Below are 72,089 nucleotides of genomic sequence, written 5' to 3' on the forward strand. Positions count from 1 at the left end.
CTTAAAACATGGTATTATAAAACCATTATTTCATTGTCTTTGTTTCCCACCATACTGTGATTATTTTAGATTAAGAGACAGTTTTATTTCTCTATCTCTAATGTCAGCCCAGAAAAGTTTATATATATATTCCTCATTTTACAAAAGTGGAAAACAGGCTTGGGACATGTAGGCAATTTGCTCAGCTGTCAGCTTAATTAAGGTAGATGACTAGGATTTGAACATAGCTTTAATCTGACCCTGGATTCTGTCCTCCTAACCAGAGGAGGTTAACTGGTTAACTGTGCTCTATTCACAAAGACAAGTGGAACGATCTTAATTTTTGATCTCTAGGTTTTTGACCTCTTAATCTATTCCTGTATGATTTGGTTTTATATATATATAAAACCAAATCAAAACTAGTTAGTAACCAAGTGAGAAATCAAATTCAAGGGGAGAAAGACTGACTAGTCCCATTCTCAAAGCAAGTCTGTAAACCAAGGAGAGGGAAATGATTTAATTTGAACAATATGTTACATTTGTACTTGGACTAACTTGAACTGAACTTTTTTATAACCAAATGTGACCATAGGTTTGCAGAGGAAACCTATGCAACCTGCCCAAAATATTGAAAGAATGATTCTATAGAACATGACTAAGAGATACTATGGGAGTGAAATTGCCTGATATATGTCATTAAACTCATATCTTTCCAAAAACTCACAATATTAAGATACTATTATCAAATATGTTAAAAAAACTTACACATAATTTCTGAGAGCTATTAATCTGCCTATTTATAAATTACACAGGTAAGTCATTCTCAGGACACACTTAAGAGCCACTGTGGGGATCTTTTCCACAGATGCAAACACAGAATACCTTTTTGTCTTTCCTAATTCATAATTTAACTTGTTAAGGAGAACTAAATACATAATTGCTCCTTGAAAGTCTATGCTATGAATAATAATTTATAAAATCACTTGGTGGAAATGATACAGAATAGATTTCATAAAAGGTATTTTTAAACCATAAGTTCTTTTTTTGTGTGCTTTTTCAGCTCTGTGTAAAATGTTTGCAATAGCTCTACAAACCTTTAGATAGTCTTCTGTTTACAATATAAGTGGTTGCTATTCAGAAGGTCAAAAATACAGTGGCATTTGAGACTGCTTTGTACGAAGACCTTTTTGGATTTATGGGAGTGTTTTGCATTTATTTATTTATTGTTATGTTTCTTTCTCATGCCCTTTAAAAATATCTTTAGAATTCGAGCCAAAAGGCTATTGGTAAGTACAGGTCTGAGAGAGACTGGTGACGGCTATAACTTGGCTCTTCAAAAGAGTGAATAACAAACAGCCTTAATACTCTCTTTATCAGGTAATCATCCATCAGAAATAACACACAGAGCTTAGGAATTGGAGACCCAAATTTACAAATTGTGAATATTTTATAATAAATCTCCAGATGTGATTATTATTCTTAAGACCCAAATGCTTAGATGATTAATAAATAAATACAGAATATTTTACTTACTTGAACTTGGCTGTATTTTTTTTGAACTTCATAAATTATACAGGAATAGATTAAGGGGTCAAAAACCTAGAGATCAAAAATCAAGATTGTTCCACTTGTCTTTGTGAATAGAGTACAGTTAACCAGTTAACCTCCTCTGGTTAGGAGGACAGAATCCAGGGTGAGATTAAGGCTATGTTCAAGTCCTAGTCATCACCTTAATTAAGCTGAGAGCTGAGCAAACTGCCTAAATGTCCCAAGCCTGTTTTCCACTTTTGTAAAATGAGGATAATATCAGTATCTGACCCAGGGTGACCATAAAGACTATGATATAACCCATGTAAAGGGTTTAGCATAGTACCCAGAGTAAAATAGATTATCAACAGATGCCAACAACTGTTATCTTTCTGACACTAGGTCAATTTGAAGAAATTAGATGGAGCTGGTCAACTTGCCCAACTCCATCTAATTTCTCCCCAGAGTTGTGCCCCAGTTACATTAACAGCCAATATTGAAAATGAATATTACATGAAATAACGTATATTTTATTGTGGCTGTTTATCAGTTGTGGGTAACTCAGAAGTTGGAGTCCAATACCAGATTGAGAGAATGGTTAAGAAAAGGCAGCTACTTTATGAAGAGATCCTATTGTTTAGTATGCTCCTATGTGATTATTCAGAGAAATATACAAAAACCTAAATTTCTAAACCAGTGTTGCAATACAGTGCTTTCTGTAAGTAGCAAATTAGGAGACTGGCTGTCAGCCCACTTGTAACCTGGAGAAATGTATGAAAAATCTGCCTGTTATTGGGGATGGGTAGTCCTGATTCAGAGCGTGGGGAAATACTAAAAGTAAGTATTACTGGTAAGGGACTGACTCCCTCTGCTGGGTACTACTTGGTTCTTGTTTTATGGCTCTAGTATTTAAATGGTGAAGCTTTCCTTGTGCTATTAGCCTCCCTCTGTGTGGGATTGATATGGTTTGGCTCTGTGTCCCCACCAACTTCATATTGAATTGTAGTTCCTAATGTTGGGGGAGGACCTGGTGGGAGGTGATTGGATCATGGAGGCAAACTTTCCCCTTGCTCTTCTTGTGATATTGAGTGAGTTTTCAGGAGATCTGGTTGTTTAAAAGTGTGTAGCACTTCCCCCTTCACTCTCTCTTCTGCCACCATGTAAGGATGTACCTGCTTCCCCTTCACCCTTCAACCGTGACTGTATGTTTCCTGAGGCCTCTCCAGCCATGCCTAACTGCGAATCAATTAAACCTCTTTTCTTCATAAATTACCGAGTCTCAGGTAGTTCTTTATAGCAATGTGAGAATGGACTAATACAGGGATGTAAAGTAAGTTACATCTGAAGAAAAATATTACTCCTGTGTACACATGTCTCTCCACATGGAAGACAGGAACTTAGAGGTCTGGATGATTTCAGCCTGGTCTCTTTACTACTGGAGAACACTGAATGGGTCCTGACATGGCAAGACCCCATCACTCGGGTGGGAAATAATCTCCCTCATGGAGATCTGACAAGCTGAGAAAGTGGAACCCCGGGGCAATATCGGAGACTTTGGCAAACATTTGGTAGCAGAACTCTAACATGTTCATGGGGTGATGGAGGGCAGGGGGATTTGTGTTAAGCCTTATCACACAGATCCTCCTCAAATTCAGACTTCTGGTCTTAGCTTCACAAGAGATTATAAATACATCCATTAGAAACTTATAAAAAGTACCAATTTCTAATAGAAATGTTAAGTGGAAAATGTAAAGTGTCAATATATGTGAAGTAGATTTTTCACACAATTTCACAATTAGTGCAACCATTTTTTATTTGATAGTGGAATGAGAAAAAGTGAAAGGTGTGTACCATGGTCTCTCTTGACTCTGAGAGACTGTGATTGTAGGATCAGCAGATATTCTTTAGAAACTTGTTTCAGTTCTGTTTGTATTTTCTGTTAGTGTTTTTCTCAGCAGTTAATAAAATTCTTTAGAAGACATTTATGCAGCCAAAAAACACACGAAAAAATGCTCACCATCACTGGCCATCAGAGCAATGCAAATCAAAACCACAATGAGATACCATCTCACACCAGTTAGAATGGCAATCATTAAAAAGTCAGGAAACAACAGCTGCTGGAGAGGATGTGGAGAAATAGGAACACTTTTACACTGTTGGTGGGACAGTAAACTAGCTCAACCATTGTGGAAGTCAGTGTAGTGATTCCTCAGGGATCTAGAACTAGAAATACCATTTGACCCAGCCATCCCATTACTGAGTATATATCCAAAGGACTATAAATCATGCTGCTATAAAGACACAGGCACACGTATGTTTATTGCAGCACTATTCACAATAGCAAAGACTTGGAACCAACCCAAATGTCCAACAATGATAGACTGGATTAAGAAAATGTGGCACACATACACCATGGAATACTATGCAGCCATAAAAAATGATGAGTTCATGTCCTTTGTAGGGACATGGATGAAATTGGAAATCATCATTCTCAGTAAACTATTGCAAAGACAAAAAATCAAACACCGCATGTTCTCACTCATAGGTGGGAACTGAACAATGAGAACATATGGACACAGGAAGGGGAACATCACACTCTGGGGACTGTTGTGGGGTGGGGGGAGGGGGGAGGGATAGCATGAGGAGATATACCTAATGCTAACTGACGAGTTAATGGGTGCAGCACACCAGCATGGCACATGTATACATAGGTAACTAACCTGCACATTGTGCACATGTACCCTAAAACTTAAAGTATAATAATAATAATAAAATAAAATAAAATAAAATAATAAAAGTAAAAAAAAAATGCCAGTGTCTCAGCTTTTCTAAAGAGAACTGGCTAAAAGATTTCCATTCAGACTTAGGCAGGGGAGGCAGGTATGGTGCTGGTGAGAGGGAGAGCTGAAGACCTAAGGCAGGAAAAAGGGTGATAGTGAGTGTCAATCATGGGGACACCCCTAATACTACTTTTGCCTATTCAAATTTAGGCGACTTTGCATTTCAATTTTCAGAAGGAAAGCTGCTATTGTACTGCATCCTTCATCTTCTGAGGGCTCTGCTTGGACAAGTTCAAATCCAGTCATTTCATTTGGCAGAGATGGGACTTCATCTAAGCTGTCTCTGCTTCTGTGTAACCACAGGGAGCTCAAATCTTTATTACTTCCGGCTCCAACTTTCTTTGCCAATCCCCTCTCTCAATTCAAAGGCAATCAGTACAAAAGGCTATTTTCTGTTCCTTCTTTTAGCCTATAACAGAACCATGGTGCTGGAAAAGACCAAATCTGCATAATATTACATATGTGATTTAGTTCTTCCAAAGAAAGTTTGGAGTGAGCAGCTTGGAGTCTATTGCTAGTTGTATTGCAACAAGGGTTTCTTTCAGAGGACTGCTAAAACGTACATGCTAATTGAAATCTGGAGGATGGGGACTGGGCGTCAGTCAACAGATGCAGTCTGGCTTTGGGGAGGCATTTGTCACAAATAACACTGCTGGAAACAAAGCTTACATACTGATCCTAGAACAAGCTGAGCAAGGAGAAGCTCCCTGTCTCCACGGATACACCAAGGGCTGCTTTCCGCCATAAAGCACTTGGGCTCCTGTTGCTGCAGGATAAAGCAGATCAGATGCTAATGCTTCTTGTCTGTGTAGGATGAGTCTGACCCTGTTGCCATGGAAGGAGGACGGCTTTCAGCTCGGAGAAATCCCGCTTTATCTTCTTGGCTACAGAGTGTCATTAAATGAGTGCCCTCGTTGAAGGTACAAAGGAGGAAGAGTGAGAAGAGAGGGTAGAAGGAGAGAAAAACTGATGAATAAAAACTGTGCTTTCAGACTCAGTACATGGCACCTGCATATGGTCAGCTATGGTTTTAAAAGTAGGTAGAAAGGTAGCTGCCCCCGGGATAAGTTCCTCACAAGGGAAAGCGTAAGGTGTCTTACTAAACTTTATATCCCCAGACTATGAGAGTGAGAGTCAAAAGACCCTCAAACATATATTTGAAATGAATTTGAAGTAAACTGTTTAATGTTTGTTGAGGGACTGCGGGGATTACTCAAGTCAGTTACCTTTAAAATCAATGTGCTCAAAATGTGTGCCTTTGACTGAGCATCTCCATCATAATCACCTGGATCCCAACTCAGCTCTACTAATCATAATTTCTGGATAAGCAACCCTCCAACACCCAACCCACCTCAGCCCCACCTAATCCCACAGGCCCAGGTGAATAATAAACATGCTAATATTTGAGAGATGCATTACCTAGAATTTCCAGAATGGATTTATCACAGAAAAATCAATTTGGACTACCTTTCATCTGAAGCTTCCCTGTCATACCGTGCATTTACTCCCAGTTTGTTGTCATCTGGTATTGTTTTCATAATTTCTGTATTTTAAAATTGCTTGTTTGCCAAAAAAAACACCTCAAAATGGACAAAGGACAGCAATAGGCACTTCTCAAAAGAAGACACATATGCATCTAACAAATATATGAAACAATGCCCAACATCACTAATCACTAGAGAAAGGCAAGTCAAAACCACAATGAGATACTATCTCACACTAGTCAGAATGGTTATTACTAAAAAGCTGAAAAACAACAGATGTAGGCGAGGTTGTGGAGAAAAGGAAGGCTTACACACTGTTGGTGTGAATGTAAAGCAGTTCAGTCACTGTGGAAAGCAGTTTGGAGATTTCTCAAAGAATTTAAAACAGAATTGCCATTTGACCCAGCAATACCTTTACTAAGAATATGCTTAAAGGAAAATAAATTGTTCTACCAAAAAGACACAAATAAATTGTTCTACCAAAAGACACTTCTATGTGCATCACAGTACTATTCACAATAGCAAAGACACAGAATCAACCTAGATACCCATTAACATTGGACTGCATAAAGAAAATGTGGTGCATATACATCATGGAATCCTATGTAACCGTACAAAAAGCATGAAATAATGTCTTTTGCAGCAACATGGATGCAGCTGGAAGCCATTATCCTAAACAAATTAAAGCAGGAATAGAAAACCAAATACCACATATTTTCACTTACAAATGGGATCTTAACAGTGAGTACACATGGACATAAAGATGAAAACAACAGACACTGGGGACTAATAGAGGGGTGTATTAGTCCTTTTTCATGTTGCTGATAAAGACATAACCAAGACTGGATAATATACAAAAGAAAGAGTTTTATTTTTCTTACAGTTCCACATGGCTGGGGAAGCCTCCCAATCATGGTGGAAGGCAAGGAAGAGCAAGTCACATCTTACATGGATGGCAGCAGGCAAAAAGAGAGCTTGTACAGAGAAAACCCCATTTTTAAAACCATTAGATCTCGTGAGACCCATTCACTATCATGAGAACAGCAGGGGAAAGAACACCCCCATGATTCAATCATCTCCCACTGGGTCCCTCCCACAACACGTGGGAATTATGGGAGCTACAAGATGAGATTTGGGTAGGGAGACAGAGCCAAACCATCTCAAGGGGGAAGATGGGAGGGAGAGAAGTGTTGGAAAGCTAACTATCTGGTATTATGCCCACTACCTGGTTGACGGCATCATTTGTACAACAATTATAAGCAATCTTATGCAACAATTTGTGTGCAATTTACTCATGTAACAAACCTGCACATGTACCCTCTGAAACTAAAAGTCAAATTTTATATATTATTTGACTTTTAGTATTTTATATCTATATATACACATTTGACTTTTAGTTTCAGAGGGTATAATATTTATAACAATATAAATACTTATAACTATATTGCTTTATATATATAAATAAATAAATAATTTCTTGTTTGGATATGAGTATTCTTTCCTGAACTGCTTTCTACCCTGTTATTACAGTTGTGTTCTCCAGCTCTAAGACTAGTCTGTGAATTTCAGTTGTGTCCTTTTGGTGCCCAAGCCACACTGAGAGCTCTCAATAGGACTCTCTTTACAGCCTGCCCTGACTTATTACTACTATTCCTCTAAGTCTTAAAAGATTTTTTAGTATTAAAGAGTAACTCCACTCTCATTAGAAAGACATCCTCATTACTGATGAGCAGTTTAGCATTATGAATTAAGCAAGATTTGTAACCATACTTACCCAGTGAATAAATAACGATATAGACTAAAAGAGAATGATAAATATTAATCATGGGATTATTCAACATATAATGGTAAAATTTGGAAGCAATGCAAATGTCTGTGAAATAAGCTTTACATGCTACATGAGGAAAGCTATTAATAATATTCAAATGTCCTGGCCATGTAATATGAATAAAATATTTAAAACAGTATTAAATCAGATCATTCAGTTAGATCTCAATGGATTTTGTCCCTAAAGACTACCCATGCCATTCAAAATTTAGAGTAACCAGAAAAAAAAGAAAGAAAAGAAATGGAAGAAAATAAAATTGAGAGTTGAACTGGGGAACAAGAGAGAGAAGGAATAAAGGAAGAAATAAAATTATTAAAAAGATAAAATAGGAAGAACATAATTACAAAGAGTGCACTAAGAGAGCTGAAACCAAGCCTCAGCCAGCTGTCTCCATAGTGTTCTCACCAGGTTTAATTTATCCGGGACTCATTGTAGTCACTGGCACAATTGCTGGCCAAGATAAGGGCTCTAAAATTGTGTGAATGTTGCCAAAGGCAGTGGAGTTTTGGAAAAGGAACCTCCCCAAATAAGGAAGAATGTAAGGAAAAAAAGCACTGTTTTGGTTCTTGCCAGATGAAAGCTACCTTTTCCCTGGCTAGACACCCTAGTATGATCTTACGTATGGGGGAAGCATTAGGTAAATAACAGTAGACAATTCAAGTGTAATGATAATGAATTTTAGGCCACAAACTGAGAGACACAATGAATCAAAATTCTTTAATTTTTTATTTTGCAACTAAATTTCTATTTTAAGCCCCTTCTCTGCAAAGGTATTGGAATATTTGATCTATTTCAGTTTATCTGCACTTCACAGCTTTTTCTCCCTATGCTGACTCTGAGTATCAAGGTATGAGAGCTCATCATGCTGTTAGTTCAGCTTTTCATTGTTCAGTCACTCTTTGTGCCCATCCACAAAGCCCCATTCTATTAACCACATCTTTCTATTAACTTTGTGTCATTTATGGCTACAAAGGTGTCTTCCTGATACTGCTGTGCCTTGCAGAGCCACTGGAAATATCAAATATCTGCAAGACTGCCTAAGGCCTCATTTTTCTAGACACATCACACAGCCACTTCCTCTTTATGGAGACTTACTACCTTTCCACAAATTCTTTTCTTCCCTGTATCCATGCATATGCAATGTGACTGACTTAGCTTTTCAATCCCTTGAATATGGTCTTGTAACTTGTTTTAGCCAATGCACATGTGCCAACCATGGTATAAGCAGAAACTTGAAACGTGCCAGCATACTTTTCCTGTACTGGATTGGAAACTTGAGACCATCCTGGAAAAGTGAATAAGCCTGAGCTAGCCTTTGGTCACCTTAACTCTTTACTCTAAACCAGGGGCTGGTGGGATTCTAGTCCCCTCACTAGACTGCATAAGGTGGACGGGGTTTTTTAGTTTTTACATTGTAAATTGTGCAGCATAGTTGTGTATTGAGTCACAAGGGTGCAGTACACATGGAAAAAGTGATGATGTTAGAGAAACCAAAAGTAATAGTAGGAAGTCCTAGAGAAAACAAGCAGCAATGGGGCTTAGAGCCTGAGTGTAATATCCAGTTAGTAACAGGGACAGGGATGTCACAATAGCAGTGAGAAAGAATGCTGAGAATGTGAGTCCAGTTGCATGCAAGTTGGTAGATTCGATGGTGGAAGAGAATTTTTCTTACTTCCGTGAGTTTTTCACTGAGAGTAAAGGTGGTCTGGAGAGAATGTGGAATTTGAAAGAAGAACTAAAGTGAGTTCACTAGACAAATGTAGAAGGGTGTCTGGGCACTTCTGAGTGGTCCTGGGTACTCATTTAAAATTTGCTGTTACAAATTAAAATGGAGTCCTAGTGGTAAGGCTGTGTGATTCCTCCAGACACTGGGAGCAGAGAGAGACAAGTAGGGAGGAAGTTAGGTTTGGGTAGTGCTGGAGTTTTGTGAGATTGTCAGCGGGTGTCAGGGGAAGGTGGAAAGACTTGAAAGTACATTAAACAACTTACTGCAATGATGGACCATGAACCCTAAGCTGGTTGAGGGAAAATGAGTACATGAGCCAGGAGAAAGTGGAAAACTTGTAGTCTAAGTGGGTTGGAAGTTCAAATGGAGTTAAATTTTTGTCATGGATGGAATGGAGTAAATGAGCATAAAATATAGAAAATGGTGATCACAGAGATTTGAAATTTAGGCTTTGGAAAGATGGTATAAATAGTACTGATAACAATGACTAAGCAATTAAGAGAGAATTGGGTAAAGTGGTAAAAATATGAGAGCCATTTACAACGAATTATCCCCATGACTGTTACTGTCCCCAAGAAAGATTGCAAGTTCAGCATTAAAAAAAAGTGACTACAGTGCTAAAATTGGAAGATTAGTAAACAATAACAATGAGAAGGGTAATATGGTTTGGCTGTGTCCCCACCCAATCTCATCTTGAATTGTAGCTCCCGTAATTCCCACATGTCATGGGAGGGACCTGGTGGGAGGTAATTAAATCACAGGAAGGGGTCTTTCCCATGCTACTCTCATGATAGTGAATAAGTGTCACAAGATCTTCTAAAGGGAGTTCCCCTACACCAGCTCTCTTGCCTGCTGCCATGTAAGACGTAACTTTGCTCATTTGCCTTCAGCCATGATTGTGAGGCCTCCCCAGCCATGTGGAACTGTGAGTTGATTAAACCTCTTTCCTTTATAAATTACCCAGTCTTCGGTATGTTTTTATTAGCAGCATGAGAACAGACTAATACAAAGGGATAGAAAGTGGCCATGTATGACATCAAACAGCAGGGGTTTTTGAGGGAGAAAAGAAACAACAGCCAGAATTACGAAACAGTCTTATTTCTGGGACTTGTGTTGTAAGGATTATGAGGATCAAAAAATACTGATGACTTCACAAAGCCTCAAGGGAAGCAGTGAATTCAGTAGAGATGCAGTGTTCTATTCATGGCAAGGAGAAGAAATAATAACTGAAAAGGTTAAAGAGACAGAATTTTTGTGATGCTAGAAGATTTTGAGGATTTTGAGAGTTTTGGGGGACTAATGAACAGTATAAATCCAATTACAGGATTCACACATTCACATTGGGGTAAAATCCATCTAGGTGTAGAAACAAGGAATTTTAGACTTGCGATGGTGAAGGACATAAGCAAGGACATAGGGAATGATTGGTTCTTTCCAAACTATTTAACACGGAAAGATAAATTATAAAAAATATACTCTTTTTGAGTTTAGTTGAAGTGGTGAATCACAGTCCTTATGATACTGTTCGTTTATCAAGAAGAAGAGCTAGATAAACACATTGTTTCTTACTACATCCTATTTTATAGCCAAGAAGAACTAGAATAAAGTCTAGTTAGTGCTAAAGAAAAGAAAAAACAAAGGGATCATATTCAAAAATGACCTTACAAGAAAACTTACATGAGGGGAAAGGAACTAGACTTTAGAACTAGACTTTAGTTCGAAACGAACTAGACTTTAGACTTTAGTTCTAAAGTCTCCTCAGGTTCTTCTTGGCTATTAAATAGCATGTAGTGTAAATTCAGAATGTATTTATTGTTAATAGAGCTCCAAATGCTAGCCCTTCAGAAATGAGTATGTGGCCATTGTATTTACAAAACTGTCTTAGATTTTGTCAGAGCTCTCGGAGTCTTGATGACTGAGATCAGTGGTTTCTTAATTGGAAATGACTGAGCTTTACTCTTCCCCACTTGGGATGAGTCTAGTTTCTTGCATTAAGGTAATGCAAAAGGAACCAACCTGGCAATAGCAGGGTGTTTCAGCAAAATGCCTCTGATGTACTTAGTGCAGTCTATGAAATTTAAAAAGGACCTTTAGGGATGTAGAGACTTTACATCTCTTTACCCTCCTACTTAGTACATTCATTTTCAAATGCCAATGTTAACACTTTTCCACCTGAACTTGCTAAAATTGTGCAGAATGATTATAACCTTATCAATAAAGTCAGAATTTTAAAAATGGACTGCAAGATTTAATTTTCAGATCCCATGAGTTTCTATTGATTTGGGAGTACACAGCCAGGAGTAGTGAGAAAGTAATCTGCAATTTGTATCAAGGATGCCTATTTCAAATGCCTTTGTGTTCCAAAGTTGTTACACTGCAGAAAAATAGGTAACACTGCTGATGAGAAAAACTCATGAAAATCTTCCTAGATAATATATTTTCCTAAATTCAGTTTTAAATGTGAGAATAAGAGATTCTAAATATGTGAACTTACATACTTTAAAAAAACAAATATAAGTAAAGCTGTAAAAAAAGGATCATATTCAAAATGGCCTTACAAGGAAACTTACACGAGGGGAAAGGTTTTTATTGTAATTTTGTCTTAGAATATGTCTTTTGGACTTTAAAATGCCTAATTATGACAACAAAGTGAGAACTAAAAAAAGGAACTATATGAAAAAAGAAATTTGCCTACAGTTATGTCATTGAACATTTCCACGTGTGCCTAATTTTTCACGTTCAACTAGAATAAAAGTATATGAGTAAACTTAGAGAATTTAAAAAGTATTATACAAATATTTCTTCAAAGATGGCATTTATTTGGTTTCCTCTACAATGTCTAATTTAGGTGTCTTTACTTCTAGATCAAAGGCAAAATGAAATGAGTGGAAGCACCGTGAATAGTGATGCTTTCTTACTCACCAGACTAACACAACTAGAGGAATACATAGGCAGCAAAATTATGGTCTATGCCAATAGAGAACTTATCCTGAACTTGCAGACAGAACATTTATTAAATGGTACATATAGAAATCTAAACGTTCCTCAGAGTTCCTACAGTTCAACATTGGCCAAGGAAAATTGGAGAAGGCCATGGGCTAGAAGGGAGGTTGCCTTAAATGAGTGAAGAGACGTGATCTAGAGAGGAGATGATTTTGAGCTCACAAACATGGACAAAGCAGATTTAGTCAAATACAAACTGCAATACACAAGGATGTATCATTATTTTTGCTCAAAGAAAAAGTTTGCCTCAAATTATACATTGTAATATGCATAGATTTGACAAAATATAAACATTTTCTCATTGATTATGTTATGTAGGAAATGCATTTTATTATTTCAGTTTCCAGATCACATAAGGACAATCAAAATTTCTCTGCAATCTCTTTTTTAAAAAGCAATAATATCTGTGTTTTATTTTATACTCTTGATTTATTGAATCCTTTGATTTCCAGAATGCAAAAACACAAACATCTAATATCAATTTTGTATATAGTTCTGGGTAACTACGGATTTACTAAATCACTCCTGGACTTACATACCAGGTTAAAAATTTCTATATTGCTACTCTGTAATGCATATTTTCTACAAAAAAATAAAATAAAATAATTCACAGTGAAATGGACAGATTCATCTCCCTGGGAATTAACATGTTTGTTTTTGTGAAGAGAGATCTACATTAATTAATATATTGTCTTTCCTTCCAGTAGCTTTCAATTTTTTATGGAGAATATAAGACATAAACTGACAGAATAATATGTATAAACTTGCGTATGTCCATCACCTAGCTTCGACAATGAACTCATGGTGAACCACATTAAATCTATGACCATTCACTGTTTTTCTCTATTATTTCGAAAAAAATTATATACCATGTAATTTTCTTCATAAGTATTTCAGTATGCATCTCTAAAAGACAAGGGCTTTGTTAGACATAAAAACAACACCATTATCACACCAAAAATAATTTAAAAATCATTTTCAATGTAATCAAATTTGCAGCTAGTATTCAAATTTCCATTGTCTTACAGAGTTCTTGCTTATTTTTAACATTTACTTGAATTAGGATTTAAATAATGCCCTGACATTGGGATTGCTCGATATATCTTTTAAGTCTCTTTTAATCTATATAATCTTTCTGTTTTTCGCTCTGTCCCTCTCTTGCAATTTATTAGTCAAATAAGCAGGGTAATTTGGTTTGTGGACTACTACAAAATGAGTATTTTGTTGATTGCATCTCCATAGTAGAATTTAACATGCTCCTCTGTCCTCTGTACTTCCTATAAATTGGAAATTAGATATAGAAGCTTGATCTGATTCAGGTTAGATTTTCTTTTTTCAATACTATTTTATAAATGATGTGTTTTTTTCATTAGGAAGCAAAAAATATCTAGCTATCTCTCTTTTTATGACATAGTCAGTCTTTGTTGCGGAATGTCTACACTCATTTCTTCAGTGGAGATTGAAAATGATTTAACTTAACCCCCCTTCCTCACCAAAGTCCCAGTAAACTTCCCAGGGCAGACAGACAGAAAAAAAAATCTCCTAAAGTGCATAATTCTTTAATACCAGACCTCCCCACCCCACCAAAAAAAAAAAAAAAAAAAAAAAAAACTTCTTGAATTCTACACCTATTGGTCCATTATGGCTCCAGGAATGTAAAAAACCTAATGCCATGAATCACTGTATGGGGAACAGATTAGGGATAATTTCAAGTTCACTGTATTTGAAGTATATGCAGGATAATTAATCAGGTGTTTGTTTCAATAGCTTCTTGATTCTTTAATTTTTGCTAACATTCACTAAAATCCCATCAGTGCTGGAGACTCGTCAGACATTTGCATATCCCAGGCAAGTGCGAATGAATGCTTTTCAGTAGCCAGTTAAGTTGCTGCTTCTACTGTTTTTCCAAGCAAGTTGACTGATCACAGGATCCTCTGGGATCAGAGTCATGCTGGTTCTGCTGCTGATATTCCCTATGACCTTATCTTTGGTTTTTGGTTTTGTGTGGAATGAGAGGTCCCAAAGAGTAGATGCTCATTAAATGTTAATCTCCAAATTAAGACCTTTCTTTTTTTTTGAGACAGAGTCTTACTCTGTCACCCAGGCTGGAGCGCAATGGCGCAATCTCAGCTCACTGCAACCTCTGCATCCCGGATTCAAACGATTCTCCTGCCTCAGCCTCCTGAGTAGCTGGGACTACAGACACGTGCCACCACACCTGGCTAATATTTATTTATTTATTTATTTATTTATTTATTTATTTATTTATTTATTTTTTGAGAGGGAGTCTCGCTCTGTCGCCCAGGCTGGAGAGCAGTGGGGCGATCTCAGCTCACTGCAAGCTCCGCCTCCCGGGTTCACGCCATTCTCTTGCCTCAGCCTCCCGAGTATCTGGGACCACAGGCGCCCGCCACCATGCCCGGCTAATTTTTTGTATTATTAGTAGAGACGAGGTTTCACCACATTAGTCAGGATGGTCTTGATCTCCTGACCCGCCCCCCTCGGCCTCCCAAAGTGCTGAGATTACAGGCGTGAGCCACCGCGCCCGGCCTAATTTTTGTATTTTTAGTAGAGATGGGGTTTCACCGTGTTAGCCAGGATGGTCTGGATCTCCTGACCTCCTGATCCACCTGCCTTGGCCTCCCAAAATGCTGGGATTACAGGCATGAGCCACCGCACCCTGCCTGAGACCTTTCTTAATTCAGACATTTCCACTTCTGAGATTCCCTTAATGGAACACAGAAAAGTACATTAGGGAGGAGCCAATGTTAACGGGCTCGTTTACAACCACAGTACACAATCTGCTTTGCACAATACCTACTACATGGTAGTAAATCATTACTCATTTAGGAAACGAATGAAAATTTTAGCCTGTCTGCCCCTTTTAAAATATACTTTCTAGCAAAATAGATCATCCATGGGATTTTTGTTTCCCAAAACCCATGGGAATTTGTAGTAATTACACACAAAAAAATTCTCCTTCCGTAATCTCTTCTCCCACAGTTACCGAATGACTGGGACACATTAAACAATATGCAGTTCCCAAAGATTATCTGATGTTCTTAAATATCTATACCTTTGCAAATTCTGTCATCCTTCAAAAACTTCTCCTAACCTACCTTTTTTCCTGCTCACCTAATTTTTAAGACATGCAGCTAAACAAGCATTTATTAAATGGGCACAGGCACATTGAGACACAGATGAGAACAGGTTGGACCCCTCAAAAAATCTGCAGCTAAGTCAGGGAAACAGACATGTAGACAAAACATGTAATGTGTTGTGATGCACGCCAATGTAGAGATTGTTCAGTGGTGAAATTAAGGGGGCAAATTTCAGCTTGTGAGGCTCAGGAAAGATGTTTTTGAAAGAAAAGAAAAGAGAAAATAAAAAGAAAAGAAAAAAAGAAAAGAAGGAAAGAAGGAGAAGGAAGGAGAAGAGAGGGAAGGAAGGGAAGGAAGGGAAGGAAGGAGAAAGAGAGAGAAAGGAAAGAAAGAAAGAGAGAAAGAAAGAAAAAGGAAGGAAGGAAGGAAGAAAGACAGACAGGAAGGAAGGAAGGAAGAAAAAGAAAGAAAGAAAAAGAAAGAAAGAAAGAAAGAAAGAAAGAAAGAAAGAAAGAAAGAAAGAAAGAAAGAAAGAAAGAAAGAAAAATGAACTAGGTGTCCACTAGGCAGATCAATGTTGGAGGAAGAGAATTATAGTCACAGGGAACAGCATGTGTCAAGGCACAGAGGCTTGAAACAGCATGGCACAATTGCTATGACTGAAGAACTAAGAGGCATTTTTTTTAATGTATTTTTAATGAATATCCACAGATGGGCAGAGGCAAGGACAGGGGATACCTTACATAATGTACTAAAGAGTTTGGAATTTATCCTACAGATAAGGGACTAATGATATTTTTTTAAATATTAGGTATGACACTGCTAGATTTGGGTTTTAGAATGATCATTTGGTGACAATACAGATAATATACTGGAAGTAAATTAAATAGGAGTTTTTGAAATTAGTTGGAAAACTATATGGGAGTAACTAGTTTAAAGTAACTTCATTTAAAAAGGCTTTTTCTCATCTCCTGGCATAGGTTGAGTAAGGTAGTCATATAATTTATAATTGCAACCAGGATTCTTTCCAGGGTGAAATCGGGTACCAACAATAATTACTCAAGAACATTTGAAGTAAACCAGAATTCTCCCAGGTAAAGTGGGATATACAGTGATCTTAAACTTAGGGTCCCTTGAATGTTCCAATGGCCCATTTGTTGAATGTTCATATTACTATGTTTTGCAGTTGTTGTTTTCTTGCCTATTTCTCCAAATAAACTGTATGATTTCTGAAGACAGAGCTGTCTCTCACTTTATTTCTAGTCCCTAAGGTTGTACCAGCTAATGGGAGGCTCCCAATAAATGTGTCTTAATTGAGTTTGACAGTGAATGAATTGAAATCCGATTCAAATTCAAATCAGGATAGTTGGTATTGGATTGCATCCCACTAAAAGAGAATTTTTAATGTTAGGATATTTGCATTCTTGCCCTTGGTTACAGTATATCTCTTCACTAAATGGCCTCAACTTCTCCAAGACCTCGGTTTCCCATCTTTAAAATGAAAGTAGATATTGCTGACTTTCCATATAATACAGAACATCAGATAGGAAAAGAATGTTGTATAGATAAGAGGGTTAATGAATTTTTTCCATCCACTATGTTCCTACAACTTTGTTTCAGTTTTATTCTCCATAGCCATTTGTACAAACGTAGCGATGCCTTCTGAATATTAAAAATCAAAAAAGCCTTGGGGAAAGTTTTTTTTTCTGAATTTTGTCCTCCAGCTCCCTACCAATTTTTTATTTTGCTAACATGGCCAGAATGCCTTACATTTTCTTACAACTTTGAAAAACATTAATTCTAAAAACTCCAGGAGCTAAGCTTTTTATTTCATTGACACATATTCAACCAAAACTACAAATTAATAGCATCATTACTGCTATGTCTCTGGCAGAACCAGAGTTCCGCATAGTGTTTCGCTTCACAGATAAAGCATTTGACTTGCAAGAAGACTACACATGCTGATCCCTGCCCTGCTGTGTTCTCAGACTTTGAGAAACAAAGGTCCCTTTTCAAGCCCACGAGTTATTTCTGCTTTTGGAGAATGTTTTTGTAATACTATTTTGGTGCTGGGTTTCATAATATCCTAAGGTAGCTTAAATTTGATGGGCCTGATGAGGTTAGTTCTAATGTTAAAGCTATTCCAAATAGACAGGAGGAAAAAAGTGTGTATTCACTTTAAGCACAACATCTATATAGAGAATAGAGGTACCATTTTAAATATCCCTGATATGGTTTGGCTATATGTCCCCACCCAAATCTCATGTCAAATTACAACCCTCAATGATGGAGGAGGGGTCTGGTAGGAGGTGATTGGGTCATGGAGGCGGACTTCCCTTTTGCTCTTCTTGTGATAGCGAGTTCTCATGAAATCTGGTTTAAAAGTGTGTAGCACTTCCCCCTTAATTCTCTTTTTCCTGCTCCCACCATGTAAGATGTGCCTCCTTTCTGTTCATCTTCCACCATGATTGTAAGTTTCCTGAGACCTCCCCAGCCATACTTCCTGCACAGCCTGCAGAACTGTGAGTCAATCAAACCTCTCTTCTTTATAACTTACCCAGTCTCAGGCAGTTCTTTACAGCAATGGGACAACGGACTAATACAATCCCCATTTGATATTTTAGCATGACCTAACATCATATGAGCCAATAGTTTTTCCCACCATACTTTCCAACCTTTGGTTTCGATCTGTTAAAAGATAAACTGTGGCACATGAAAAATTTAAAGAGTTTATTTGGGCATTTGGTGATTCATGAATTGGTTCACACCAATTCAAATGCAAGTGGTTCAGCATTCCTCTGGGAATGAGGGGCAGAGAGGGCAAGAAAGTAAACTTGTATAAAGTGTTTGCAGAAGCAAAACAAAATACTTGATTTGTTAAAGTGGAATATCCTAAGTTAGAGGTTAGTCGAAGTCTCTGATTAGTTAAGCTTAAGTTTCATTTTGTTTTACTGTTTATATTGAGCTTCAGTTTGCTTACGTAGGAACCCAAAATGCCTAATGACCTTCCAATTAAATTTTTTTTTTTTTTTTGAGACTGAGTCTTGCTCAGTCACCTAGACTGGAGTGCAGTGGCACGATCTCGGCTCACTGCAAGCTCTGCCTCCCGGGTTCACACCATTCTCCTGCCTCAGCCTCTGGAGTAGCTGGGACTACAGGTGCCCACCACCACACCCAGCTAATTTTATTTTTTGCATTTTTAGTAGACAGGGTTTCACCGTGTTAGCCAGGATGGTTTTGATCTCCCAACCTCACGATCCACCCGCCTTGGCCTCCCAAAGTACTGGGATTACAGGCGTGAGCCACCATACCCGGCCCCAGTTAAATTTTTTAACAGATCCTTTGCTTATCTTTGGTGATTAAATTTATTTAGATAGCCATAACTTCATGGTATATGAGTCAACAAATATTGATTACACAGAAATCCTGGAAATTAAAGCAATAAAATATATCTTATATGGTGTTGATTTATTTTGGTTTTTTGTTTCCAATAATAGCTTTTCTGTTTTGTTAGATTTTGGCATCTCTTCATACTTACGAACTAACCACTTTTCTTTCTTATTTGGCCAGCTGAAAATGATGCCATAAGAATCTTCTATCTATCTATCTTCCTTACAGTGTTTAATCCTGTGTGGTGATAATAATCATCAAACACTCTTGAAACTGGCAAAGAAAGGACTGGTCAGCAATAGTACAGCAAATTATTATTTACTAAAAAGGAGGTTGGGTTGGAGATCTCATCCAACCTTAAAATACATCAAAATTGTTCTAACGTTATTGCCAACTAGGTAGCCAGTTCTAAGCATCTAAGGACTTTGCTTGCCTGCAGATCTATTACTTATTAAGGACAAAAGGTTTTGGCTCAAAAAATCCTTATAAACTTCAAAGACAAGATTCATCGCTTCCTTATTTTTGTGGCACTTAAAAAGAGGATTAAGTCCTCAAACCTGTCCCCTCTCACAGAACTAAGGATGTGTAAAAGTATAAAAATCCTATCTTACATTTCACAGCAGGAACAGGGACAGGAGAAAAGAAAGGAGGAATTTTAAAGGCATCCTTTTAAAAGTATATTTGTATTCACCTGCTCAGATATTCCCTGCCCAGTGCGGTAATTTTTTCACATTATCTTATAGGCATGGATACAGAGGAGAGTGGTAGATAACAGTCTTCATGACCTTATGCTTTTCCCCACTAACCAGCAATTGCTAAACACTTATACTGAGGAAAGATTTGCACTGCCTAGGAAAAAAATCCCATGAAATTAAATATTCAGTCCCTGACCTCATAAAGCTTATGATCATTTGGGCAATATACATGTACACACTTCAGATGTTTTTTAAAACTTGTGTTAAAGGTCATCATTCTTAATCAGGTTGTCTTCTGTTTAAATTATCTGCATTAAATTGATGTATAAGTGCTGAAAATCAGTACTTTTCAGCCAGTAGAGTCACTAAGACAAAGAAGAATATTGAGATCCATAAAGTCTTGATTCTAGCTTCCTTTGCTCTGTCCCAGAAAAGCTGTGAAACCTCGGGCCAAGTCAATTCTCTTCCACGGCCTCAGACTGTTATCTAGAGGAGCATGGGTTGCATTTTTGCTTTCTTTGAATTCTAAAAGTTTATGGTACTAGAGGAAAGAATTCATGGTATCAGAGAACAATGAGTATTTTCAGTCAATGTCCAGGCTACCACTATGCATTAAGGTCTTTGTAGGCCACTGATGAGCTCCTTCCCCAAAAGTAGGAGTGGTTATGAGAGGTTAACTATTCCTTCACAGTTTGGATGTACATTAGGATTTTCTTGCATTCCACAATATTTCTAGGTGCTTACATTTCAGTTGGTATTAATGAGTACAATTCCTGACCTCAAAATAACTGGACAAATATTTCAGAACTTAGTCCACATTATTTCCTCAGGGGAAGCAAAGACAGGTGTCCCACGGGAGAGCTGACCTTGAAATTCATCTCTGCTTAGACAACATTTCAATATTTTAAATAGATCCAAAATGCAAGCAGAAGGGGTATTTTCATCTTCCTTTACCATGTGTAAAACCACACACCTCTTTAAAAATAAAAACTACTTTGGAATCCTGTTTGATGGCTGTGGATGCTGATTAGCTCTCTGTGGAATAAATTTTGCTTCAAGTATATGAAAAAAGTGCTTATAGTCACTAATGAGAACTCCCATATAAGAATGATAAAGATCCCTGTTACATTCTGTCCAGTGGCTGCCAAAAGCCCAGGCTGTGTCCTCTGAAGTCAGAGTTTGATATTCCAGACTGAAGCCTGTAGTAATTTAGACAAAGTGTTGGAAATGATCTCAGCCATTCTAATACAAATGAGTTTAATTGAAGCATTTGGTTATGGGGTGAACGCAAATCAAATATTGTGAGATGTTTCAATTATAGTTATTGGTTCTCTTGAAAGAAAGGTTTCACATGCAATAATTTCATCCTGTGCTCCATTTGCTTCTCTGCGCTCTTAGGAATGCTGATTCAGTGTCAAGTTTCCTTACTATCACAAGGGCTAATTAAGGCTTACTTAATGGTGGTGCAGACAACATGCACTATTTTAGTGCAGTAAGTGATTAACTGAGTTATACACGGGGTCAAAGGCCTAAGCTTTTATCTCTGGTGGTGGTCCTCAACCTGGGAAGCACAAGCACAAGACAGTTCACTGGCATAAAGGAAGAAAATATTAGAACTAACATATTTGTATTTATGTTTACTTTTTTAAAAATGTAAGCTTTACTCATATATATGTTGCTTCTGTGGTTATTGTTGTGGTTACTGTTGTTTTGGTTATTTATCATAGTCAATAAAAGATGTTTTGATAGAAAAAGTGACTTTAAAACTCACAGTTTAATAACTGACACTTCAGTGATACAAGATGATTAGGTTCTAGAGATCTGTACAGCATCATGGTGAAGTTAACCATTCCGTATTGCACATAAAAATTCTTTGGGTAGATCTCCTGTTAAGTGTTCTTAACACAACAATAATTAAAAAGAATAAGTTAGGCAGTTTTATGGGAACATTAGTGAATATACTAGTGGATCATCACAAATAATAAACTAGTGACTCAAACATAAAAGAAACCCGTACATGCATTGGTTACACAAAAAAGAATTTTAAATTTCAAATGGTTTCTTATTCAAAACTGTTACCCACATATTTTTAGATAAATATATTGTACATTATGTGCTTACATGTAATTTTTAACAATTTGAATTTAATATGTGAAAACATTTTCAATAAAAGAAAGCCAAGGTAATCATTTCTCAGCCTTTTGGCTAAGATCAAGTGTAAAAGAAATTCAAGTATTTTTTTTAAAAAGAGAATTATTAACAATATCCTAAAATTATTTTCAACTTTCTACAATTTATATGTGTCCCATTTATGTGTCTAGTTAAGACAACTGACAGAAAATATACACTAGTTTTACTAACCTTCACAGAATGTCTACAAAGCTTAAAAAATTAATAGACAGGCACCATGGATTGAAGAAAATATTCTTAATACAAGCAAAAGTAGACAATAAGAAAATGATTAAACTTGTCATAGGTGAGTCCTTCAACAGCTATTGCATAGAAAAAGTATCAGTTAAGTTAGCATTTACAGAAATGATAGTTTAATAATGTCATTTAAAAAATAAAAATAATTGGCCTATAATCCCAGCATTTTGGGAGGCCCAGGCAGGTGGATGGCTTGTGGTTGGGAGTTCAAGACCAGCCTGGCCAACATGGTGAAACCCCATCTGTACTAAAAATACAAAAATTAGCACGTCTGTAATCCCAGCGACTTAGGAGGCTGAGGCAGGAGGATCACTTGAACCCACGAGGCAGAGGTTGCAGTGAGATGAGATCATGCCACTGCACTCCAGCCTGGGCAACGGAGCAAGACTCCATCTCAAAGTAAATAAATAAATACAAATAAAAATAATTATTGAAACTATAATAATGAATTTCTCTAAAAGTGTTCTGTTGAGAGAGCATTTTGAACATGGATTTTAGAAATATTTTTGTTTGATAATTCTGTTGCAAAAATTAATGTATGTCACTGAAAGAATTCCTCTCACCAGTGCATTCTTTCTTAAAAGGTAGAAAACTATCCAATCTACTTAAAAATATCCAAAATATATTTAATGGATTTCAGTCATTTGCTTAAAATAATTTGTATTAGTTTATTAATAATAGGAATTAATTACTAGGAATGATCAGAGAAAGTGAAAAATTACTAAACTAATTTTGAGAAAAACACATAATTGGTGATTGAGACTAAAAATTGAGAAGCATCTCTTTTAAACCTAAGTTCCAGGGGTCCAAGACCTACAACTGATTTTTTAATAGCTGTATTCTTAGGACCTAGGACCAGTCATGAATCCTAGCACGTACTATTAAATTAAGTTTAGACTAACTCTGCCTCTTTGCATATTTTAAGTTCAGCCTAAAAATAATTTCTCCATACATAAAACCACAACCTAACTGGATATATAAACAGACTATAAATTACTCTTGTGCCAATCACTGAGTTTCAACCAATCAAAGTCAGTTGACTAATCCCACTGTGCTCAAATAAGGCAAATGCCAAGGAATAGCCAATCTGGCTATTTCTGCACCTCACTTCCATTTTCTGTATGTCACTTATCTTTTTCCATCCCTAAATCTTTTTTCACTATTTGACTGTGCTGGAGTCTCTCTGAACCTATTCTGGTTTAGGGGCTGCCCGACTCACAAATCATTCTTTGCTCAATTAAACTCTGTTAAATATATTTTGTCTAAGATTTTTATTCTAACAATACTCAATAAATATTTGTGAAATGAATGACTATCCCTACACTGGCTCAATAAACTACAGGACACCCAGTTAAAGTTGAACTTCAGATAAACACCAAGTTGTTGTCGTTTATTTTTAGTGTATGCCCTATGCAATATTTGAGACATACTTACGTGTTAAAAACTATTATTTTTCTGAAATTTAGATTTTATTTTGTGTCCCATATTCTTATTTGCTGAATCCAACAATGCCACCTCAGAATTTTTTGAAGTTGTATGGGGTGTTTAAAATAATCTAATGTTACAATTCGACATGAGATGTGGGTGGGGACACAGAACCAAACCATATGAAAGGGTATCAAGTTAATTCCATTTGTATATAAAGTATGAAACTCCTAAACAGATATATTTGTCAAGTCAGCCTTGAAGCACCACCAATCCCTAAATCCCTAAGAATTTGTCACTCTGAAAAACAATACTCTTGTTTTCATTTTTGCTTAGTACCACTCTTAAAACAGCAATGTTACTACCACAAAAGAGGAAAAGAAATTAACTTTTAATTTCCATCTTGAAATGATATAAAAAAACTTGAAGCAGACCATGCTACTCTGAGCAATTGGATAAAATATCAAGCATATGTAAAAGCATCAAGTTCAGCTATACAGAAAAAATGCTTCATGTACACAGGAGATGAAATTGTGACTTCCTAGGCATAGCGCTTGGCACGCAGTTGGATACTCATAATTAAAGTTGGACCCTCAAAGGAAAGAGATTAATATTTTACATTAAGATATCCCAAAACCTAATACATTATGATACAACCAAAGGTTAAATTCTCAATGAACAACAGTGATCCCTAGGCTAGTAGGCTATCAGGTCATGCCCAGATTCTTTCAAAAGAAACCATTACCTCTTTTGTCCTTGGACCTTAAGTCTGAAAAAAAAAGTATTTCACCCTAGTCTCTATCATCCCATATACAAATTTTCTTTGATGTTCACTTCAAGTGCCATCGTCTTGTCCATGATACCTGAGCTGAAGCTAGAGCAGTGACCATCATTCTCATTCCTTTGCAATATATATGACCTTATGATAGTTCTTCTTCTGTTATTTAACCTTAAGTGCTTGTGTCTTCTCTCTTCAATTGTGCCATGGAGGATATAAGCTTTGTGCAATCCAACAGAGAACTTTTTGTCCAACAGAACTTTCTGTATTGAAGAAAAAAGTTTAAGTCTACATTGTCAAATAAAACAGTTGGTGGCCACAGGTGCTTGTGAAGCCATTTAGAAACTAAACTTTTATTTACTTAAACATTTTTTTTTTTTTTTGAGACAGAGTTTCACTCTGTCGCCCTGGCTGGGGTGCAGTGGCGCAATCTCGGCTCACTGCAAGCTCCGCCTCCCAGGTTCATGCCATTCTCCTGCCTCAGCCTCCCGAGTAGTTGGGACTACAGGTGTCTGCCACCACGCCCAGCTAATTTTTTGTTTTTTTATGTTTAGTAGAGACAGGGTTTCACCGTGTTGGCCAGGATGGTCTCAATCTCTTGACCTCGTGATCCACCCGCCTTGGCCTCCCAAAGTGCTGGGATTACAGGCATGAGCCACCGTGCCCAGCCTACTTAAACACTTTTAAAGTAAAAATTTTACTTTTACAATTTTTATTTTACTTTATTTAAAACAATTTAAGTCTAAATACACTCCTGGGCCTAATAGGTATCATATTGGTCAGCCCAGATCTAGAACATCTGACATAGCTTCCTGAATGTAGTATTTATTTTTCCTTATTTGTCTTCAAAGGCACAGAAAGACTCATTCAACTATTCTCCAAGTCTCAATGATGCTCTATTTTACAGTTGGATGCCACTTACTAGTGAATTCATTTGCTTAGTTGAAAGCTGGTTGGCTGCCAAGGCACTGATCACTTTAGAAACAAGAAGTCTTACTTTCTCAGGAATATTCTACCATTTTTAGCTCTAAATTTTTCACTGGATAGATGACTTACGGGGAAATGTTTAATTCTAGGTTCTCTTTTGACTCATAATCCTGACTTTCACCCTCATTTGTTGACCTTGCAAAAACATTTTAATATCTACCACTTCAGAAACATTTAATTAAAAATTAGAATATGGAACAGTTACATACACACACATTTATATACATAGTAAACTTTTTGAAGGCATGACTCAGTGCAGAATACCTGGACCTGTTACAGGATAATAATGATAGCTACATTGATATTCCCACACCAATTGACTGTTATCAAAACAAGTTCACATACCAGTGAAATTGGAGAAAGGTGAGAAAGTGCCACAAGCAAGACAGGGTAAAATGGCATTTAATATTCATCATTTTAATTTTCCAAACGGAGAAATCACACAGATGCAGATATTGGCATAGGAAAACTTTGAATGTACAAGCATGAATATTTTAACAGTAGTTTTATCTAGATGGTAACATTTCTACTGGTTCTTTTAACATGTTCATGAATTTTAAGTGAACTAAATTATAAAAATTGAATATATTTTTTGTACAATGAAAACATTCATAAAAATAATGAATGCATCTGTACATGTTCCAAAAGATTTGGATATTCTGATATTTTTCATTTCACTGATGCTCTGATTTCAAACATTAACACCTTAGACATATACCTCAATGAAGCTCAAATAGTTTCTGGTCATTTGTCCTGAAGAAAGCTTTTCTACTCCTGTGCCTTAGAATCCATCATTTCACCCAATATTGCCAACTGTTTGACCTTTTGCTGTTCCTCATCTCACATTTATGACCACTCCCCGCATTTCCAGGAAGCATAGAAAGAGGATAACAACCCAAAAGAAACTATCACAGTGAACTACAACAGGAAAAAATACAAGGAATTAGGGATTCTGAGTACTGGTAATAGCTATGGCATTAAAAAATACATTCGTCAGTTTATTCACTAGATTAACATTTACAGAGTGCATGGAAAGTATCCGACATATGCTAGGTATCCATGCTGTGATGGTAAGGGGAAAAGACAGTCTCCTGCTACATTGTTTGACCATGAGAAGTCATTTTACTTTTCTCAACTTTGGCTCTCTTTTCTGTTATTTGAAAGGGTTGGGAGGCTCTCAGCGGCCCTCTTTAGCTATACATCTGTGGATTTACAGCTTTTTCTCTCTGTTAACTTGGAAGGGGGAGAATTTTTCTGTACCCACCCTGAAGCAATCAAACAAAAAAGATTTTGGAGAAAAGAGAAGGGGAAGAAGAATGAACAACTGAGAGTTTTTCAGTACTGCTGTGTGCCCTGTGTGAGCTCACTACCATCTCTAGGAATTGCAGCAATGGTAATGATATTTTTCAGTTAATAACCTCATAAATATATTTACTATTTCTTGGAATCCTAGCTATTATTGGATCAATTTATTTTTATGTATCACATGCTATTTGGTGTCTGGCTAGGAAAATGGCCAATGATATCTAGGAATGGGACTACATATCACATACTGCTTTTGTGCAACTGTCCTTGTATTCCAAGATACAATGGCTTCAGTTACATACACACGTCTCTAAAACCCTGTGTCTTTTGTTCACCCACTTTCATATGATCTTCCACTTTTATTGCTCAGAACATCCATGTGATTGAAAGCATGGTTCTCACACAGGTCATTAAATGAGTTTCTCCCTGCTGATAACATCATTAACAGAGCCAGATTGCTTGTGTTGCAGTGTTAAGAGTTCATGGTTATAAATACATGTCTCAAGGGATCAAGTTAATGGTATGAGATATTAGGATGTTGAGCAAGGTAGGGAACGACGGGAAAGAGTCACACACGAAAAAATAAGTGAGATACTGCAGAGTCTGGTAATCTAGTCCCATTATAAAGGAACTATAATAAGTACACAATCATGAAATTTAAAAGAAAACGCAATGAGAAAGATCTTCCCATGACTCTTCATAGTTAAGTGTTATATAGTCTTTATGCAACATCGAAAGGATTAAGGAACCTGCCATCTTTAAGGAACGTGTTAAGTAGATCCTTGTGTGCAGATGGCGGACTTTAGTTAATAGAGTTGTGCCTTGCAAGACAGCTGTTTCATGGTGGGCATTACTTCAGGGAGGTTACTGTGTAGAGACAACTTTCAGGGCATTTTGCTTTCTGATGTGTGGTGTAATTTCCGTTAAAGCCCAATTAAAAAATCTTCAGTAAAGCTGTACGTGATTTTTTTCAAAGCTTTTGAAGTTGTTATGTACTCCTTTGTATCACTGTGCTGAGACCAGATCATTTCTACGATGAGAGCAAAACTAGCCAGTTTTATTTAGATTATCCATTAATTTTGGTGAAGTGGAACAATGAAGTAGTAGGTTTCAGTACTGACTTTAAGTTTAATATGCAAAGCTTACAAAATATCTTTCCTATTACTCTCAGAGCAGCAATGATTCCTGATCTGAAATTATATGCAATCAATTCAGAAAACTGATTTTATTATTACCATCTGTTCCTAGGGTGTATTGGAGACAGTTTCTGTGCCCCAAATCTAACGATTTCAAATGATTCTGGACCAGCTTACATATATCTCTCCACCCTGGTGCACAGAGGGCCAAAGCATCATTATTACTGTCATGATTGTTATTTATTAATTGTAATAGCATAAAATTAAATAATGTAAAATAATAATTAAGAATATTTAGTTTCAAGAGAAAAGCATATTTTTGTGCCTTTCAATTTAGGTAAAATACTTTCAACCTTTGAGGTTATTCAACCAGTTTAGAGGATCTAAAACATACTTTGTCACTTTGCCATTTTGGACTTTTCTTCTCTACTAAGTACACCAGTACTTTTGGGAGCCCTTTATTTGGCTCACTGAAGATGCATCTTTGCTTATTTTTGGAAGTGATTTTTATAGCCAAGATTTGATATTTTGCGTGGTTTTTCACTGAATGTCTTAACTATCTGAAAAGTTCTGACACATTTTCCTTAAAACTTTTGTCTTAGGAAGCCATGACACTGGAAAGATCTCACAGAGGCTTTGGGGTTTTACAGACCTGAGTTCAAATTCTGATTTTAATTTTAAAATATCAGTCAAATTGTTTATCTTCTAAACTATAAAATTGAAGTATATTACTTCACTTCTATAAGGCTCAGTTTTCTTGTAAAACAATGCTTCTTATAAAACTATTTTTAAAATCTTTTTTATTTTTGTGGTACAGAGTAGGTATATATATTTATGGGGTACATGAGGTATTTCAAACAATGCATTTTATAAGAATATTAAATACACATGTAGTTTTTTGAGAGGTACATGTGCGTTTATGTGTGTATATCTCAAGAAACGATATGTTTCAAGAAACTATGCATATGTTTTGGTTGTAAGATCAAATTCTTTAAATCCCAAATACTTCTCACACTGTTTGCAAAAGATAAAATGTTGGTTTCCTGTTTATCTGATTATATGGCCTTAAAACTCTAGTAAAATTATCACCTTTACAGTCTGGGGGATATTTCTCTTTCAGTTAAGAAGAATTCAGGGATTCTTTGTCCTTTTGGTAAAAAAATTACTCTTCTCCTGAAAAGAAGTTGCACAGATGTCTAATGATCCTATACTTTATACTGGCCAATATACTCTATTAGCAGCTGAGATACCCTCTATTTTTTTCAGCCAGAATTGATGTATCCTTCCTGACGTTTTGTGAGATCACTATATACTGCAAAATAAAAATATGTATTTCTTACTTCTGTGCACATAAGGCTACAGGCATGATTCTGATCTGATCCTCTGATAGGGCATTTAATAATATTATTACTTCACTGATCCAGACCAACATGTACCATGGTCAATAAATAAAATGAGGTAAAAATGTCTGCTCCTCTAGTACCTGGTCGGGTTCCAAGTCTGCAATAATCCAGAGATGAGTAACCAATTGTCCAAATTAGGACAGGGTTGGGAGAAGGAGCCTAGAGGTGAGGCATTGAGAGTAAGTAAATGAAGGTAACTAATGATGTGTCAGAAGGTAAGGGACAGACAGTTGGAAAGCAAGGGCTGGAAGAAGTAGAGAATTGGATCGACTCCCTGAAGCAAACATTCAGATATTCACGACGGCTTTATTTCATAGGTGTCTATAATCCTGGATGGAGTCTTGGGGGAAAAGTTAAAGAACCTACACTAAACAGAAGACACAGACACTACGCAAACTTAGTAAAGGGGTCTCATCCAATTCTTCATGCTATTCATCTAAGCAAGCATTAATTCAGAGTCTACATAATGTCCATGGCTATGGATTTCTGCTTTTAAGAAAGCCAGATCCAACAACGCAAATGTATTTTATATTTATTTCACCAGTGTATAAAAGGAAATCACTGATGCTTTGAAGGAGAAGCCACAGACCTTCCATCTTGGCTTGCCTACAAACAGCCTTTTATGTACCTTTTTTTAGCAGTCACACACTGACTCCTCTAATGTCTTTTCACCATAGTCCTAGCTACTGAAAAATCCCATGTATTTTCTAAGATACTGTGGGTCCATATGCTCGAGTGCAGCAATTATTTTCTTTGCTTCCGGAGGGATTAAGAGGTAGAGTTTTAAAAGGCAAATAATTAAACATAAAAATGTAACATTATGATCTGTATTTAAGGAACAACAGTGATGTTCATTTTACAAATTACAGAAAACAAAATGTAACAAAATCTGTGTAGCTGGGGGAGAGGCAGAGTTTTGTTGTTCCTGGTAAGTGATGGATGATTACCATATTGGAATCTGGAGAAAGGCTGCATTCTAGCTAAGGTTGAGTTACAATTGGATTAGAAAAATATTCCTGTTAGGATACAAGAAGAGGAAGTAGAATGTTTGCTGGCAGTTTAGTAATAAATGTGCATGCCTCAAGAAAGTGCAAATGTTTGTCTTGTGAAGATATAGTCCCCAGGCCCCATCATTAAATCAAAACCCCAATCAGGGCATCAGCTGTGCCACCATCTTGTGATACTTTAGTTAATTGGTTGACCATTCTTTTTCCCCAAAATGAATTGCCTCTAATAAGCAAGATGGGCTGAAGGCAGTTTTTAAACTATCAAAAAGTGATTTTCAGTCACTATAAGTGTTTTGCTTTAGAATTTAAGAAACCCTTCCCTGCTGGCATTAATATACTTGGGCTTGTAGAATCAATGGTGCTAAGGGACAGAGGATGTGCTTTGGGATTCTCTACATCTGGGTTTTGAATCCAAACTCTCCACTATTTCAACCACTTCCAGTTAACTAATGACTTCACCCTGGGCGTAGTACTCACACTCCATTACCTTATTGTTCTGTAAAATGAAGATAAGAATGCCTACCTCAAAAAATTTAATCATACATGTGATAATAAATTTAACATTGTCCACCTAAAAGATGGCCTGAAACATACCACCAGCTCAATAATGTGCTCTCCAATGTGGATCTTAAATTCTTGAAGGCTAAAAATATTACAATGGGTTTTAAGGAAACCTATGTGGACAAGCAATGCTAATGAAAAAGATATTGAGACAAACTCTCCCTGGAAAAAGGCAATGATAGCGGTTTTCATCATTTTTTGTTGATTTATTTAAAGACTCCATGAGAAAGAACAAAATAAAAGCATTTTTAGAGTCTTAGGCGACAATATATTTTAGAAAGATTCTATCCGTGATAAGTTTTGGAAAGAGAAAGAAAACTCTCAGGCTAGGAGAAATGCAATAGAAATTAGAAGAACAAATAAACAGAGAAATGGAAACTGAACAATTTTGTAAAAAGGAAGAGAGAGAAAACAAAGAAAAGCAAAAAAGGAATAAATGGCATAGCTAAAATATTAGGTTTAATGTCTTTATCAAGCATTAAAAAGTAACCTGTGAGTTATAATAACAAATATTCACCTAAAATTCTGGGACCTTATCCAAGCTACTCTAAAATTAGGAACTTAAGGAATTTCGCTCATTACACTTCCTTCACAAGTCTTTAGTAAGGGAAAATAATATGTTACTATTATTTTTTAATCTCAAAATGAATCATTTAAAAGTGGCTCTCCAAAAACAGATTCTGCTGTCTCAAATTAAACAAGCTACTGAAAATTATTATTTTGAGACCTACTTATGCCCTTGTACCAATTGTTCTGTTACAGAAAAAAAAATTTAAATTTAGGATAAAATCATTTTGGGGCCTTTTTTGGTTTTGTGAAACCAGGTGGCTCACAGTGTAAAAAATAACATCCATGTCCAAAGCTCCTTTGAGAATTGCAGACAAGAACCATAGGATGTTAGTGCAAAAGGGATCTCAGGCACTTGTGTTTTATGGATTAGGTCACTGGAGCCCAAAGAGGCAAACCATTCTTTCATGTGGGTGCTCTGGTCAAAAAAATGTAGCAAAGAGAAGCTAGTCAAGTTAAAACAAGCAAACAAACAAAAAAAACAAATCTGAATCATAGAAAGTAACTTTATTGGAATTATCAACACAATCAGCCTTTGGAAGTAAGAACTGTATCTATGCAAATATGTGTCTGAGTATGGGCAGCAGGCATTGTAGATTGAGTGAAAACATTTGCTTCTCTGCATGACTCTGAATAGAAATAAAGGAAACACTGATTTTTTTTTTTCCTCCATAAATGTAGAAAATGCTTGACTAATCTCTGATTGCTATTTTGCCCCCAAAGTCTTGCCTATTATTAGGTTTCTTGGCAAATCAGATTCTTTCATTTGCAGTGGCTATAATCACATGAATTACAGGTTTCATTTAGACTCATCTCACCTCTCCCAGTGGGAAGTATCCTTCTCTCACTTTCAGCAGACAAAAATAATGGCTGCCAATATGAATGAGGAATCAAGAATATTCAATTACACAGCTGATCTCTGTTATTCGTGAACATTTGAGGACCTTGCACCTTGCTCAGAGCTGTGTCCTGCTGAAAAATTTCACTGTGACTGTTTGATTTCTAGAATGTCCTTTTGGGTAATCTGCATGCTGATAGTTATCAAGCCCTGTTATAACCTGCATTCTGTCTGTTATCAGAAACTACACCTTTGCTTCTCTAGGCTATTAATCTTCATGAGACCTTAGAATTTCTGAAGAGTATTGAAACTTGAAGCCAGCCTATAGGGTTTAATGAAGTTTCATTTCCAGTTTATTTCGACAATGCCATTTCAATTCTGCATTCTAAATGTTTACACAAGAAGCTTAAGAAAATACTTTTAAAATCTAACCAGAAAGGTAGACAACATGGAGAAATCACATCTGTACATATAGAGGCCATACTCATTAAATTGTTTTGAGGATCAAGAGAAAGAGGAAAGAGGGAAAGGAACATTGATCTGTATAATAGATGGCAAGATGGGACTCACCAGTTCTATCTTGACAGTTGAAGAACTTGATTAAGTAACTTAGGGCACAACCTAGGCATCATCTTCTCCAAAACACTGTCCCAAATACCTTCCAGTCCAAGCTTTAAACTAGGTTAGGTGCTTCTATTGTTACTGTTTTTTCTTAACAACAATAGTAATAATAATTGTCTGGAAATAAAGAATGAATGTTTCAGGGCTTACTCTATGATGAGCTCTGTAATAAGCACATCCCATGTATCATCTTATTTAGAGCACCCGCTAAAAGTGATGTTGTTTTCAACAAGTTACAGATAAGAAAACTGAGGTGTTGGGAAGTTAAATAATGTCCCCAAGATTACAAAACTAGTAACTGGCTAAACTTGGAATTCAAATTCAAACAATATTAGCCCAGAACAAGTCCTCTTGCCTAATCCACTCTGATCTATACATTACACATTCTTTAGAAGAAGAACCCTCTTCCCATTTATTTTTGTATTATTCAAAGTCTGTGAAATGCTTGGCTCATATGTATTTAATATTTGCTGAAAGAATAAACAGAATAATTAGAGCAATCTGAAATGCTAACCAAATCTGTCTCATGCCAGTGTTTTTCACACTACACACCCTCTAAAATCAATTTTAAAACAGACTTTAAAAAGGGTACATGCTATTCAAATATAAGGTATTAGCAGAAGTTAGAACATTCACGTAAAGGGATGCTCCTGAGTTTGGTTACGATTGGATCTCTTTTTAGAGAGCTATATTCAGTTAGGGGTTGCTTTAGCAAGTTGGATTCTCAACAGTTCTTAAGGGGGCAGAAATCCAAGCATGGCTGCTCCATATGCATGAATTTGAACAGAAAGATTTAGAGAAAGGTTGTGGTGGAAGAGAAAGTATAGGGAAAAAATGAGAAAATATGAATGAGGTGGTTTGCTTTCCTTATGTAACCTGCTGCTTGTTTTATTAAGCATAGGTCTTCTGCAATATGAAATAGTTCACAAAAGTTTTTAAATAGCCTAAAAATTTAAACACTTAATGATGGAGAATTGTTAACCTAAGCCATAATCTAAAACCAAAGAGAAGGGTTCCTTTAGCTTCTAAGACTTTGAAAGCATTGAGAGCTGAACCCTATGGGACAGTAAAGAGAATCACATTTTATGTCTGTATTTTTACAGATATCCTTAAGGCATGAAAGTTTATCCTTTCACCAGAGACTACAATTAATATTTCAAGGCTGAATTAGATCTGCTCACCTAAAATGGAACAGAAGGCCGCAAGGAAAACATTGTCAGGAGAAGGGTATGTAAAAAGACAAGTTACTGCCTAAAAATGCACCCTTAAAAAGTATGAAAACCTTCAACTAGAAAGGAAAACATGGCGGACTTTTACCATAAAAAATGTAATAGAAATTCCTGTCAGGTCTCTTCTGCCTGTGGTGAATATTTAAAGTCTAGATACAATATATTTCTTTTGGAGATGGACTATCAAATCACTTGAGAGTCTTTGAATATAAAACACAGAACCAAACAAATCCAAAGCATAATTTAAGACAGTCTTGCCCCTACAGCCCAAGTTAGTCTTTCCACATCATCAACTTTACCTAAGGCCCTGGTCCATAGAAAACAAATCAGATATTTAAATACCGTTCATGAGGAAAAAAATAAAAAATTTCCCTCCACTCTCCCCTGTAGACAGATTACTAAATGGAGTTCATATATTTAAGAAACATTTCAGAAATAGTTAGAGAAAGCTCCAGTTATAACCTTGCTATCAAATAACTAGGCTAAACCATTTTAAATTGACTATATTGAAACTAAAATAACCTTTATTGCTATACTTTAGGTGTTTGTCCCCTCCAAATCTTATGTTAAAATGTAATCACTAGTATGGTAGTGTTGGGAGGTAGGACCTAGTGGGAGATGTTTGGATCATGGAGGTCGAACCCTCATGAATAGATTAATGCCCTCCTGGTGGGGTGAGTGAGTTTTCATTCTGTTAGTTTCCATGACAACTGTCTGCTGAAAAGAGCATGGCACTTCTCTCTCAACTTGCTCTGCTCTCTTGCTTCCTTTCTTGCTAGGTGATCTCTGCACAAACTGGCTCCCCTTCGCCTTCCACCAAGAGTGGAAGCAGCCTGAGACACCCAGTCTTCTAACCAGCAGATCATGAGCCAAATAAACCTTTTTTCTTGACAAATTATCCAGTCTCAGGTGTTCCTTTATAGCAACACAAAATGGACTAAGACACCTAGGCCTTTTTATAATTAGAAACAATGTATTCACCCATGTGAGCTGGAACTGCATCTGTAACTGGTGTTGGTAATCCAAGACCCATGGGCCAAATCTGGCCTGCTAATTGGATATGGCCCTTGAGCTAAGAAGGTTTTGTTTTTATGGTTTTTTGTTTTGTTTTGTTTGCAGTTAAATTGCTGAAAAATATTTAAAAGAAGAATATTTTATGTCTAAAGATTATGTGAAATTCAAATTTCAGGGCTCTTAAAGTTATGTTGGAACACAGCCATGCCCATTCATTTATGTACTGTCTATGGCTGCTTTCACTCTACAACAGCCAAGCTGAGTAGATAGAATGGTGTTTGGCCCATGGTGCCTAAAATACTTACTATGGTCTTTTTCAGAAAAAGATTGTGGATCCTCAATTTATGACATTCCTGATTTTTCGGACAACACCAATTTCACATATTATCATCTATTATGAGTATATGTGTCCTAATCATTTGAAAAACATGTACTCTAGCTAGAAATCCCCATCTAAATAGTATAAAATGATTCAACTCTCAAAATAATCAAGTCCATGGAATGAAACAGGCACTTGAAACAGCAACGTATTGCTCTTCATTTTTTTCTTTATTTATTTCTTTTGCTCTCCCAGTTCTTGTTTCTCATTCACGGCTCAGTGAAGAGTCCAGATTTTGGCTATATTTATTTAATACTGAATGACCACAGGATCCTTCATGGTAGAACACCCTTAGGAACAACACGTGGTTCAGCTTATTGGATATGAGCCAGCAGCTGTGCTGAGAATGTCAAGGTTCTCTCATGCACATGGGGCTCTGGCAATCCAAAGAAAAATGAGACACAATCCCTGCCCTTGAAACACTTCCAACATATAGAAGAACATCACCAAAGCCGGGAAGGCACAAGATGTGTTTGCTAAGTAATCTGGTACTGCAGTTTCTACACCATTATGGTAGTTATCCATAGGTTCTTGGCAATATATAAAATAGTGTTTTATAAAGACAAATTGGTTCATTTTAAAAACAATGATTATTTCCACATTTGTAATCTATGTTTTAAGTTAAAGCCATCTTTATTTCATCAAACAATAATGACAGTTATAGTGATGACACTTGTATATATTTTAATACTTTATTGACATTATTGAGGATATGTCCAAAGCACAGAGCAATAATCATCATCATCATCATCATCATCATCATCATCATCATGTGCAAGAAATGCCAAAGTCTAGAAACTGGTTGACAAGACCAAGTTGTGGAATAATGGTTGGAAAAGTTCAAAGGTGAGGTTAGTGTGTTCAAATCGCCCAGAGTCATGATTGCCAAGTGAAAGAATTTAAATGTAATTTATGAGTCAAAGGGGAGCCATTAAAAGTTTTTGAGCTAGAGAATGACATAATTAGAGTAGTGCTTCAGGAAGATTAATTTGGCAGCAGGAAGGATTGGCTGTGGAAGAGACTGAAATCAGGGAGCACATTTTAAAGAAGATTGTTACTTCCAAATGAGATGTAATGAAGTCCTGAAACAAGTAACTGTCACAGTGGGAATGCGGCGGGGGGGGGGGTGGGGGAAAGAACAGATGGGAGACACACGTGTGGGGTCAGACTTGATGGGACACTGTGACTAACTGAATAAGAGGGTTAGAGAGCAAAAAGAGTCAAAGAAGCCTCCATGCTTAAGTGCTAGGTGACTGGACCAACTTGGGTGCCATCAACAGAAATAGGAAATGGGGAGAAGGAACACATTTGAGAGTGATTGCAAGACGCAATATTAATTCTAAAATAAAAAGCAAAAGCTAGTCCAGATTTAAGTCACAGAGTATAGCCACTGAAAACAGGAATTTGACTAGGTAAGTGCTTTAACACTTCATGTCCTTTTCACTACACTGCTTAGAGCTATGCCTCCCTAGGGCACATACAACAGAAATCTATAGATCTGTATTTCCAGAGGACTGTAAGTTCACCGTATTTTGCAAATCTAAGCAAGCAGATACAGTGAAGGTTAGTCCCCCTTAACCAACAAAGCAACACAGAGGAAAACCATCAAAACACCTAACATTCTTAAAGATTCCTTAGTTTCCAGACACAATGAGTCTCCAAAATTTCATAGGAAACCTGCATTGTTTGTGTACATTGCCTGGATCCATCAGCTACTAACTTGACTCAGAAAAACAGCCAGTATGCTACACTGTAAAATTGTCACTCCAACTACCTTAGTTACCAGCACCTAGGACCATGGATCGTAAATAATTCTAACAATTCTAACCTTCAAGAATGTAATGAATTATGAGCTTTTCATCAGAAGACATGAGGATCAATAGAAGCAGAGGGTTTCTAGATAAGCACATTCTATAATTACTGCTTAGGACTGAATAAATCAATTTAATATCACACTTCAGAAAAGTTTTCAAAAATGTATTTTCCCCCAGATTTATTAGAGTAATGGTGTGTGTTGGTTCATGGTCCCATGCCATCTTCTTTTTAATATAACCTTTTAAGGAAATTTAATTTCTACTTCAAAAGGAGTTACATAAAACATCAATTTTCTATAACTGTATTTGACACGTTTTATTTTTTTTCCCTGGAGGAGATGAATCAATCATTCAGTTACTTCTCAATTTATCTTATTTTTTTCAGCGAGCCAACAACTTAAATTTTTCAGGCTTCTTTAGCAATTAGATAACAAATAGGTATTTAACTATTCTTTACTTGCAATCTAATAGTTCAGGTAATGAGGCTGAAATAAACTGCATGATGCATGTCAAGCTGGCCATTTCCTTCCAATTTAATATTCCTTTTGCAGAATAATTAAAAACACACACTTGCTGATCACCTACACGGTCCAGAAAATTGTAAATAATTGTACACATCAATGCTAAAGGCCAATAACTATTTAAAAATTCATTTTGATTATTTCTGTTGTAAAAAGCAAATTAAAAATCAACACAGGCCATAACACAAATGCTTGTATTTATTTTGAGGCCTGTGTGTATTAATATAAATGATTAAAAATTTCCTGGTCGTAGAAAAAATTGTTTGCAATGGAAATAAGAGGACTGCTTACAGCTTAACATTGTAAACTCCTCAAATATTTAATAACTGATGATGTTTTGAATGTGAATAAAGAATCTTGATGAAACTAATGTCATCTAGCTCTTCAAGGCTTTCTTAGTGTTCCTGTCAACAAGGTATTGTATTCATGACTTTAAAAGCATGGGTTAAGTATTCTATAAGAAAATAAAATAAGAGACGTATGAATGTACAACGAAAAAAAATTAGGCATAAAAGAGGAAGCTCTTACAAAAGGAGGAATATTAGATGTTAAGGGAAGTTACTCTTTAAAGTTCATAGAACTTCTTTTGCTATTGAATTAAGCTCTATTCCCCAAATAGCTTCAAGAACTCAAAGTAAAAAGGGAAACAGCAGACCTTGGTGGTCCTATAAACTTCTCACCCAAAGATTTGAACAGAGAGGCAAGTCCCTCTCCCTTCCTCTCTTAGTTCAGAGTGCCCCACGGAGGCACAACCTCCTGAAGCCAGGGTCCCGAGGGCACATCATTATAACTCAACCCCAAGAGTAATCAGGATATTTGGAAGTAAATGAAGGATATTTTTTGAGGGGAGGATAATCAATAATAATTACAAAACAGCACTTGTAGAATTCATTTTCAATCAGGGATAATTTTTAATGAGAAGTTGAAGGAAAAGTTTAGAGAGATTATCATGCATCTTGATACCATAAAATTTTTCATCCCTGGCATCTTGTGAATCAGTTTCCCTGTCTTCATTTTTTACCTTTTAAATTCAGCCAAATAATTTTCAGAAGACAACGCTTTCGTTTTTTAAATATTGGGGCTTTAAAAATATCTTTCCTTTTGTTTTTAATCATATACTTAATATGTCATGAGCCTGAAAATGGAATGGTGACTGGTCATCTTTTATGAGGTGTTTCTAATAAATTGAGGATTTTATATCAAGAATAGGTTTCCCTATTTCTTGAGCAAAGCAAAGTTAAAGAATCAGACTCCAGTCTAACCTTGTAAGCATTAGCCAGTATTCTAAATTTTTGCTTGATGCCAAAAGTGTCTGATTCCCCAAAGCATTGTATTTGACTTCAGAAATTAAGAACTTGCGTTAAACTACTGATAATTCATACAAATTCTAGCCTCTAAGTAGCACGTACATATACAGTACAGTATTATCTCCTTTACTATTGAATATTGGATGTGATGATTGTATTAATTTCTGAAAAGGATGCTTAGCAAAGCAACTGAAGCTAACCAAATATAGAGATGGCTTTGAATTATCAGTGTCCTAGTGATTAAAGTTGTAACTAGAGTTAATAACCAATTTCTACCTTGAAACACGTGCTAAAATTGTTTTCTTGTCTTGAATATTCTTCTAAGCATAATTTATAACTGGGGATAGCTTTTTCAGATACTCACTTGAAAATTGATTATCCGTCCCCTTGTCTGGGCCCTTCTACCAATTGCATAGTTACTTCATGGTGACTTTTCTGCCAATGTTACAAGTGCAACTAATCCTACCAAAGGGAAGATTTGTGTTAAACCTTTTCAGTAAATCAAGTTTCTGTGCCTGCAACATCCCTCTCAGCTACAGTAAACAATCTTCCCAGGGAGAGGGAGGACGGAGAGAGAAATAGGAAGTTCTTAGCAGATAGTTCCTGTACTCCAGACACACTGATCCCTTATTGTATGGCTGCTTTTGAGTTTATTTTAATCCCTCCAGAGGAGCCAGGATGATGCAGGCATCTAGCTTAGTACATAATCCAGCCAGCTCAGTAACGAAAAGCTTGTGAATAGCAAACATGAAAATCTTCAGAAGTAGTAAACATAGAAAGAGACTAGCAGGAGGACAGTAAGTTCTTGATTTCAGACACCATGAAAAATTGCCTCTAGTAGATCAAGAGTGGAATCACACCCCTTTGGAGCACAGACTTAATAACCAAAATAAGTATCCTTTGCTTTTGGAAGGTACATCAACACTAGCCATAGTTTTTTTTTAAAAAAAAAAAAAAAGAGAGAGAGAAAAAGGAAAAAATAAAGATGAAATAAGGAAATAAGAAAGAAAGAAAATGGCAGGTAGATCCTGAAAAAGGCACACTGGTCAAAAGAATTGCAAATGATATTTGTTATTAATACACAGGATATCCTTTTCAGTGGGCTTTAGGACACTCTCAATGGGAAGACTCCAACCTGTCTATAATGACATCCAATTGTATTTTATCTTGTGCTCAATATGGAATTGAATCTCAGTCTCTACAAAAAAAAAGGTTAAATGAACCAAACTATTCTATTTTATAGAAATAAGTATGATCTATATGATCTCGTTTCATTCATGTGAAATATATAATGTTTTTGCATTCCTTTTCTACACAGTCTTACCACTATTATAGTGAGCAAAATATACAGTGCAGTAATTAAAAGCACTGGTTTAAAAGTCAGAAAAACATAAGTTTGATGCTAAAATCACCTATTAGCTATGTGATCTTAGGAAGACTATTTGGCTTTTTTATGTCTTAGTTTATTATTTGTAAAATGATGGTAAAAGTATCCATCTATAGGATATTTGTGGGTATTAAGTGAGATAATGTAGATAGCTCCTGGAATATATGTATTCAATATTACTTATTATGGTGATATTGATAAGATTGTCAGCATTGTTTTTAAAAATCATTTATTATTTCCCAAAGTAAGTTGACTCCGCTCCCTGGGCTATTTAAAGAAAATAGATACATACTTAGCTTCAGGCTTGTACACCACGACTACCTTAATATTTTTCTCTTCCATCTTGGAAAAGAGAATATTCATGGTTTGGGGAAGTGTACTGTACTATGCCTTTTTCTTATCTGCATCAGAGCACTTTTAATTATCTCTTGCAGTGAAATGGAAGAATAAAATGAGGATATACAGCTCAAATTCATCTGGAACAGGATTAGTGAAAAACACTCAATCCAAGTGACAGAGACTAAAAAAATGTAGGTTGGCAACTTGACCTTCCTGAGACGGCATATTAGGCAGAAAAACAAAAAGTTAGGTTTAAAAAAGAAAAATAAAGCACTAAGATTTTGATAAGTAGCCTCTTTTCAAACTTAGTGTATTATTACTAGAACACCAAGAAATATTTTATTCATAATACAAGTGCCCCATAAAAACCAAAATCCTTGAGCATGAGAAGGTCTTTGTCCAACACTGAAAGGACATTCAGAATAAATCAATGCCTGTTCTTGCAATTTTATTTAAATTGCACATCCAAATCCCTCATCACTGTGATTTCTTTTTTTTCTGTTTAATATTATCCTTGTTCTAGAAGAATTCTTGAGTCAAAAAGCTCTACATGATAAGTAGACAGACCTCCCCAGAGATTACTTGCAACAGGGCCAGTACAAAATAAATCTGGAAACAATCTATTTGTCAGAAAGATTTGGAGAACCATCTAAAGATTTAGTGTTTGCATGTGCAGGCTCAGATCATTTTTGTTTCACAGCTTGCCCTTGATTGGCAGTGCGGCCACCTCTAAACATGTTCATCTTAAGAAAGAGTAAGTCAGCACAAGGAATTTATAAAGGTAGCAGTTTCTTTTAACACCACAGAACTGGAGACCTGAGCAACTTCAAACAGTGAATCCTAAGTGCTGAGAAAGAAACTCTAGACAGTCAAGTCCAATGCTGCAGAGTCAAGAGAATCTATAACCTGCCACAGACCCTGACAGCTTTAATTTCTCACTAACCTCATTTGATAGATTAGGAAAAAGCAGACAGAAATGGACCACAAAGGAGTTCTTGATGATATACAGAAAGAGTAATTGAAATATAGTAATTGAGTCATTCATCCAACCATCTGACATTTATCGAAGACCTACAAATTGTATGGCATCCATTGAGATAATTGACTTGTGGAACCGACTTGTAAACATGTAATTATCATGTAAGAAGGCTTTTTGTAAGTATAGTTTTTTTTTTCATTTTATTCATCACAAAACTGTCTTTTTCCCCACGTTGGTACATGGAGCAAAGATAAATTTTTTAAATCTTTTTTTTTTAATACTTTAAGTTCTGGGATACATGTACAGAACGTGTAGGTTACATAGGTATACATGTGCCAGGGTGGTTTGCTGCAGCCATCAACCCATCATCTATATTAGGTATTTCTCCTAATGCTATCCCTCTCCTAGCACCCCTCCCCCCGACCCAACAGGCCCTAGTGTGTGATATTCCCCTCCTTGTGCCCATGTGTTCTCATTGTTAAAGTCTCACTTATGAGTGAGAACACGCGGTGTTTGGTTTTCTATTCCTGTGTTTAGCTTGCTGAGAATGATGGTTTCCAGTTTCATCCATGTCCCTGTAAAGGACCTGAACTCATCCTTTTTTATGGCTGCATGGTATTCCATGGTGTATATGGGCCAGATTTTCTTTATCCAGTCTATCATTGATGGGCATTTGCATTGGTTCCAAGTCTTTGCTATTGTGAATAGTGCTGCAATAAACATATTTGTACATGTGTCTTTATAGTAGAATGATTTATAACCCTTTGGGTATATGCCCAGTAATGGGACTGCTGGGTCAAATGGTATTTCTGGTTCTAGATCCAAGACACTTATGCAGCCAACAAACATATGAAAAAAGCTCATCATCACTTGTCACTAGAGAAATGCAAATCAAAACCGCGATGAGATACCAACTCATGCCAATTAGAATGGCAATCATTAAAAAGTCAGGAAACACCAGATGCTGGAGAGGATGTGGAGAAATAGAAACACTTTTACACTGTTGGTGGGAGTGTAAATTACTTCAACCATGGTGAAGATAGTGTGGCGATTCCTCAAGGATGTAAGTGTAGTTATTAATTGACTACTGCCTAAGGTTATGGCTTCTATTTTAAAAAAGATCATTCACAATAACATTAAAAATAATAAAATTAAGATACACAGAAAAAAAAAACAAAAAAATGACACAAGCCTTTACAGAGAATGTTATAAAATATTATTGATGGACATGCAAAAGCCATTAATAAATGCAGAGATATCATGCAGAGTAAGTCCTCAGTTAACATCAGTAGGTTCTTGGAAACTGTGACTGTTAAAGGAAACAATGTATAAAACAAAACCAATTTTACCATAGACTAATTGATATAAGTAATAAAGTTTCTGTGTCATAATTCTGGTCATAAGATCACCAAAATTCTAAATAAAGACCCAAAATACTTCTAATATTAATCACTGATATTAATATGAGTTATATGTATATTTAAGAAAGGTTAAGAAAAACAAGGTAATTATTTACTCAAGCTGAATGCTTTCATGGCACATTGTTTATTGTCATGCATTTGCATGATTATCTTTATGAAATTTACTTTCACAATAATTAACATTCATTCATTCACCTTCCAGTCTGCTTATTCAAGTTGAAGGAGCCCATCCTGGGAGGCTGTCCCAGCAGCTCAGGGCACAGGGCAGGCGCCCATCCTGGACGGGATGCCATCCCATTGCATGCTCACACACCCCTCCTCCCGATTCACTCAGACTGGGACCACATTCATATGCCAGTTCGCTTCACACACACATCTTTGGGATGTGTAAGGCAAGTGGAATACCCAGAGAAAATCCACACAGACATGAAGCTAACATGCAAACCACACAGACAGGGGCCAGTGCTGGAAATCATTCCTATTTTTCTCAAAGTTATAATAAAAGATGTTGAACAAAGCGATGTTATTCAAGGACCTGCTATAATCCTAGAATCATGGATGAGAAGATGAAATAGTATAAACTTACTGGTGTTTTCCTAATTAAAATATTAAACTAAGCTAATACAAGTTACATTAAAATCCCAATAGTGTCTTTCATGAAACTTTATGAGTATCTATCTATCTATCTATCTATCTATCTATCTATCCATCTATCACTACAAGATCAAGAGCAGCAAAGAAAATTTTAAAGAATAGGAATGAAGGGAGGAAACTTACCTACTATATACCAAAATTTATGACATTATAATTAAAATAGTATAACTGGCACATAGACAAATTGACCAGTAATCAGAATAGTAAGTGCAGAAAAAAAGACTCATGAGTATCTTAAAACTTGATAATGATGGGAATGGCAGGTCATCTGGAGTGGCCACTGCCATCACTCCAGCTGCAGCGGGGAGGTGTGGGTGCTGGCTATAGGAGCAGCAGTTGTGGTGGTGGGACCCCTGTGCCCCACATCCCCGATGCAGCTGACTGTATCACTCTCACCCTCGCACAGCTGGGCAGGACCTTCTCCCAAGCCCAGAGGCTCCACCATGGTAGGATGGGGGGCGGTCGACTGGGCTGCTGGTCCTGCAGACTGGGAACTTGCTGTGCTTTTCCAGGCCCACCATGGCCACCTATGGAACAACAGGCACCACTATCTCCCCTAAGACCCATAAAAACCCTGGACTCAGCCAGACTTGAAGAGACAACAGGACAACCAGCTACAGAGAGGAGCTACTCTCTCTGCTAAGAGCTAAACACTGGTTGGGACATCTTGCCAATGAAGAGGAGCTATCCACTGTGGGTCTCCTCTGAGGTGTTCTATTGTTCAATAAAGCTCCTCTTCATCTTGCTCACCCTCCAGTTGTCTATGTACCTCATTCTTCCTGGACTGGACACAGGACAAGAACTGGGGACCCACCAAATGGCAGGGCTAAAAGAGCTGTAACACAAACAGGGCTGAAACACGCCTCTTGCACATCACCTTGCAGATGACAAGAAAGAAGAGAAGAGTTGCAGCCCTTTGGGGAGCTCAGACCTAGGAGCTCCCTGAGTGAGGGCTGTGACACACACTCTCTTTAGGGCTCTGTGGTTCCTGGCATCTCCAAGCTTCCAGGTGCCACCAGATTCTGCAGAGTCAATAGAAGCTGTTCATGGTTAACTCTGGTCCAGCCACAGCCTTGCAGGGAGCTGACACCCATGTTGGTGCCTGGAGCTGCCCGCCCCACCACAGCTGATGTGTCTGGCTGTGTGCAGTGGCCAGAGCCCATGCTTGTTCACACACCCCTTGCTGCTCTGCATCTGGCTTGCCCTTGGCAGGCATGGGATCCTGGCCAGTATTGCGAGCTGAGCACAGCCTGATAGCCCAAGTGGGCAGAATGAGCCCAGCATGCCAGAGCAAAACTCAAGCAAAGGTGCCACTGGCCACAGAGGTTTCCATCTGGTGAGAAGACACCCCAGGAATCCCGTAACAGTAACATACCAGAAGTAAAATTATTTCATTAATAATGCTGGAATAATTCATAATTTATATGCATATGTGCTTTACACAGTATACAAAAATAATCTACACACATATTAAGTATCTAATTATAAGAAGCAAACTTTTAAAAACACTTTTCTAAATATATAAAAGCAATTTTAATGACCAGAACATTGAGAACAAATTGGACAGTAAAAGCATAGAATGTAGGAGCAAAGATTGATTTATTGAAATAGTTATGTAAAAGCAAAACATTTACGTAATACATAGATAGGTAAAGACTGCAAGTGATATTGAAAGTGACAATAATAGCAGTGCACAACACTGCCAATATTTTGTGTTCAAAGTATGTAAATATCTCTTTCTCCCCTACATCCTATAAATCAATAGGAAATAAATACAATAAATGGACAGAGATTATGAATAGACAATTCACAGAAGATAAAATGCAAATAGAAAAAATGGACATATGCTCAATTTCACTTGAAATATAAAAAATGAAAACAATAATATATCACATCATGCTGATGTGTCCTTTTATATGTTTGAAAATAGAGAGAAACTGGAACTCACTTTACTGTGGAGAGGGTAAATTGGTATAGCTCTTATTAATGAGTACTATGGTAATACCTTCTAGAACAGAAGATGTATAACTTCCTTCCACCAAGCAATTCTCTTATTCCTAAAAAGCTCAGAAAAGTAAGCAAGGAGTTATATCAAGGAGTATTTTTCACATCATGATTTGTAATGGTGAAAAATTAGAAACATCTCAATATTCATGATAGGAGAATGGATAAATATATTGTGGTTAAGGCCACACGGTGGATTGCCATAAAGCAGCAATGTAAATGACAGAGCTACAGAGCTACATTCATATCTATACCTAGGGTCATTACCTATTGAGCTAGATAAATCTCGAAACAAAAAAGCAATGTTAAATAAACAAAGTTGCAGACAGAAAATATACTGTGATATTACTCATACAAAATGTAATATGGAGATTATAATAGAGTATGATATATTGTATATAATATACATTCATGCATATAGTTTGCTTCTTACAGCTGCATATATATCACTGGCAAGTGTTAAAAATATTTATGAGGACAGTAAACTACACATCCAAAATAGTGGTTACCTCTGGAATAAAGGATGGAATGAGATTGGGAAAGCATCAAAGGCATAACCAACTGTAGCTGTAAAAAGAGCAATAACAGGAGAAAAAAATGTAATCTAAATATAAAACAGAAAATATAAGGATTTGTTAAAATTAGATGGCAGATACAGATGTTGGTAGTATTCTCCATATTTTCCTTATATTTAAACTAAAATTATGCAAATGTTAAGTTTACTCGAATTAAGAATTTCTAGCCTAAAACGTTTAAGTTTGAACGACTCAACGGGGAGTCCTTGAATGTTTTGAAATCATATAATAGTAAAATAAAGACCACTTTCTTCAGCTTAGCAGCAAGAAGCCCTCACTGACTGCAAATAAATATAATCAACCTTGACCTATTTCTCAAACTCATATGTATAACTGTCTTTTTACATCTCTACTTGGATGTCCCAGATGGTTTCCCTGAACGTCCTTCTTAAATGTGCTACACCTGCAGTCTTCCCATTCTCAGATAACAATTCCGTCTACTCAGCTGGCTCATAAACTTTGGAGTCAGCCATGTCATTTTTGTTCACTTGCCACATCCAGTTATCTCTAAATCTTACTGGCTCTATATCAAAATATATTCATGTTTTACCATTTCTCACCACCTCCATTGCTACCATCTCCATCCAAACCACCATTTCTCTTGCCTTGATGATTAAAATGGCCCCGAAAGGGGTCCCACTATTTCTATTTTTGATACCCTACTTATTCATACAGAAACCAGAATAATGCTTATGAGAAAAGATAATTTCAACATTTTGCTTGAAAATTCCCAATACCTCCCTATAATGAATGCAATAAGGTGTCACTCAGATATCGTCTGAAGTAAAAAATACCCATTCCCTAGTTTCTGGGAGTATTGGCTGCTAATAACTGGGTCTCTTTCTAATAATTTTCTTTGGCTGAAGGAAATTGCCTCATCCAAGTTTGTACTTTCTTCCTAGAGGCAGGTCTCACCCAACAACTGGCCAGTGCCATGGTGCAAAGGTTCAGGCCACTTTAGAAAATCTCTGAAGGGTCATCTCAACTCTAAAGCTTCCCACATGATTTTCGGAGCTTCTGTTGCAATTACATTACAGTCGAACTACTAACACTCTGAGAAAGTAGGAATTGATGCCCACCCGGGGAAAAAAAAGTAAGTAAATTTTAAGTAATTATAGATCCCTAAATGGGATTCTGCACTTTAGGTAAGCTAAATTTTTATAACAAAGAATCTCCCCTTACCTCCCCGGACAGGAGGAGTGACTGTGGAGTTGATTTTTTTTAAAGGCCATGATTAAAGCCATGGGGACAAGGATTTAACAAAAGGGTGGCAGAAGCTTCAAAGTTGTAAAAGTGTAATGAGAGCAAAGATCCAACCTTTGCGCAGCACCTCCTTATTAATGCATTGCCTACATTCTACAAGGTCATCAAAACCTACATTGCTTGCTCAGCATTGATTTATGTATTCCTTGCAAGAAAAAAAATACTTCTCTAGAGTCTCTTTGATAAGAAACTATTATAATATTCTGCATTTTGAATACTTTTAATGCATGTTCCTACCAATTTTATCATCTAACATATAATGTAATCTTCACACAAAGCCACTAGTGAAATCATTAGGACCAGCATTATTCCCAGATGGCATGAAAGGACACTCAAACACAAAGACTTTGTTAAATACCTAAGATCACACTAAATTCATCAAGGAGTTTGAATCTTTCTGCTAAACATAATCACGCTTTTCTGTTTCCTGCAAGAAACTGCTGTGCTGTGAAAAGGGGACTAAGAAGCTTCAGTGGATAATAATGAAATCTGAGATCAAAAGTGTTTCAAGTTTTTGTTAGAAACAAATCTGTTAAGAAAATGCAAAGTGTGAAGACACTAAAGTATCGCACAGATAAAACACTACAAGCTCATAGTAAGAAAGAAAAAAGAATTCTAAAAACCCTTATTTAAAAAGAGATAATTTAGTACAAGTGAAACTGTAGTTTATTGCAGATTGAAAAAAACATATTTCCTTTGTTTCCCTTTTAAATTATGAGTCACATCAATCACTCAGGAGAAAAGAAGCATGTCAGAATATTATAAATCTCTGAAGTTCAATAAAAGCCTTAATTGTCTTGATTCAGAAAACCCTCCTCTGGGATTTCTTAAAATCTTGTTTCATTATAATTGAAATTTAATCAATATGCAGTTCTGATTACTTATACCCATGAAGGAGTTATTAAGACTCTGCATACAGAATGCCATAACCAGTTGATTAAGGGGAAAGAAAGTCAAACTCACTGTTAGTAGTACAGAGAAGAAATAACAGTGGATTGACTTAGAATTCCATTTTCAGTAATTGTGTAAGTAGAATTTAAGTCATTTCACAATTATATTCACTCATCTGCTTAAGATATGGAACGCTGTAATTTGTCACAAATGCACTCTACAAGGCGAGTTTAAGTTTTCAAGGTACTCTGCAGTGTGAGCCAAGTTGACAGCAAAAGGCCCTGTAATACTTCACCAAATGGTCCATGATTGTTATTTCATCAGGATTGGATGGGAGTGTTTACAGCAAACTTTCATAAAACTTTGTGGCAAAATAAAAACAAGGAAAAATTGAGAAACACTCCTTACAGTGTGCCCTGGAGATATATGTATAGGTCATAGACATCCTGTGAAAGATAAAACAAACATTGTAAAGAGAGGAGAAAAACCTATTGTGGGCAAGAAAACGCTGGATTTTAGCTGTGTTATTGTGGTAAGTCCAGGCCAACAATTCTTGGCCAGTTAGAAGAATTAGTATACAAATGGGTCCCTGATTTCTACCTGAGGTCTAGATCGGTATTTCTAGACTGATAAAGGACAGTTGTTACTTTTTTGTCTCCCTTAAATCTACCACAGATTGATATTTTTGCAAAATATAGTAAATATAGATTACTATAAAAATGAAATAAAAAATCAAAGGCATACAAAATGTAAGCCTTTTTATTATTAGATTTAATAGGCATAAAATTACTTGCAAATTGCTATAAAGTTATATAAGTGCTTATTCTCAATTTTAGAACTTGTCTCATCATGGACAGGTAACAATTTGCAGACTGACACCTATCTAAAGAATTATATATAGTAGCACTAATTTATTGCTGATAGGTCATGATTAGAATGTTAAAGATGATGGATAAGCGTAATTAAATTCTTGCTATATATGAGGTATTTTACTAAATTATTTATTTAATTTTTTCATTTTAAGTTCTGGGGTACATGTGTAGGATGTACTGGTTTGTTACAGAGGTAAAGGTGTGCCACGGTGGTTTGCTGTACCTGTCAACCCATCACCTTGGTATTGAGCCCTGAGTGCATTAGCTCTTTTGCCTAATGCTCTCCCTTCCTGCACCCCACCCCACTACAGGCCCCAGTGTGTGTTGTTCCCCTCACTGTGTCCATGTGTTCTCATCAATCAGCTCCCACATATAAGTGAGAATATGGAGTGTTTCGTTTTCTGTTCCTGTGTTAGTTTGCTGAGGATAATGGCTTCCAGCTCCATCCATGTCCCTGCAAAGGACATGATCTCATTCCTTTTCATGGCTGCATAGTATTCCATGGTGTATATGTTCCACATTTTCTTTATCCAGTCTATGATTGATGAGCATTTGGGTTGATTCCACATGTATTGGTCCGTTTTCATGCTTCTGATAAAGACATACCCAAGACTGGGCAATTTACAAAGAAAGAAGTTTAATTTGACTTAAAGTTCCATATGGCTGGGGAGTCCTCACAATCATGGCGGAAGGCAAGGAGGAGGAAGTCACATCTTACATGGATGGCGTCAGACAAAAAGAGCATTTGTGCAGGGAAACTGCTTTTTTTTTTTTTTAAACCATCAGATCTCATAAGACTCATTCACTATCATGAGAACAGTGCAGGAAAGACCCACCCCCATGACTCAATCACCTCCCACTGGTTTCTTCCCATGATACGTGAGAATTGTGGGAGGAACAATGTGATTTGTGTGGGGACACAGCCAAACCTCCTAACACTCTACTCCTGGACCCTCCCAAATCTCACGTCCTCACATTTTGAAACCAATCATGCCTTCCCAACAGTCCCCCCAAAGCCTTAACTCATTTCAGCATTAACCTGAGACAAGGCAAGTCCCTTCCACCTATGAGCCTGTAAAATCAAGATCAAGTTAGTTACTTCCTAGATACAATGGGGGTACAGGCATTGGGCAAATACAGCTGCTCCAAATGTGAAAAATTGGCCAAAACAAAGGGGCTACAGGCCTCATGCAAGTCTGAAATTCATCAGGACAGTCAAATCTTAAAGCCTGAGAATAATGTCCTTTGACTCCATGTCTCACATCCAGGTCATGGTGATGCAAGAGGTGGGTTTCCATGGTCTTGAGCAGCTCTGCTCCTTTGGCTCTGCAGGATACAGCCTCCCTCCCAGCTGCTTTCACAGGTTGATGTTGATCAAAGTGTCTGAGGCTTTTCCAGGTGCACAGTGCAAGCTGTCAGTGGATCTACCATTCTGGGGAGTGGAGGACAGTGGCCTTCCTCTCACAGTACCACTAGGCAGTGCCCCAGTAGGGACTCTGTGCAGGGGCTCTGACCCCACATTTCCCTTCTGTACTGCCTTTGCAGTGGTTATTCATGAGGGCCCCACCCCTGCAGCAAACTTCTGCCTGGGCATCCATGTATTTCCATTTATCCTTTGAAATCTATGTGGAGGTTCCCAAACCCCAATTCTTGACTTCTGTGCACTCACAGGCTCAATACCATGTGGAAGTGGCCAAGGTTTGGGCTTGCACCCTCTGAAGTCACAGCCCGAGCTCTATGTTGACCCCTTTCAGCCGCAGCTGGAGTGCCTGGGATTCAGGACACTGAGTCCCTAGGCTGCACATAGCACAGTGACCCTGGGCCCAGCCCACAAAACCATTTTCTTGTAGGCCTCTGGGCCTGTGATAGGAGGGGCTACCATGAAGATCTCTGACATGTCCTGGACACATTTTTCCCATTGTCTTGGGGATTAATGTTTGGCTCCTCATTACTTATGCAAATTTCTATAGCCAGCTTAAATTTCTCCCCAGAAAAAATGGGTTTTGCTTTTCTATCACATTGTCAGCCTACAAATTTTCCAAACTTTTCTGCTCTGCTTCCCATATTCAACTGAATGCCTTAACAGCAACTAAGTCGCCTCTTGAATGCTTTGCTTAGAAATTTCTTCTGCCAGATACCCTAAATCATCTTTCTCAAGTTCAAAGTTCTTCAAATCCATAGGGCAGGGGCAAAATGCTGCCAGTCTCTTTGCTAAAACATAACAAGAGTCATCTTTGCTCCAGTTCCCAACAAGGTGCTCATCTCTATCTGAGACCACCTCAGCCTGGACCTTATTGTCCATATTGCTAACAGGCTTTTGATCAAAGCCATTCAACAAGTCTCTAGGAAGTTCCAAACTTTCTCATATGTTCCTGCATTCTTCTGAGCCCTCCAAACTCTTTCAACCTCTGCCTGTTACCTAGTTCCAAAGTCACTTCCACATTTTCAGGTATCTTTTCATAAACACCCCACTCCTGGTACGAATTTAGTGTATTAGTCCGTTTTCATGCTGCTGATAAAAACATACCCAAACTGGGCAATTTACAAAATAAAGATTTAATTGGACTTACAGTTCCATATGGCTGGGAGGCCTCATAATCAGAGCGGAAGGCAAGGAGAAACAAGTCACATCTTACATAGATGGTGGCAGGCATGAAGAGTTTATGCAAGGAAACTCTTTTGTTTTTTAAGACCATCAAATCTTATGAGACTCATCCACTACCATGAGAACAGTGCAGGAAAGACCTACCTCCCTAATTCAATCACCTCCCACCGGGTTCCCCCTATGATACATGGGAATTCTGGGAGTTACAATTTGGGTGGGGACACAGCCAAACCATATCACTATGTCTTTTGCTATTGTGAATAGTGATGCAGTGAACATATGTATGCATGTATCTTTGTAATAGAATGATTTATATTCCTTTGTGTATATACCCAGTAATGGGATTGCTGGGTCAAATGATATTTCTGGTGGTAGATGTTGAAGAATCCCTACACTGTTTTCACAATGGTTGAACTAATTTACATTCCCACAAACAGTGTAAAAGTGTTTCTCTTCTCTGTAACCTTGCCAGCATCTGTTGTTTGACTTTTTAATTATAGCCATTCTGACTGGCATGAGATGGTATTTCATTGTGGCTTTGATTTGCATTTTCTCTAATGATCAGTGGTGTTGAACTTTTTTTTCATATGTTTGCTGTCTGCATGAATGTCTTCTTTTGAGAAGTGTCTGTTCATGTCCTTTGCCTACTTTTTGATAGGGCTGTTTGCTTTTTTCTTGTAAATTTGTTTAAGCTCCTTGTAGATTTTGGATATTAGACATTTGTTAGATGGATAGGTTGCAAAAATTTTCTCCCACTCTGTAGGTTGCATGTTCACTCTGATTATAGTTTCTTTTGCTGTGCAGAAGCTCTTTAGTTTAATTAGATCCCATTTGTCAATTTTTGTTTTTGTTGCAATTGCTTTTGGTGATTTCATCACGAAGTCTTTGCCAATGACTATGTCCTGAATGGTGTTGCCTAGATTTTCTTCTAGGGTTGTTACAATTTTGGGTTTTACATTTAAGTCTTTAATCCATCTTGAGTTATTTTTCATATAAGGTGTAAGGAAGGGGTCCAGTTTCAATTTTCTGCGTACGGCTAGCCAGTTCTCCCAGCACCATTAGTGAATTATTTTCCTATTGTTTTCATCAGGTTTATTGAAGATCAGATGGTAGTAGATGTACAGTCTTATTTCTGAGCTCTCTATTCTGCTCCATTGGTCTGTGTGTCTGTTTTTGTACCAGTACCATCCATTTTAATTACTGTAGCCTTGTAGCATAGTTTGAAGTCTGGTAGTGTGATGCCTCTAACTTTTTTCCTTTTGATTAGGATTGTCTTGGATATGTGAGCTCTTTTTTGGTTCCATAGGAATTTTAAAATAGTTTCTTCTAATTCTGTGAAGAATGTACATTGTCATATTTAATCCTTACAACATTCCTGTGAGTCTTCTTATTAGCCCCATTTTGCAGATGAAAAAACTGAAGCTCAGAAAAGTAATCTAAAATTTTCCAAAGCTTTTAATGTTAACTTCTACTTTCTTTCTGAGAACTCGTTTAACTAAATGTCAGCTGTACATCTTCACTTGGAAGTTCCAGATACCTTAAATTCAATATGTCCATAATTGAACACAATCTTTCTTTCCATATATATTTCTTATTTGGTACTGTGTAGTTCAACCTGCAGCCATCTTAGGTGCTACATAGACAGAACCTACTTTTCAATAAGACAAGGAAATATTGACCTAATATTAAGCCTAAATATGAGCTGTTTTTCCCGTCTTGTTAAGCTACATTTTATTATTCTTTATCTACTATAAATTAGACTGGGTCCTGCTGTTGTGCACATTTTGTCAGTTCTCACCAAATTCTCAATTTTGTATTTTTCTTCAGTATTTTTCTACAACACTCCAAATTACCATTTCAAATTTGTCTGTTTTTCTCCCACTCTCCTGATTTAGATCTCTGAGAACTAAAACCTGACTGCCCAGAAATTTACTGGGACTCTAAATTGTCTTGTAGTTGACCTTTCTCCCCAAGATCTAAAGAAGCCTTTAAAGGTGAAGCTGAACAGCTTAATATAAGCTTTAAGAGCTCATCACTACAACAGATTGGGCAAATTTCATCTCTGCTATTGTGCAGGCTGCTCAGAAGTTTACCAAACACCTGCATTTTCCATGCTCTTCTCCCAGAAATAACTACTCTGTCACTGATGTCTATGACATGAAAGACATTAAAACTTCCAACCAAGAAATCTCACCGTCCTCACCTGACCACTTAAAGAAGCTTTGGGCCTAAAATCCAGACATCTTCACCAGCTGCTCTTCAGAATCAGAAACTGGGTTGTGGTTGGCTACAATCTTTCATTTTTGTTTTTATTTTGTCATCATAGAAATGTCAGTCATTGAGTACCTGATGGCTCACACCATCCAGCAAATATCCTCTAATACCACGTCTCAACAGATAGTTCAGCTGTTCCTTAATAGATAAGAGAGGACCAAAAGGACCAGGTGCAGGCACTCATACCTGTAATCCCAGCATTTTGGGAGGGGAAGGTGGATGGGCCACCTGAGCCCAGGAGTTTGAGACCAGAGTCGGCAACATGGCAAAACTCCATCTCTACAAAAAATACAAAGATTAGCTGGGCTTAGTGACATGCAGCTATAGTCCCAGATACTTGGGAGGCTAAAGCAGGAGAATTGCTTGAACCCAGGACGCAGAGGTTGCAGTGAGCCAAAATTGTGCCATTGCATTCCAGCCTGGGCAACATAGCCAGACCCTTTCTCAAAAAAAAGAAAAAAGAAAAGAAAGAAAGAAAACTTATAGTATTTAGAGGAAAACTGTCTCTTGAACAAGAATCTTGTGCTTGCTCAAGCATTAGTCAGGCTCCACTGACCCCTCTTTTCAACTAGGCCTTGACCTTGGCCCTGTCCTGTCTTTGGCCTGCCTAACCTAGCCTTAGCAAGAAACCTGCTAAGACAATTTAGTGAGAATCTCCTCACCCTTGATATCTGATGAAGTTGCTCATTCCCCGCCTTTAATTCCCTACTTTTAAGTCCTTGGCTTGCATTCAGCAAGAATCTTGTTAGGTGAGGTTAACAAGAACCTTCTACCCTTAATGTCTCCTAAATATCGTAATATCCTACATATCCCACATAATTGTTTCTCACTGACAAATGGAAACTATTTAATCCTGTTATAATAACAATGTACCACAGGTACGTAAGTTAAGACCGTAAGTTTTGCATACAATTTTTTTTGTTTCAATCCTGGTTTTGCCACTTACTAACTGTAGGACTTTGGGAAATTAAAGAGAAACTCTCATCTTCATTACCCCCATGAGGTTGTTGTAGTGGATGTTAATAGTTAATATGTGTAAAGCATTTATAAAATTGCCTGCACAAAATAAATTTCAACAAGTGTTTGTTATTTTTATTCTTGTCACACCCCTACACAAGTAAGGGTTTCATATCAATGGAACATTTGATAACTGTCTATTTTTTTTTTATTGTTACATAAAATCCTGCTCAGTCTCAGGTTGATTGGGTTAACAATTGGGTTGACCCAATTAGACTGTTAGGATAGAAAATATTTCTTTGGAATAGGCCTCTAGCATGCTATGCTTGGTATAGTACAAGAAAGAAGATTTTTAAATCCTCATGGCAACAAAATAATAGGATTATTACCATAAATACCCCCCAAAACAGCTCAAGATACTTTATCCCACTTCTCATCATCCATGAGCATTGCTGATTCATTCTCTGGTGTTCCAAAAATTATCAATGATGTTTTACACTTCTGAAGGGCCAGTTATTTCAGGAATTGGCTAAGAAAAGTATGCTTATAACCAATTTTTGACTTTATTTAGTATAAACACAATGCTTCTTTTTTCAGTTAGTATTCCCATTAAAAAAACCAGGTTTCAGACAAGAAAGCTTAGTTCAAACCATTATATTAAGGTAACTGTCCTTTAAAACAATTCTAAGTACATTTTAGCTTTTGGTAATGTTGCTTAATTTTCTAACCAGAATTGCAATTTGCAAACTACAAAATCCCTGTCAATCATGGGCGAGAAGAAAATTTGCCACGTAATTACCACTGACCATGAAATAATTTAGTTCTCATAAACAGGCATCTTTTATGTATTTTTCCCCTTGTCATTACACAATCATGTGAATAATAAGTTGTAAAGGACAAGAAGAAAATTCTTTCTACCTACCAAGTTCCCAGACCATTATTTGAAATTCTACAATAGATTGTGTCCATGTTGAGGGAAAGAGGGTGTCAGGAGTTTGTCAAGCTTCTGTGGCCACTGAACCACATAGAAGCATGACATATTCTATTGTTTTGGTGGCCAGAGACCTCTCATGACGCCCAGATGTGTAGGGAGGTATTTGAACCACACTAGGTATTTTTTTGAGCAAATAACAAAGCCCTGTTTTCCAAGGGAGCTGTTTCTGCTTTCTTATGAGGTCTGACAAACAGAATATATTTGTTTCATTTTTAAAAAATTGTAGGTAACCAATACCACAAGTTTGTATGAGGAGCATTAAGCTGTCTCTGACTCATTTTGATATACAGATGCATGTTTACTCCTCTATTGAAGCACTGCTTAACTCAGGCCTTATTTCAGAATTACTTGTCTTCGCTCTTTTCCAACCTCAAACTAATCTCTTAAAAGATAAAAATCACCTTCCTTTTCTCTTTGCATCTCTCACACTATCAAAGCCTGATTCTTTGTGACCATAGGCAGTAAATAAATACTCTTTTTTTATTTAGTTGATTATTGTTCATCTCTAAAACCAGAAGTTGTGTGTGTTTACTTAGGGGAAAATGGGCTTTAATGACTTATTTTTTGATTAAAAAAATTAGCTATTTTGCCATCCTAATTGCCATGGACCTGAGAATAGAGTTTCACAGAGATGACTTTAACATAAAGACAAGAACTAATTGTTTCCTCATTCCCAAATGCCAACATTTTGCAAATTATGTCACAAAACTCACCATAGAAACATGTTTTTTTTCCAAAGGTAATTCAGAGGAGGAAGAATACTGTTCAGTTTCTATAATGAAAGTGGGTAGAATTTGTCCTTAAAAGTCATGATGGAATTGTTTTTAAGGTTTGTGTGACTGTAATTACCCTGGGGCTGAATGTAGTAAATGCAGTCTATAAAACAAAAAAAGTCAATAAAATTAGCTTCACTCCTTAAATGGTTATGCCCTCTGACTACGGGATGGGGAAGAAGGCATTATTTTTAAAAATCACATTCCTCTTGAATTGTTGAATAGAATAGCCCATTGGAAGGCCTTCTGCTAAAAAGAAATATGTACACCTTCTAATGACTTCCTATTTAAAGAAAATAAAATTATTAAAAATAAATAGTTCAGTGGATTTGTAAATGCTATTCGGACAAGTAGAATCGGTATGTCTATTTTCTAAAGTGTTTTCTATGATGTTTAAGAGTTACCCTATATTCAAATGATTTCTTTTGGTTAAGACTTTATGTAGGCTGGGCGCGGTGGCTCACACCTGTAATCCCAGCACTTTGGGAGGCCGAGGTGGGCGGATCACGAGGTCAAGAGATCAAGACCATCCTGGCCAACATGGTGAAACTCCATCTCTACTAAAAATACAAAAATTAGCTGGGTGTGGTAGTGGGCACCTGTAGTCCCAGCTACTTAGGAAGCTGAGGCAGGAGAATTGCTTGAACCCAGGAGGCGGAGGTTGCAGTGAGCCCAGATCGCGCCACTGGACTCCAGCCTGGTGACAAAGCAAGACTCTGTCTAAAAAAAAACAAAAACAAAACAAAAACAAAACAAAAAAAACCTTTATTCAATTACATTTGTATTATATTTGTACCACAAACTATCAATAATAAACATGCTCTTTGTGCTACAGTCGCACAATGCGATAGAAACCATAGACTCTTCAGAGCTAGCCAAAGAGCCTACCAGTTATCAATCTCTGCCTTATAGGAGATCATCTTCATGAGTCTGAGCCACCCTGACCTATTCAAAATTGGGCTGATTTGGGGGTATGCTATTGTAGCATACAAATGCACTAAGTCACAGATACTCAAGGAAACAAGGAGGCCTTTTTCCTCTTAAACACAGAGATGAGCAACTACAGTCTGTAATACCAGCCATGGATGAGGGTGAACCAGCCTTACCACACTAAAAGATCTTGGAACTATCAGCACATGTTAGTAAGAGGGCAAAATTATTGGTGCAGAAATGATGAAGGAAATAGAGTATTGTTTCCATTGCAACTAATAAGGTGGTATTTTTCTTCATTAAAAAGCCTTGACTTCCTTAGCAATGAACTTGTCTCTTAAGCTAACCCTCACCAAGTCATTAGTATACAAATTAAAAATATGTCTTGGCAGTAATAATGATTCTAAACTCTATTGTCCAAGGAAACTTAGCCAAAACCCATTGTCCTCCAATCCTCCCACTTCTATAGTACCAAGTATCCAGATTTTCTCTGTTCTATTGGTTCATCATTTTGTAAATACTGAGCACCAGCTCTTGAGCAGGCACTATGTGTGACACAGGGAATAAAATGATCATTACTCTCTTGTTGCTCAGAATCTTATAGTACACACACCTAAGAAAAATAATTTTAATGGTAGAGTATTGTTATACGAGTCACACAGCAGGGGGTGGTTGATTCTTGGTTGGAAATCCAAGGAAAACAACAGCAGGAAGGTACTAGGGCATTACAAAAAAGTAAAAAAAAGGAGGAAAGGATGGTTCATGCAGTTCGATAGTTTAACCCCAGATTAGAACTATCCACAACTCCCTATTGCTCTTAAAATAAACTTTAAAGTCCTTATTGACAAGGTCTTTATGGTCTACATGAGTTGACTTCTGATTAACTGTCCAGCATTATCATTGGATTTTGTCCAGTAGATTTTCAGAATGTGCATTTTTAAAGTATGTACTATATTTCTACCAAATAAAGTTCCTCCTAGGATATATATATATACATATCCCATCCCACATACTAAATATTTTGTTTGCTTGTTTGTTTTGAGATGGAGTCTCACTCTGTCGCCCAGGCTAGAGTGCAGTGGCACCATCTTGGCTTACTGCAATCTCTGCCTCCTGGGTTCAAGAAATTCTCCTATCTCAGCCTCCCAAGCAGCTGGGATTACAGGTACCCAGCTAATTTTTGTATTTTTAGTAGAGATGGGGTTTCATCATATTGGCCAGGCTGGTCTCAAACTCCTGACCTCAGGTGATCCTCCTGCCTCGGCCTCCCAAAGTGCTAGGATTATTGGCATGAGCCCCCATGCCTGGCCCATACTATATGTTTGTATGAAAGCTAGGATATATGTATGTGTGTGTGTGTGTGTGTGTGTGTGTGTATACACACACCCTAGGAACCTGTTGCCATATATATAATATATGTGTGTGTGTGTGTGTATATATATATATTATATATATATCTTAGTTATTGAGGAATTCCTCAGCTACAAGGAGATCTATTCATAGGGCTAGTTTCCAGTAACAGTTGATTAGCAGAAGTATCATCCTCCCTCAATGCAAATAGCACCAGTTGTGTAAAGCGGAATAAAAAGAGCCAAAAAAAAAAAAAAAAAGAGCCACAAGACAAATTAAGACCAAAATATGGCTTTTAGAATTCTGAGTACACAGTGTACTCAGAATTCAATGACAAATAGCAAATAAAATTAAGATCTGATGGAATAGGAGAGAATTATGGCACGTAGTAAGAATGATGAAATAAAGAAGGTTTGGTAACAGAATAATGAAGTAGGAGTTAGTCTGGGGTGGGTTTAGGGCTTACTGAACAAGTGATAGTTAAGTATAGATCTAAAGTTTAGAAGGAACGCGCCTTGTCAAAAGCCTGGATAAAATGCATAGGTCAAGTATTAGTGATATGGACAGGAGGCAGGAGGGCGGAGTCCCCGGAGAGGGCTCTACCTTCAAGCCTGGGCCCGCAGCCCTAAATGAGAACAGCCATTCCTGTTTTCATGCCTGAATATTGCCCTTTCCAAGACCACTTTGGCCCACCCCGCCCCCTATCCTGTGCCCATAAGAACCCCAAACCCCAGGCTCCATGAGCAGGGGAATGGCAGAGTGGCAGAGCAACAGGGCAGAGAAGGAGAGAAGAGACAAGCAGTCGAATGTTAAGAGGAGAAGAGGCAACTCAGTGTGGGAGATTACATATAGATGCGGCTTCACCGAGGAGGAGCGGTTGCGCTTCAGGGAATGATCACCCTTTTCCCACTCCATCCCCTTTCCAGCTCACCATCCAACCCACTGAGAGCCACCTCCGTCACTCAGTAAAACCTCTGCATTCACCGCCCTTCAAGTGCATGAGACCTGATTCTTCCTGGACACCGGACAAGGACCCGGGTACCAAGAGAGCAGGGTGTAACAGACTTGTCACCTTGACTCTCCACTGAACTGGTGGAGAGTCACATAGCCACCTGCAGATGGCAACTGCTGAAAGAGCATTAATTGTAACACACCTGTAGACACTACCGTGGGGCTGGAGCCCAAAGCTCACCCCAGCCACGGCACCTGCTTGCCTGGGTGCTCCCCCTCCCATAAGGCATTTGGGCGCAGTGGTTGAGTAAGCAAGCCACAACCCTGATGCAAGTCCGGTGAAGGGGTCCAGGGAACTCTTCTGTCTCATTAGAGTTCTCCAGAGGGACAGAACTAATAGGATATATGTATCTATGAAAGGGAGTTTATTAAGGAGAATTGACTCACATGATCACAAGGTGAAGTCCCACGATAGGCGTCTGCAAATTTAGGAGCAAGGAAGCCAGTAGTGCCTCAATCCGAGTCCTAAAACCTCAAAAGTAGAGAAGCTGACAGTGCAGCCTGCAGTCTGTGGCCAAAGGCCTTAAGAGCCCCTGGCAAACTACTGGTGTAAGTCAAAAGTCCAAAAGCCGAAAAACCTGGAGTCTCTTGTTCGAAGGCAGGAAGCATCCAGCATGGGAGAAATATGAAGGCTGGTAAACACACCAAGTTAGCTTCTTCTACCTTCTGCCTTTTTCTAGCCACTGTGGCAGCCAATTGGATGGTGTCCACCCACATTGTGGGTGGGTCTTCCGGAGGGTAGCACTTCCTCTTCCAGTCCACTGACTCAAATGTTAATCTCTGCTGGCAACACCCGGAAACAGCCAGGTACAATCCCAACAAGTTGACGCTTAATATTAACCATCACAGATCATGAAATGGAAAGTAGAATAATATCATGTCAGGAGGGATGGAGGGGCTTGATGATCCAAGACTCTGCAGGCCCCTTTAAGGGTCTGGATTTTTATTCAAGGCACATATAAAATTCATTGAGCTCTCTTTTCACCTCAAGCTTTTGCACATGTGGTCCCTTTTGCCTGATTAACGCTCCTTCTACCTTTTGCACCTGGCTAATTGTTAATCATATCAGAAAAAAAGTCTGAATTCACTTTTGCATCCTCAAGGATGGCTTCTATCAGGTGTTTGATGATTGAAGAAAGGAATGGAAATATAGAGACAATTTTTTTTTGCTTAATAAGACCTTGATACATTGTGAAATAATCTCTCCTCCATTTCAATGACAAATAGCAAATAAAATTAAGATCTGATAGAATAGGAGAGAATTAATCTTTAAGTTTGAGGAAAGGATCTACTTGCCTCCACTGAAGAATATGTACAAAGTATTCTATGTAATTCTTTATACTGTGTACTCAGAATTCTAAAAGCCATATTTTGGTCTTAATTTATCTCGTGGCTCTGTATTTTTTTTTTTTTTTTTTTGGGGGGGGGTGCTCTTTTTATTCCTCTTTACACAACTGGTGCTATTTGCATTGAGGGAGGATACCTCTGCTAATCAATTGTTACTGGAAACCAGCCCTGTGAGTAGATCTCCTTGCAGCTGAGAAATTACACAATAACTAAGATATATATAAACACACACACACACACACACACATATCCCAGCTCTCATACAAATATATAATATAGACCAGGCACGGGGGCTCACTCCAATAATCCCAGCACTTTGGGAGGCTGAGGCAGGAGGATCACCTGAGGTCAGGAGTTTGAGACCAGCCTGGTCAATATGATGAAACCCCATCTCTACTAAAAGTACAAAAATTAGCTGGGTACCTGTAATCCCAGTTGCTTGGGAAGCTGAGACAGGAGAATTTATTGAACCCAGGAGGCGGAGGTTGCAGTAAGCCAAGATGGTGCCACTGCACTCTACCCTGGGCGACAGAGTGAGACCATCTCAAAACAAACAAGCAAACAAAAAAATGTATACTATGAGGGATGGGGTATGTATATATATCCTAGGAGGAATTTCATGTGGATATAAACAGTGTTTATACAGATACACACGAAAGCAGGTGTGAAAGAAATTAGTACACATGTGTATAGCCACATACAGAAAAATGCCTATATTCATAATGTTAAAAAATGAACAGTTTTGTATTAGGTCACCAAGGATATTGAAGAATAAAGAACACCAAGGATGATGCAAGTACAGAGAACACTCAGACTCTCTCTCCTTTGGGAAGACAACTGTCTTTTAACAGAGCTATTGATATATGGTGTGTAGCTTACAGGAGGCATGTTGCTAGAACTTTCTAACGACTCTGCCATGGTACTTTCTCACAAGGGGAATGTGGCTATCACTGCTGTTGTGGTCAAGGATATGCTTAACACATCCCACGAGGAATTTCTCAGCTGCAAGGGGATCTATTCACAGGGCTAGTTTCCAGTAACAATTGGTTAGCAGAAGCATCATCCTCTCTCAGTGCAAATAGCTCCAGTTGTGTAAAGGAAAGAAAAAAAGAGCCAGTTGCTGTGAGTAATGACTAATTAGGAAAATTTTGACAAGGGTGTAATTTTAGTTGGTGATTCGCAGCACTGAGATAATTTCATGCTTTGTGAAAATCATTTGGTGAAAAGTTAATTTGAACCTAAACTTTATTTTTGTAGGAATCCAGTCAAATTGATTTGACATTGGCTAATAGTTTTATAACAAGCAATCAGGATGAAAGGACTTCAGGAAAAAAATTTAAAAGCCTCTCTTTTTTGCCATGTGATATCTAAGTAGCATCAGAGAGACTCCAGCAGCTATCAATATACACCGAAAATGTGTAATTCAGTTTTGGCTAGGTGGGAATGGGAGAGAGAAGTCTATATATTTATTTAACCTATAATTTAGGTAACTGATGATCTACTCACTGTTCCAAATGCAAAATACTGGCAAATATTTATTTGGCTCAATTTATCTATTTTACAAATATGTAAACATTTCAGTATGCCATATTCAATACAGTCTTTGAAATTCTTAAGTATGAGATGGATGGACCCTTATAGAATTTGGCATCCAAAAGTAACACCAAAGCCTATCAAAGTTATCCATTTCTTCAGATTTCTGAAGGGAATCATAATTTTTAAAATGCGTCTGGCTAATGTAATTATTATTTCCTTTGTAGGAACTATTTCTCAGTGGTAAATATATCTTTCTAAATCCTTTAATGCTACGAGGATTTTTATGAATATTTAAAAAATTCACAATCCCACAATGTAATTCATTTTCTATGCTGTAAAATATCCAGAAAGAAGTGTTCTAATCAACAGTCTAAATGAATATTATAGGGTTAGTTTATGTACCAATAGAGCAGAGATTGACAAACTTTTTCTGTAAAAAGCTAGATAATAAATATTTTAGACTTGTGAGCCATATATTCTCTATCACAGCTACTCAACATTGCTATTGTAATTAAACAGCAGTTATAGATAATATGTAAAGGGAGTATATCTGTGCTCTAATTAACCCTTTTTTAAAAGAGCAAGCCATGAGCTAAATTTGGAGCATAGTCTATAATTTTTCAATCTCTACTATAGAGGAATAAGAAACAGTTGATACTGAATATGCATTTTGGAGATAATTCTTTTATCATTGTGTTGAAACCATCAGCTTTTATATAAGCTACATTAAGCTCCAAAAATAACTAAATAATTGTATCTGTATTTAAATATATGTGTATATATAATTATTTAATTATTCATGGCCCTTTATGAAGCTTGAATTACATATATAACTGAATTATTATATAATTTTATAATATTTATCTATAAATATATATTATTTTCTATACAACTGTAGAAATTGAATATATAGTTAACTATATGTGCATTTCTGTATATACACACACATAGACATATATACACACACATATACATACATATATAGACACATATAGTTAATTATATCATGATTATGATAAAATATATAATTGAACATCATGGACCATCCTTTCCTCTATTTTTATACTTTATACACACACACACACACACACACACACACACACACACACAAAAAGTAGGGGTGAAATAAATTAGTACTACTTTGTAGCTGCTTCTATTAACTCAGTAAAATATTGCTTTAAAATTATTGTAGATTTGAGAAAATTAATAATTCAGATTGTTCCTTATGCACAATGGCCTGAATGGATAGCCAGATCCCATGCATTCTACTTCCTTGTCTCTCAAATCTGTTTACCTCTCTATATTCCCACAACTGGCCAAGTCATCAGTATCATCTCCTTTCTTGACCACAGCAACAGTTTCTTAACTTATATTCTAAAGCCAATTCTCCATCATGTCTTGCAAGCACTTCTGCAAATCTCCATTCTGTTGCCAAAAGATCAGTGATAAAGGAAACTCTAATCATGTCTCTTTTTCCCTCGTTTGAGGCTTCCAAAGCTTCTGACTATGTTTAAGGTAAAGTCTAAAGTTTATGTGGCCTACAAAGTCTTGACTTGCTCTTGCCTACACACTTAGGCACCACTATCCTTTCTTTCAATTTATTGGGAATTTGGGGAGTTTTGTTTGTTTTGCTTATAGACATTTGCACATACCATTCACTAGAATTCTTTGATTAATAATTGTCTCCCTAGCAAGTTTCATGAGGGTAGGTAATATACATTTCAGCATCTAACCTAGTGTTAACATATAGTAGATGATTGATATAGTAAGTGCTCAATAAGCACATGGAAAGCATGAATGAATGAATGAACAAATGAATGATATCTTAGAAACTATATTTAGACAATAATTGAAAATGATATGCTTTCATGCTGAAAATTGGGCAAAACAATTCATAATACTCTTAACAATAATTAACTGTATGTATTTCCTTTTTTCCTAGCCTATAACTTTTTCTGTAAAATCTTTCAAGAGCCTCTCTCCTTCCCCTTGCCCATGTAGCATTTCAGTCAGCTTTCATTAAATACAACTGATCAGGTATTATGTTTTTTCAGATCAGTAACACTAATTATCAAGTAAGAACTTTCATTCCCCTTAAAGCATTCCTAATCTGAGACCCTAGGAGGGACTTCAGAGTGATGGAGCACTGGCAATGTTCCCAGGTCTTGGATCCAACCTGCTGACAGTTTCTGGTTATAAACTATTCAGAGGAGCAAAGCTGTTAGATCAATTTGTCTTGTAGAAGTTCTAAGACAGCTTGCTCACGCACACTTTCTTTCTGATATGTTCAGCAGTCTACAGCTCTTTTGCTGAGCTGTCAGAAGACGTGACTTTCCAGCTGTTAAAACAGCTGTCATCTTCATCCTTAAGGGAGCACAGCAATTGCTAAAGTTTTGGGGATTTTTTTTTCTTCTGGTTAGAATTTGCAAAATGCTTGAAACTTTGTCCTGTGAGAGCTGATCTTCATCATTCGATGCTGCTACAAAACCTTCTGTATATCCGTGAGTTGTGCAGGTGGAGGAGGAATTGTGGAGCAAGGGTAGAAAGTCATAAATGGACTCAGGATACAATTTGTAGAGAGAATGTTATTTCTAGATTTGGTGGGCTAAACGGTATCTTTGTTCCAAAATTCAGTTAATTGGCTCAATATTTAAAGAAGCCTTGCTAGAAAGAAATATGAAAGTACCGGAAAGATACTGATATGTGTTAGTCCAAACTGCACCATTTTGTAAGCTCCCTGCTATTTTGCAGACCTTAGTCAAAGTTAAACATTTCACAGGGGTTCGGGCCATGAGAAATCTCCTGCCTAACCACCTGAACACAAGGCAGACAAAGGCCCAACGAAAGAAACATCCCTATCGGATCTTGCTGGACAAAGATCCAAGGAACACCATGATGACATCCCACCGGAACAAGGCCCAGAACCACTTCATCATGGAACATCTTATTAGTATCCTGCTGGGCAGCAAGCCATACTGCCAAGACCCCTCCCGCCCATACCTATAAGTACCCCCAGCCTGTAAGCAGCGGTGGGCTCTGGCATTAGGCTTGTCCCCCACTTCTGCAGGTTTTATCCTGGGCAGAAAGCCTGCATTTGCTGTTGAGCCACCCTCTTTCTCTCTCTCTGTTTGTGTGTGTGTGTGTGTGTGTGTCTTTCTTTAACCCTTGCCTTCCCTTTCAAACCTAACAATATGTATCAGGAGCTAAATGTTTTCCCGAATCCCTATTGAATGTCTGAATACACGCAATCATATAAATTCAATATTCTTGATTAGAAACTTAAGTTCTTGGTAAGTTTTCATGATTTTTATGTTACATTTGTGATTGTAATAGAGAGGAAAATTGATGTAAATAGATCATATGTATATAATACCACGCATTTCCAAATCTTTTTGGAGAAAATAGAAATCATTTAATCAAAATACATCATTTTGCAGATGAGAAAACTTAAATCAAAACAACAAAGTTTAAATAACTTACCCAATATCCCAGAAATAGTGAGTTTGAGCCAGCATTCAGATATCCTGACTTGTTTTCAAAAGTACTTTCTATTACATCACACAAAATTGTATTGCTAAAAAAGTCAATTTTATCTGTCATTCTACAAATAAACTTTTTAGTTTAATTAAGATGTATGATTTCATTTTTTAACCATGCTTTAAAATTCACAACTCTAAATTTTATACAAATGAGACCTTTTCCCTCTTGTCTTAAGAAGAGGAATAAGAGTCACACATCAACTTATACTAATTAGGTGCATTTGATATCCAAAGCAATAGAAGCTTTCAAGAAATAAAAAAAAAAAAGAAAAGAAAAAGGTTATGCATATTTAATGAACTCTCACATTCTTTTCAGAAGAAATAATTTTTGTGTGGTAAATTCAAGTGAACACATTGCAAAATAAAGACCCTGCTTCCACTAGATTTTTGTCTTCAGATGTAGTTTTAGTCACCCCCTCCATTCTGCTCTCCCCAAATCAGAACAGCTTACTTGCAGTAAACTCAAGTATCTCCTAAAGCCCCAATTCTTTAATTACTAGTATAAAGCAAGCATACATTTCTCCCTTAGGTTTTTTTCTGTGAAGATATAAGGACATAAACATATGTCAGTAAGTTTCATCTACATAAAAAAGAAAGGTTTCCATATAAAAAGTGACTGATATAATTAGCTGATGTGATAATAACTATTAGCTACTGTGATAATAATAACACTTGTACTACTGGTAATCGTATCTACAATTTTTCCCTTTTTGCCCTAATCAGAAAGAAGCTTTGATGTGCCTATTTGTTATGTGGTTCCTGTCCATTAAGACAGATAAAGAGGTTTATTGATCTAAAGGATACTTTGTCACACAATCATACAGTTGTCTACTGATTCACATCCTGAGCCAAAATAAGTTATCTACAGACAGGACTCTAGCTTTGTGATCTCCTGGGATAAGAAGTCAGCCCCGGCCGGACGCAGTGGCTTACGCCTATAATCCCAGCACTTTGGGAGGCCGAGGTTGGGTGGATCACCAGGTCAGGAGGTCAAGACCAGCCTGGCCAACATGGGGAAACCTTGTCTCTACTAAGAATACAAAAATTAGCCGGGCGTAGTGGCAGGAGCCCGTAATCCCAGCTACTCAGGAGGCTGAGGCAGGAGAATCGCTTGAACCCGGGAGGTGGAAGTTGCAGTGAGCTGAGATAATGCCATTGCACTCCAGCCTGGGCAATAGAGTGAGACTCTGTCTCAACACACACACACACACACACACACACACACCACACACACACACACACAAAAAAAAAAACCTCAGCCCCAAAGGACATTCAATATTACATACTGAGACATTAACCAAGCCCATCAGAAGCTCTGTCTTAGGGTATTTGAAGGCAAGGTTACATAAATGCAAAAAAGTGCATGACACAGTAGCTGGTATAAGGTGTGTACTAATAAGTGAAACGAATATTAGAAATTGCTATAGAAGTAGACTGGGAAGTGCAGGATAGTCTGTATAAATAAAAAATCACCAAAGGGTTGCTGACATGGCTTCCTGAGCATCCTGACCTCCTCTTGTATCCTCAGAATTGATCCCATCCCCTTAGTCAATCTCTGTTCTCACCACCTGAAATAGCCTAACTCTATCAAAGTGGCTACCACACATTAGGCACTTTGTATATTTTGTCATATGTAATGGAAGCCATTTAATATGTTTGGGCAGAGGGAATAGTGTCACACCGTCAGCATTTTGTCACCTAACCTTGCTTAGTGAACATGTTAATCACTTTGATGTAACAGAGGCAAATAAATTTCTCTTCATAAATTTCTAGTATTCAGAGGTATGCCTTAATTTAAGGAGGCAATTCAACCTCATGTGCCACACTTCCAACATGTCTGAATCACCAAGGGATACTTTGAGATGAATGAAAGACTTAAGAAAAACTTACGAACACTCAAAACCTAGGAATTAAGTATTGATGGGTCTTTTAAGGATGGACATAGAAATGATAACTGCATTGTTTTTCTTTTAGTATTTGTGAACAAAGCTGAAAGGAATAATTAGATATGGTCAATACATCAATATATGCCAATACTTTATGTAATTGAGAAGAAAAGAACAATGCCACTTGGAGGAAAAACTGTAGTATAAAATGTATCCAAACTATAGAATGTTGAAATGGTATCAGTGAAGCCTGCCACATTATCAGGAAGTAGCTCTTACTTCCTGAAAATAGTTACAAAAGTATACCTCCTTGCTTTTTGTTTTGAAAAAGCAAGAGTTGAACTAGAAGAGATCCAGGAAAATAAAACCATCCATAAATATGTATACGACACTTAAAATGAAGAGGTTTCAAATAGAAATTGTAAGAGAGAAAAGAGCTAGTTCAGACTTAAGTATTTAAACTTGGGAAAGGCATATAGCAAAATGGTCTCTGTGTGTGTTTACTCCCCCTCTTTGTTTCTCTCTGCATGATCCTAGAAAACTTGAACGGAACATTACTTTTTAAACTGAAAGACCTAACATTCAGGGAAGTTAAAACAAAAAGTTTCTGTAAGCAATGTACATTTCCAAGTTGGTATTGGTAGGTGACCTTGGGCCATGGTAGATAGCCAGTGAGTATTTACTGATTTGTAACACTTAATTTTAGAGCCTAAAGGATCTTTAGATAACTATCATTTATTGAGTACATATCATGAGCCAGGCATTTTGTTTAGATTATCTCAATTTATCCTCACATCAATCCCTGAGGAGGGACTCTTCTTATCACTATTTTAAAGTTAGGGTAAATGAGGGTTGGAGAGGCCAAGTGACTTACCCAAGGTAAGAAGAGCTACCCACAGATGCTGAAGTTGAACTTCACATTCAGGGGTGAAAGCCTGTATTTTAGCCTTTGCCTTTGAGTGTCACTTATTCTAACCCCCATTCTTTCAACAAGAAAAATAAAAGAAAAGGAAAAATAGAAACAGATTTTTCAGAGATTAAATATCTAGACTAAGGTCACATGACAAGTTTACCACATGGTTGGACTTGGAAATGGTCTCAGTGCTATCGGTTCAGAGCACTGACCTTCCTCCCATTCTATGTTCTGGTTTGCTTTTCTGTTTATAGGGCACTGATCTAAAAGCCATGTGGGATAAGTCTTCAGCCTGCTAGGTGATTTTCGGCAAGGTATTTTCACTTTTCTGGCTTCTATTTTCTTCAGATTTAACATTTGAACCTTAGGCTATCAACCAAGATTCTTTCCAATTCTAAAATGTGACAATTCTATCTTTCTGTGACCTGTGACTCTACTGTCAAGCTGTATGGCAAATACCGCAGCTATGATCCCAACTTTTGATCAAGCCAATCAGTATAGTATAATTTTCAGAACTGGAATCATGGCCTTAGGAGTCAGAAAACCTAGATTCAAATCTCAGCACTATTTCCTAGTGGTGAGACTTTGGGAAATGTATCTAGTAGTTCTCGATCTCAGATCTCTCATCTGCAAAATGAAATTAAATATTGCCCCTACTTTAGAAGGTGGTAAGAATTAAGTGTCATGTCTTACATAAAATCTGAAGAACTGGCAGGGTTGAGCACTCAGTAAGTGTTAGATAATGATGATGGTGATGAGTAGGATGGAGATGGTATGATAATGGTGATATTAGGAGATGTCCTATGAGTACAAGACTTATAAATTGGCTCTCTGCTGTTAAATGCAGTATAAATTTGTTCCTAATAATAATCTTTGATAATGATGTACAATAGAGACTAAAATAGAAAAACACAGATGAAGATGAATTATTGCATTTATACTAAAGGCTGATAGAGTCAGAACTTACACAACTAAAAACTAGTCCCTTTCTCTCTCATTCCCCACTCCCTTCCTTTCCAACCCTCCCCACCTTCTCTCTTTCCTTTTCTACCTTTTCTCTTCTTCTTCCTCTCCCCTAATAAATCTGATTTAAATAGATGATTTCCCTAGCAAGACAATGACAGTGGTTTTATAAGCATATACAATTGTATAAAGGATATGATGCCAATTTCGTAGAAAATATAAATTAATATATTTAAATTATGTACTTATACATGAACATATACATATAAGTATACAGGTATGTTTTGTATGAAAATTTCCCTACATGTAATATATCTGGATTGTGTGAAATTCTTTGTGATTTTTACTTCTTTCTTTATACATTTCTGCCTTTCATAAATAAGTATATTACTTGTAGTATAAGAGGGGAAGACTTTTTAGGTCAAAATCATAGCAAAAATGTTATAAGTAAACATAGTCCATCAGAATCTTATCAATGCTTATTTCTAGGTAGTAGGATTAAAGGTAGTATCAGTTTAACTCTTTATTAGCTACTGTCTTCCCATTTTCCTAATTAAGTATGCACTAATTTTATAATGTGTTTAAGGATTATTTAAAACTATGTATCAATACTCTAAAACTATCGTAGAGAGATTTATGCCTACTGTTTAACCATTTGACTTATGGACTTAAACAGCTCTGCCTGTGAGACAGCTATAACCTCACACTTCAGAAAGTCATAATTCTTTTCACATTGAGCAAGTCCTTTAATTTATACCTCACTTTCCTCTTCTAGATAATGAAAGATAAGTATTTCCCTTGCAGAGTTATCATGAAGATTAAACGGGAAAATGTACATGGAGTGTCTATAACAATGCTTGGCACTTAATCGACCCCAAACTACCATCACCCCCCACCAATCCAACATTGTCTTTTATTTCTTCTAATGTCTGCAGGGTAAAGAAGATGGAGGCCTCTTGGCCAACAAATTGCTTCTTAATTCTACCTTCCCTTGAGTTCCTAGTATATCTCTGCAGTCCCATCCCACTGTAATCTGTTAAGAGTTCTGCAAAAGATCATAACCATTAGGATGGCAGCACATAATCAAAAATTACTGCCTAATTTAACAAACCCTGTATGAACGTCCAAAGGAGCAAATAGCAAGTTGAATTATGACCCTGAAGCAAAGAACTGTTTACCACAGTGCTTGTTCATTAGCTAAAATGCAAGACAATTTGTCTACTCAGAGTAGTCTCAATGCGCAGTTGTTATCATCAGTACTGGTGCCCTTCTGAAATGATGTGGCTTTGAATGGAATTGCTTTGGATAAAAAAATGTCACTTCAATTCACTGTGCATTTGAATTTCATGCTGCTCACCCACAGTATCTGCCACACAAACTCTACAACACTGTGTTTATTGACAAGCCAAAAGAGCAGGATAAACTTCAAGGAGACATTTAGATCTGAATCCTCAATGAGAGAAAGTCCTGAGATTTGGTGATCATTTATGGTCTTATGGTGTATGCCAGTGTCTGTCAGATCTGAGAAGATGAAAGATGATGGATCACTAACTCCTAGCCAAAAAGGGTGGTGTTACTAAATAAGTAACTACAGCAACTATTGTGTTAGGTCAAAGGCAAAGCACACATTTTCCCCATGGATGTTTATCATGAGCTGTATCAGAGGGTCTGGCACATTGTAGGCATTTTATAAATGTTTATTCCAATAAATTGGTAAAAAAATAATAATAATTT

General features: G+C 37.0%; 1 long non-coding RNA gene across 2 annotated transcripts, besides 1 other annotated feature; it reads left to right on the top strand.

The window, feature by feature from the left end:
- Window positions 2,934–3,117: a silencer, noted in NCBI's record as "fragment chr10:108038893-108039076 (GRCh37/hg19 assembly coordinates)". NCBI's record gives its function as "represses an EF-1alpha promoter that drives an FKBP-Casp9 reporter gene in an ReSE screen in K562 erythroleukemia cells {active_cell/tissue: K562}" and the evidence as "EXISTENCE:reporter gene assay evidence [ECO:0000049][PMID:32094911]".
- LOC102724439 (uncharacterized) lies at window positions 9,267–34,755 on the top strand. Of its 2 annotated transcripts, XR_946297.3 has the most exons (4): window positions 9,267–9,398; window positions 26,432–26,583; window positions 33,732–33,855; window positions 34,637–34,755. It is a non-coding gene; the product is annotated as an uncharacterized LOC102724439 (long non-coding RNA). The 2 variants fall into 2 exon arrangements; XR_428810.4 differs by lacking the exon at window positions 26,432–26,583.
- Window positions 34,756–72,089: the final 37,334 nt, after the last annotated feature.

The sequence above is a fragment of the Homo sapiens genome, chromosome 10, assembly GCF_000001405.40.
Source record: "Homo sapiens chromosome 10, GRCh38.p14 Primary Assembly".
In the NCBI taxonomy this organism is placed as follows: domain Eukaryota; kingdom Metazoa; phylum Chordata; class Mammalia; order Primates; family Hominidae; genus Homo; species Homo sapiens.